This window comes from Mustela nigripes, chromosome 5 (assembly GCF_022355385.1).
Source record: "Mustela nigripes isolate SB6536 chromosome 5, MUSNIG.SB6536, whole genome shotgun sequence".
Taxonomy (NCBI): domain Eukaryota; kingdom Metazoa; phylum Chordata; class Mammalia; order Carnivora; family Mustelidae; genus Mustela; species Mustela nigripes.
The window spans coordinates 23,800,007-23,860,954 of NC_081561.1; the positions used below are offsets into that span (position 1 = coordinate 23,800,007).

At 42.7% G+C, this 60,948-nt stretch overlaps 5 protein-coding genes and 1 pseudogene across 6 annotated transcripts; 4 read left to right on the forward strand and 2 right to left on the reverse strand.

The window, feature by feature from the left end:
* Window positions 1-4,335: 4,335 nt before the first annotated feature.
* LOC132017145 (histone H2A type 1-A) lies at window positions 4,336-4,731 on the reverse strand. The gene has a single exon (XM_059398950.1). It carries the CDS (start codon window positions 4,729-4,731, stop codon window positions 4,336-4,338), a length of 396 nt encoding a protein of 131 aa, XP_059254933.1.
* A 317-nt stretch (window positions 4,732-5,048) lies between these two features.
* LOC132017146 (histone H2B type 1-A) lies at window positions 5,049-5,436 on the forward strand. The gene has a single exon (XM_059398951.1). The coding sequence runs from the start codon at window positions 5,049-5,051 to the stop codon at window positions 5,430-5,432; it is 384 nt and encodes a 127-aa protein (XP_059254934.1). The 3' UTR covers window positions 5,433-5,436.
* Window positions 5,437-11,084: 5,648 nt separating this feature from the next.
* LOC132018539 (small ribosomal subunit protein uS17-like) lies at window positions 11,085-12,277 on the forward strand (annotated as a pseudogene).
* Window positions 12,278-16,212: 3,935 nt separating this feature from the next.
* On the reverse strand, window positions 16,213-16,596 carry LOC132017147 (histone H2B type 1-A-like). Its single transcript, XM_059398952.1, has one exon. The coding sequence runs from the start codon at window positions 16,594-16,596 to the stop codon at window positions 16,213-16,215; it is 384 nt and encodes a 127-aa protein (XP_059254935.1).
* A 250-nt stretch (window positions 16,597-16,846) lies between these two features.
* On the forward strand, window positions 16,847-17,242 carry LOC132017148 (histone H2A type 1-H-like). The gene has a single exon (XM_059398953.1). The coding sequence runs from the start codon at window positions 16,847-16,849 to the stop codon at window positions 17,240-17,242; it is 396 nt and encodes a 131-aa protein (XP_059254936.1).
* Window positions 17,243-34,586: 17,344 nt separating this feature from the next.
* On the forward strand, window positions 34,587-58,931 carry SLC17A4 (solute carrier family 17 member 4). 2 transcript variants are annotated; one of them, XM_059398954.1, is made up of 12 exons: window positions 34,587-34,676; window positions 42,397-42,520; window positions 49,478-49,683; window positions 50,321-50,554; window positions 50,642-50,729; window positions 50,901-50,987; window positions 52,811-52,929; window positions 53,052-53,213; window positions 55,497-55,629; window positions 55,713-55,860; window positions 56,701-56,791; window positions 57,932-58,931. In XM_059398954.1, the coding sequence occupies exons 2-12, from the start codon at window positions 42,433-42,435 to the stop codon at window positions 58,064-58,066; spliced, it is 1,491 nt and encodes a 496-aa protein (XP_059254937.1). In that variant the 5' UTR covers window positions 34,587-34,676; window positions 42,397-42,432; the 3' UTR covers window positions 58,067-58,931. The 2 variants fall into 2 exon arrangements, with proteins under 2 accessions (XP_059254937.1, XP_059254938.1); XM_059398955.1 differs by lacking the exon at window positions 55,713-55,860 and having other exon boundaries at window positions 57,932-58,018.
* The last annotated feature ends 2,017 nt before the right edge of the window (window positions 58,932-60,948 follow it).

Sequence of the window (60,948 nt, forward strand, 5' to 3'; positions counted from 1 at the left end):
TAGTTGTTTTTCTGACTCCAGAAGGTATGGGCCAGTCACTGGGGCAGAGACAACAGGAGAGAGAAACCTTAGGATTTTGTTTCCAACTCTGAAAGGACATAGGACAAAAAGCCACCAAACACGAAATGATGCCTCACCTCACTATTTAAAAAAAAAACAGAAATTCACTCAGGCTAATTCTAACAACAAAGTGTCACCTGCACTTGCTCAGGTGGCACACTGGAACCACTCTGGACCACAGGACAGGGTTATTTCAAACAGATAAAGAGAAGCAGTTACACCACCACATCAGGAAAAACTGGACAGTAGACAGTCCTCCCAACACAATGATGTGTCCACCCAGATGCACTCTTTGCCGAGATCGCTGTCCTCCCTCTAATGTTGCTGGGCAGCAAGCGGACATCTAACTCAACCTGGGCCTGCTCCATTCCTCTGGGAATCTGGACCTCGGGTAAGGAAGCTGGACTCTCCAAGAGGCTGAGGCTGAAACCTACAAAAACAAGCGGGCGCCACCGGCCCTCTTCAAACTGCTTATGAACCTAGGTTCCGGGGGACAATCTTCTGCTTTTTGAGTGGTCGATGCAACTAGGAGGACGATCCAATCAGAGTTGACCTGAAGTATCTCATTTACATTCACGTGCATCTTGATTTTTTGTCTCCTCAAAAATTGAGTTTACCCAAAACCTCCTCTGAATATGCGATGTATTAGTAAGTCCCGTGGCTTCACAACTCGTTGCTGTCTTTTCCTCAAGACTGGGGGGCTGTGTCTCTTATTTCCAAGTCTTTCTCTAAGTTTTCTCTCAGGTCCAAGGAAGGCTCCAGGAAGTCATCATGGCAGAAGAAGAATGGCAGGAAATGGCAGAGATGTTACTGACAGCCCTATTACACTAACTATAGAGTAGGTCTTGAAGATGGTTCACTCCCAAACTGGCATCTCTACAGAAGCCCTGTGAATGAATGAATGTTCATGATTTTACAGCACCTCCCCATGAGTCTACTCACCTGGCTCTTTACAGTGGGCTCTTGGCTATCATGTATAGGGAATTCCAGACGGTTCCTGCACTCTCATGCCTGGGGAGCTGGCCAGGCACACAGTGTGTAGGGCACTATTTCCTATCACCAAGTATACCGGCCACAAATGAGTTTTTTTAAATTTTTTTCACAGAGAGAAAGCTCAGGTGGGACACAGAGGGGAGGGGCAGAGGGAGAGAGCGAATCTTTTTTTTTTTTTTTTTTAAAGATTTTATTTATTTATTTGACAGAGAGAAATCACAAGTAGATGGAGAAGCAGGCAGAGAGAGAGAGGGAAGCAGGCTCCCCGCTGAGCAGAGAGCCCGATGCGGGACTCGATCCCAGGACCCTGAGATCATGACCTGAGCTGAAGGCAGCGGCTTAACCCACTGAGCCACCCAGGCGCCCCGAGAGAGCGAATCTTAAGCAGGCTCCACGCCCAACACAAAGCCCGATGAGAGTCTCGATCTCACCACCTGGGGATCATGACCTAAGTCAAAGTCAAGAGTCAGGTGTCCCTCAAACGAATTTTTTAGGAGGACATGAGCATCCAAACCCTGGAGACTCCTTTCAGAGCCAATTACACTGGCATGTTAAGAGCTGTATTTCAGGTGTTTGATTTTGGATTTAGAACTTTTCCCTGTTTTTTTTTTTTTTTTATTTAGTAAATTTGAGTTTATTGTTCTGTTCTTTTCAGTAAGTTTTCTAACAGAGTAATTTTTTTAAAAAAAGATTTTAATCTAAAAAAAAAAGGGGCGCCTGGGTGGCTCAGTGGGTAAAGCCACTGCCTTCGGCTCGGGTCATGATCTCAGGGCTCTCTGCTCAGCGGGGAGCCTGCTTCCTCCTCTATCTCTCTCTGCCTGCCTCTCTGCCTACTGGTGATCTCTCTGTGTCAAATAAACAAATAAATAATCTTAAAAAAAAAAAGATTTTATTTATTTATTTATTTGACAGACAGAGATCTCAAGTAGGTGGAGAGGCAGGCAGAAAGAGAGGGAGAGGAGGAAGCAGGCTCCCCGCTAATCAGAGAGCCCAACTCGGGTGTGGATCCCAGGACTCTGGGATCATGATCTGAGCAGAAGGCAGAGGCTTTAACCCATTGAGCCACCCAGGCACCCCTAACTTAGAGTAATTTTAGATTTATAGAAAAGTTGTCAAGATAAGAGTCCCTGCTACTCCTCACCCAATTTCTCCTACTGTCAATATTTGTGCATTTCTTACAAGCAAGGAGCAAACACTGGTAAATCACAGTGACTTGAACTCTAAACTTTGTTTGGATTTCAATAGATTTTACCTAATTTGTTTTTCCCCTGTTCTAGGATGTAACCCAAAATACATGACATTTAGTGGCCATGTTTACTTAGCCACCTCTGGGCTATGACAGTTTGTCAGAATTTCCTTGCTTTTCATGACTTTCATAATTTTGAGGGTTTATAGTCAAGTATTTTATAAAATGTTCCTCAACTTGGATTTGTCTGATATTTTCCTCACGGTTTGATTGGAATTATGGGGTTCCTGGGAGGAAGACCAAAGATGTGAAATGCCCTTCTCAACATACCAATTTAAAGGCACATTTTTGACACGGCTCATCACTGATGCTGTGCACTGATCACCTGGCTGATACTGTTTGCTAGATTTCTCTACTCTAAAGTCATTTTCTTTCTCCCCCGCCTTTCTGTACTCTGTGCTTTGGCAAGGCTGAGGTCTCGAACGCTACCTGCTTGATATAAGTGTATCTATTGAAATTATTTAGAATTTTTCGGTTTAGAATTTTTGCATATCCCTCATTTAGACATTTATACCATTATTCTTCCTTGATTTTAAAATTTCACATTAAAAATTTAATTGCTATGTTCTAGACATTATCTAATTTTGTTCAATATATCTGTACAATTTTCAGTCTTCAAAATTTTCCCTTCCTTTTGTGCCTTCCCCAATTGCATGCCTTAATTGGTATTTATGTCCTTTAATTCAAGAGATGGTTAAAACTCTTTCATAACCCAATCTCCCCTAATTGACATATGTATTTTATGCTCATCTTTTAACTTCTTATAGAACTTTATACCTTTCTTATAACTGCTCACTTACATATCCTATGTGTAGATCTCAAGTGTCTGGAACCGCTTTTTTTTTTTTTTTTTTTGAAAACCAGTGAGATTCTTTTTCTTTTAGATAGACTACTGAATATTTTGTAGTTATGCATTTGATAGTCTAACTAACTAAATGTTCATTTGTTTTCCAATTTTTCTTGGTGTTCACAGTACAAACAAATCAACTGAAACTATTTTGTACTCAAAATTTTTGAAAAGCTTGGCCAAGATTTCTTAATAATTTCAAATAATTATGATAGACATTTTAAAAAAGATTTTATTTATTTGATAAACAGGGAGAGAGGGAAAACAAGCAGGGGGAATGGGAGAGGGAGAAGCAGGCTCTCCACCTAGCAGGGATCCCCATGGGGGGTGGGGGTGGGGGCTGGATCACGGGACCCTGGGATCAAGATCTAGCAGAAGGCAGATGCTTAATGACTGAGACAGCCAGGCGCCCCCTCCTGTTTGTTCTTATCCAATCATCACTTAACTATAGTCCTTAATTCAATTTTAGCATTAATGTTGCCTGTCTACAGGTGCCTGGGTGGCTCAATGTGTTGAGCGCGGGCCTCAATTTCGGCTCAGGTCATGTTCTCAGGGTCTGGAGATTAAGCCCAAGTGGGGCTCAAGCTGAGTGTGGAGCTTGCTTGCTTGGGATTCCTGCTGTCCCACTGCCCCTCCCCCATGCTTTCTCACATGCAAGTTCTCTAAAAAGTAAGTCAAAGTCACCTGTTTACATTAGCTCAGAAACTAAGTGGTGGTTGCAAAGATAAGAGTAATTATAGTTCCTTCTCCCAATGACTCTAGTATGGTGACTGAACTTTTCTGTCTGGGGTGCCTGGGTGGTGGCTCAGTCAGGCAGACTCTTGATTTCTGCTCAGGTCATGATTAGGGTCCTGAGATTAAAGTCTCCAGGGGGATCTACACGGAGCATGGAAACTGCTTCAGATTTTGTCTCCTCAAAAAAATCTTCCTTGCTAACCAACCACTTACAGGAAGGCTTGTTGATCCTTAACTTTAAAACTCAGAAGAACCCGTTAGCAGAACCAAAGGTCTAGTATGCGGGGATTTTTTACCAGGATTTATGGCACATGTATATACGTGTATATAGACAACTCACACACATGGCAGTTTATGCACAGCCTTCACTGATCATTTGAGTGGCTCTGAAAAGAGCCTTTGTTTTTTCTTCACCAAATGTTCAGGTCACTCACTAGGATTCATGACTTGTTAACTATTTGCTCTGGACTTTGTGGTGGTGGCTCTCGGTCTTCTTGGGCAGCAGCACGGCCTGGATGTTGGGCAGGACACCGCCCTGCGCGATGGTGACGCGGCCCAGAAGCTTGTTGAGCTCCTCGTCATTGCGGATGGCCAGCTGCAGGTGGCGCGGGATGATGCGCGTCTTCTTGTTGTCCCGAGACGCATTACCCGCCAACTCTAGAATCTCTGCAGTGAGGTATTCCAGCACGGCCGCCAGGTACACGGGTGCACCAGCCCCAGTGCGCTCTGCATAGTTGCCCTTTGGGAGCAGACGGTGGATTCGGCCCACTGGGAACTGGAGGCCTGCTCTAGATGACCTGGATTTGGCCTTAGCGCGAGCTTTGCCACCCTGCTTCCCGCGTCCAGACATAACTGAGTGCACCACAGCAAACCAACCGCTAGACACCCTACTGGGCCTATTTATAGTCTGACAGTAGGTTGTGATTTGCTGTCTGATTGGCTGACGGCTATCTAGCCAATCAGAAAGCCTCGCCAGAATCACCTCATTTACATTCACGCCACTGCCTACTAACCAATCAGACAGTGTCTGCTCAACGCGTCACTTCAGAGCTGTGCCTATAAATACTGCTCTCGCCAGCCTCCAGTGATCTTTGCTTACTTGGTGCGTACTGGAGCCGTTAGAGCTGTAACTGGAGAGCTGTAACGCTGTAGAGCTGTACACTCATCATGCCAGAGCTGACTTCAAAGGGCACGACCATTTCCAAGAAGGGCTTCAAAAAAGCTGTAACTAAAACTCAGAAGAAAGAAGGAAAGAAGCGCAAGAGATGCCGCAAAGAGAGCTATTCCATTTACATCTATAAGGTGCTGAAGCAGGTGCACCCTGACACCGGCATCTCTTCGAAAGCCATGAGCATCATGAATTCCTTTGTAACGGACATCTTCGAGCGCATCGCGGGCGAGGCGTCCCGCCTGGCGCACTACAACAAGCGCTCGACCATCACGTCCAGGGAGATCCAGACGGCCGTGCGCCTGCTGCTGCCCGGGGAGCTGGCCAAGCACGCCGTGTCCGAGGGCACCAAGGCCGTCACCAAGTACACCAGCTCCAAGTGAACTAGCCCAAGTAAGCGTCCTCACCTAAATAACCCAAAGGCTCTTTTCAGAGCCACTTAAATTTCCTGGAGAAGGGCTGTGGGCTCTCTGCTGACCGGGCACAGTCCCTATATCCTGGCAAGCTGAGAATTAAAAAAATTTTAGGAAACTGGTGAAAGTAAGTGCTAGTTCTACTTGGAACAGTGACTTGTTCAGCCAATTGAGGACCAAATAGTGCTGTAAAAAGAAAAACCTGCAACTGAAGTTGCCCGAGTACGGTCCCCAGTGGTGCCAAGATTCACATTACATGCTAGGGCTACTGGTATTTTCCATGGGAGCCCTGAGCATCTCAATAGAAGAAATTCTGTAATGCAAGTTCTGAGAAGCAGACTGGGATGTTGGAGACAGGCTCACAGTCTGCAGGGCAGAAGGAGAGGGCCAAGGACTGCCAGAAATGGGGCTGGTTCCCAAGACCCTGATATCATGACTTGAGCTGAAGGCAGATGCTTTAACTGAGCCACTCAGGTGGCCCTGTAGCAGGCCTTTGTCCAAAAATCTTCCCCAGTAGAAGCCAAGGGCCTGAAGCTGTGGAGAGCCCTTGAGACCCTAGGGTATTCTGGAGAATATTAATGATATTTTGCTTCCTGTTTATTGCTGTGCATGAAATAATTGGTCCTACAGACTACTCTAGATGCCCTGAAGTTGCAGAGTTTGAGGTGCTATCTCTTAGTTCAAGGTGTTCTATGTTAGATGTTCACAGAGGGCATGTTGACACTGAATGTGTAAATGTCAGTGTATGAGGTTTTCAGATTGGAACTCACTAACTTGGCTAGTCACAATCAGCTGGTAAATAGTAACTTTAACTGAATCATTTTTACATTGGTTTTCTACACCTATGATCACTTGTTCTGTCGTAGGATTGATCATTAAATGGTGTCTGTGTCCTGGGGCACCTGGGTGGCTCAGTGGGTTGAGCCTCTGCCTTCGGCTCAGGTCATGATCCCAGGGTCCTGGGATCGAGCCCTGCATCAGGCTCTCTGCTCGGCGGGGGGCCTGCTTCTCCCTCTCTCTGCCTACTTGTGATCTCTCTCTGTCAAATAAATAAATAAAATCTTAAGAAAAAAAATGGTGTCTGGGTCCTGCATCACTGCATCATCTGGACTCTTCTCAGAGAAGCAGACCAAGTACTAAAATCCATACGTGATTGAATTCAATGACCTTAAAAGGAAGGGATCAATTACTTCCAGCAGACCTGTGATTTAGCTGGAATCCTCAACTTGACTTAATTTAAAGCACTTTTTTAAATGATTTAGAAGTGTATACATGTTTTATTCTCAATAAATAAACTTTAGTGCCACCCAACAGTGCCAAGCCTGACACAGCTTTTACCTCAGATTATGTTTTGGTTGCAAAGAGCCGGAAGTACCAAATGAATGAGCTGATAGAATATGTAATGTCACTAATCAGGATGTCCAAAGGTAAAGAAATTGCAAGAGTGGGATAACCGAAGTCCCGGTTCCATCGCCATGATAGCCTCAGCAATTCTCCACACCCTGACTTCACCGTCATGCTGGCTACAGACCCAAGTGTTCATGCAGACAGGGTGAAGTAAAAGCAGGAAGAAATAGTCTATTTCACTGGGTCTCTGACTGAGAGCAAGAAAAGCCTTCCCTGAGCATTTCCTTGTCACTTTTCCTTTTTTTTTTTTTTTTTTCTGAGAGAGAGAGAGAGAGAGAAGTACAGAGGGGGAGGGAGAGAGAATCTCAAGCTGACTCCCAGCTCAGCAGGGAAACAACATGGTTCTCCCAACCCTGGGATCATGTCCTGAGCTGAAGTCAAAAGTCAGATGCTTAACTTACTGAGCCACCCAGACACCCCACCTTCTCTCTTTTCTAAACCTGATTCTAGTCCCAAATACTGCTTGAGCCATTCACCTACAGGGAATGGGACCATGTGTCTGGTATGGGCAAATCAATTTCCTTCATATAAATTTGTCATATTTTTTATTAAGTATAATTCTAGATATTTTCATTCTTCTCTTATTATAAATGGTGTATTTCCCTATTCAAATCTTCTATCATTTAATTGTTCTATGTGAAGGTATTGTTCTATGAAGGTATTGACTTGTGCATCATTTTTATATCCTATTATACTTTACTTAATTGACTTAAATTCTTGTTGGCTTTCTGGTAAATTCTGTTGGGTTTTACACTTTGGTGATAATATCTGAAAATAAACATTTTACTGCCTCCTTTTAATTAGCTTGCTTCTAATTTCTTTCTTCTGTCTTATTTCAATGGCTCACAGACTTCATAAAGATGTTAAATAGAAATGAAGAGAGTAGGCATTCCATTTTTTTCCTTCACTTTGCCGGAGAACCTTTTGCACTATTCTTCATTAGATATATTTCATCATAATGAGAAATAATTCTTCTTTGTCTACTTTACTGAGAACTCTAAGTTAAGAATGGATATTGAGTTTTAGAAAATGCTTTTTCAGCATCACTGGGGATGCTTCTTTAGACATATTATGATGAGTTATTTTAATAAACTCCCTAATACTGAGCTATCCTTGCATTTCTGCATAAAACCCCGCTTGGGCATCATGTTGTTCACTTAATTCCAGTTGCCAATATATCATCTACAATTTATGCTTCAATATTATAAATTAGATAATCTCTATTTTCCTTTTTTGTGTGTAATAGTGTTCAGCTTTTGGTATAAATTTTTATTCAGTTCATAAAAATAATATGGAAGATAATGCTTTTTTTTTTCTTTAAAGATTTTTTTGAGACAGAGAACGTGTGGGCACATGTGCACGGACACATACGAGTGGGGGTTAGGGGGAAGGGGAGAAGGAGAGAGAGAATCCCAAACTCCCACTGAATGTGGCACTCAATCCTACAACCCTGAGATCATGACCTGAACCAAAACCAAGAGTCCGATGCTCAATGGACTGAGCCACCCAGGTACCCCTAGAAAATAACTGTCTTTTTAATACTCTGAAACTGAATACACTGGAATTCTGTTTTCTTGAAAATTCTGGTAAAATTCCCTTTTCAAAACAATGGGTACTTGGTGTCTCTTTTACAGTTGACAGTTCTTTGACCATTTTCCCTATTCTTTTATGAACCTATTCTGCTTAGATTTGCTAATAATTTGTAATAAGTTTTGGTAAAATATATTTTACAAGAAAACCATTTAAAGATATCCTCTTAGGGACAAGCAAATTGGTCTCTAATGATTTTCTCTCCACCGTGCATGTAACTACAAGTCCTTTATTATCCCTAATTTTCTGTTTGTGTTTTCTCATTTTTTTACAAACCCCATCAGTTAGTGGCTAGTCTTTCATTTTTAAAATGTATTCATTTATTATTTCTTTACCTTTATATTTATTATTTTACTGTAATGAAAAATTTAAAAACAGTTTGGCCATTTCTCTTTCTCCTAAGTACTTTTCCCAGGTTTTTCATTATTTAACCTTTTGCCTTCCACCGACTCACTTTATTTTTATTTTTCCTAGCTTCTTTAGTGGGGTGCTTACTTCACAGAGAAAATTTTCACACTGCACAGTTTTGATATAAATGAATTTCAGTTATGACAGTTCAGTTAAATAACACCAGTTGTCCAACAACACAGTATGAATTTCAGTAGTGAGTAGATGCATAAATTACAAACTTCAGCATTGGATCTTTAGTTCATATAAGTCACTGCACAGAAAACAAATGTACATTGTTTTCTATCATGTGACCTATCATGTCACTTATTTTATTTATATATATATTTTTAAAGATTTTATTTATTTGTCAGAGAGAGAGAGAGCACAAGCAGAGGGAGTGGCAGGCAGAGGAAGAAGCAGGCTCCCCCCGAGCAAGGAGCCCGCTGCAGGACTCTGTCCCAGGACCCCAGGACCATGACCGAGCCAAAGGCAGACGCTTAACCAACTGAGTCACCCACATGTCCCATATCACTTCTTTTAAAATGTGTTGGTTTCTGGACACTGCATACATTACTCAGTTTATGTACAAATAGGAAATGTGTACTTTTAGTTGCCACTTTGTCTCCCAGTGATAAATGTACATGACAAGAACTGCTCATCAAAAGAGGGATTTGGCCATCAAGATGAAAGTATAAGAAAAAAAAGAAAAATAATTATCCTGGAAGTGGAATTCAAACTGAATATAAAAGGAGTTCTAGAAGAAACAGCTGGCAGTGAGACTGCTGGCGCTATCCAGAGACTAGCTACATGACCAGAGGAACTCGGGGAAGGTGAACTCACGGACATAAGTCGGAATATGTTTGTGTTGAAAAGGATGAAGATGTTCCAGAGAAAGTAGCTCTGGCAAAACACTTCATAGTACAGGAATTCTCAAAGATATTTCACAACACTGAAAATACAAAGAATAAAATGGTGGAAGCTGACATGAATTTAGAAAGAGCATGACCCTTCACCAAGGTGTAGAAAAGAAGCTCGGTGTACCCTAAGTTATATGATGACGAGAAGGCAAGCATGTCCAACTATTTTCGCGAAGCTTTTAAAAAAGGAATGACACTTGGGCGCCTGGGTGGCTCAGTGGGTCAAGCCACTGCCTTCGGCTCAGGTCATGATCTCAGGGTCCTGGGATCGAGTCCCGCATTGGGCTCTCTGCTCAGCAGGGAGCCTGCTTCCTCCTCTCTCTCTCTCTCTGCCTGCCTCTCTGCCTACTTGTGATTTCTCTCTGTCAAATAAATAAATAAAATCTTAAAAAAAAAAAAGGAATGACACTTTAATTCTTTAATGGTTTTAATATTTTAAAGCACAATGTCCTAAATATTTTTTTAATTTCCCTCTATAATCATAGCAGTCAGTTAAGGGAATTTTTAAATATCTGGATAAAAATGTAGAAATTATTTAGTAATCATGATTTTTCCCACTGATTATTGAGATTGCTTTGCATCATCATTTTAAGATTTTATACTACCTGAAGAACTGCCTGTATTTATGCGTTCTGATTAATGTAAGCAGTTACACTACCTTTTGTTCCTCTAAGTCATGCTCCCCCCCATTCCCACATATTCACAAATATTCTGAATTCTCACTGATATGTAAGAGTTGCTGAAGGATATGAATTTCTTCATTCTCCAGTAGGAAACTGGAAATGTTTATTATTAGAAAAGCAAAGCCATTGGTGAAACTGTCTTTCCTTAGATCCAACTTGCAGGCCAAGAACCCAGCTTCAGGGACCTTGGTGGCACAAAGGACGGTGGAAAGGGTTCGCGATCTCCGAAGACTTTTAATGTCAGACAAGTTAAGAGCAAAGCTTTAGTCCAAAACCATCCACAGGAAAGCAGTGAAAACACAGGGGTTCCTGTTATTGTTTCAGGTTTTTAAAATGTGCTTTAAGAAGGGTACTGTCTGCCTGTTGCCGGCACCTCAGTCCCTGAGTAACATAGGACAGGCATGATGGAATTTTCTGAGGAAAGGGTCACAGCAGAGCTACCACTTGGCTTTAAATACAGTGAGGTTGGGGTTGGGAACTGGGGAGAGCAGATTCTGAAGGTGCACCCCTCCCTAAGCCCCTCTAGCTGTTTACTCCACCCCGACATTACCAGCAATAACTACCTGTTGGGATTTGCCCTGGAAGTAGGGAAGGTCTTCCCTCTCTCTTCCTAATTCTAGGGCTGTGGTGTTGTTATGCCACAGAGCAGAAAACATAAGGAGTGCCAGGAAGGTGAGGGCTGGAAAACGGACAGAGCACCCAAGCCCGTTGAGAGACCTGGATGCTGCCATTGCCCTCAAGCTACCATAATTTCTCTGAACCCAGAACAGCAGAAAGACCTCTGCTGGTGCAAGTCAAAAGAGAAACTTCCAAGCCCCATCTCGGATGGGACCGTGAGGTATGTGGGGCAAGGGAAACCCTCCTGGGGAGCGGGGCCACAACGAGCCAGACCAACGTAAGTCCTCACTCTACTGCCCCGGCAGGCCCGCATTGCTCTTCCTTGAGTGGAGGCCAGTCAGAGAAAGTGGCTGCATTTTGTTGTTACTCTTTGTGTTCCAAAAAAGATTTTAAAATTGTGTTTCTTTTTCCTCTGGTCTTCAAATATTTGCTCAATGAATGAACGTGTGTGTGTAAAAGGACAAGACCGAGGAGGTGCTTACTCTTCTTGTGTTTCCTTTCTCCTAGAGTGAGGTAGACATAAACCCAAGGTTTCAATTAGTTATGAATGAGGGAGATAATTAGGTGCCCCCAAAAGGCTTTCTGTGGTCTATAATTTAGTCTAAATTACTTCAGTCCAGCTTTTCCTCCGGTGACCAGGAAGACAGTGGACATTCAGAGTGAGCATGCCTACTCACAACAGCTAAAAATCTTTCAAACTAAGAAGGTCCTTCTTGGAGAAACTGGCAAGGAGAAGCTCCCATGATACTATAAGAACATCGGTCTGGGTTTCAAGGTGCCTAAGGAGGCCACTGAGGCTGCCTACATTGACAAGAAATGCCCCTTTACCAGCAATGTCGCCATCTGAGGGTGGATTGTGTTTGGCATGGTGACCAAGATGAAGATGGAGAGGACCATTAGTTATCCAGCAATACTGCTGCCACCACGTCTGAAAGCATAGCTACTCAGAGAAACACCATAAGATGTCCTATACCTGCCCTCCTGCTTTACAGATGCCCAGATCAGGAACATCATCACAGTGGACAAGTGCCAGTCCCTGAGTCAGACCACATACTTCACCATTCTCAAGGTCACCAAGCACACTGGCACCAAGAAACAATCTAGAGGTTCTGAGACTGGATGCTTGCCAATGCCAGACAAAACAGAGTTATTTTCCCCATTCATTAGTCAATCAATCAATCAATCAATCACTTCAGCCCAGATAGAATGATGGAAATTTTGTGTGCATCAATGTTAAGCTAAACCTTAGGAGCAATTTGTTAGTTTGTGATGTGTAATGGGTTCAGTTTTGTTCTGTTAAAGGATATATACAAGTCTTAACCCCTCATACCTATGAATGTGTTTGGAAATAGGGTATCATTAAGAGGTAATTAAGAATCTTGAGATGAGATCAATCTGGATTTAAGGTACCCTTATAAGGGAAAGGAGGAGGTCATCGCAGACATAGAGATGCAGAATGGAGGGCCATGTGAAGCCTGAGGTGGGCAGAAGGAGTAGGGGTGTCTTAAGCAGACTCCACGCTGAATGTGGAGACTGACATGGGGCTTGATCTCAGGACCCCAGATTATGACCTGAGCCAATACAATAGTTGGATGCTTAACCAACTCCACCACCCAGGTGCCCCCAAATATGAGCTTTAATAATAAAATAATGCCAGATTGAAACAGTTTTCAAAATATTTTAAAAATGTTTGATAGAGTAATATTTTAATATTTATATTTAATATTTAATAATTATATTTAATAGTGCTTTTAAATTTGCACTTGAAATAGCAAATAACAATGATAATACTTTGAGGTTCTCATGAGTATTAATATTTTGAGCGATCGGTAATTATGGTGAAGAGCTAGGAATATGGCTGTGATTTCCATTGGCAACAAAGCCACAGGTATGGCTAATGTGACTGGTCTGTTTGCTACGTAGTATTCATAACTGAAAAGAATGCTAAATTTCAGTTAATGGTTAGTGAAAACAAAAATTTTTCTCATTTAAGATTACTCTGCCAACTGAATGGAGAATGGATTTTATGGAAACAAGATTAAGAACAGTGAGGCTAGCTAGGGACAGTAATTTAGGTGTGAGATAGATGACAGGGACTGGACAAAAATGGCAGCAGTGGAGATGGGGAAAAGTAGCCAGATAACAAAAATATATGGGAAATAAAATCGATACATCTTGTAGATAGATTGAAGTGGAGACTGAACAAAAGAACTAACAAGGAAAAAATATCACATCTCTGGCTTGGACAACCACGTGAATGGGATGGCACCATGGCTACCATGAACCGTAAAATTGAAAACACTTGTCAAGAGAGACTGCAAACCCTTGTGGAGAGAATTTTGAGGTGGCTGTTAATGTCAGAATGGCGACGTTGAGAAAGCAGTTGAATTTACTGGTTTGGAATTCAAGGGGAGCCCTAGACTGCAGATATAAATCTGTGAGTCTGCCATAGGTGTTTAGAGCAAGGGGTGTGGTCTAGGCTACGTAGAGTGAGGTTAGTGTCCAATATGCTAGTCACTAGCGTTGGTGGTATAGTGGTGAGCATAGCTGCCTTCCAATATGCTAGTCACTAGCCATACGTAGTTACTGAGCACTTGAAATGTTGCAAGTCTGAACTAAGACATGCTATAAGTATAAAATACACATTGGATTTCATAGATCTAATTCTTTAAAATGAAAATTATCATAATTTTATCTTTATTACATGCTGAAATTATACATTTTTGGTATATTGGATTAACTAAAATATTTGATTAAACATAATTTAACTAATTTCCTTTTTCTACTTTAAATGTGGCTGCTGGAAAGTTTAAAGTGACATATATGGCCAATGTTTGTGTCTTGCATTATATTTCTGTTGGGCTTTTTGAAATTAAAAATGTATGCTCTGCTAAAGACCCTGCGTAAGAGAATGAAAAGACAGACCACAGATGGAGAAAATATTTGCAAATCATCTATATGATAAAGGACTTGTACCTAGACTATATTTTAAGAAATGCCTGAAACTCAACAGCAAGAAAATCAACCCAATTAAAAAATAGGCAAAAGATCTGGACAGACATCTCACCAAAAAGATCTACAGATGGTAAATAAGCATTTCAAAAGATCCTCAACATAACGGTTATTAGGGAAATGCAAATTAAAAACAATGAGCTATTACACACACCTATTATTAGAATGGCTAAATCCAAAACATGACATTGCCAAATACTGATGAGGGTTTGGAACAACAAGAATTCTCATTCAGTCCCTGCTTGTGAGAATGCTGAGCGGCACAGCTGCTTTGGAAGACAGTTTAACAGTTCCTTATAAAGCAAAACATACAGCCCAGCAATTGTGCTCCTGGTAATTTTTACCCAACTGTTTCAAAAGTTATGTCAACATAAAACCTGCACACAAATACTTACAACTTTACTTACAATGGCTAAAAAGTGGAAGCAACGAAGATCCCTTGAAGTATGTAAATGGAATTCAAGGAGAGCCCTAGACTGCAGATAGAGATCTGTGAGTCTACCATAGATTTTTAGACCAAGCACAGTTGGTCTATCCATACAATAGAGTTATTCAGTGGTAAAAAGAACCAAGATAGTAATCCACATAACAAAAATGGGTAAATCTTAAATACATGCTGCTAAGGGAAAGAACCAGCCTGAAAATCAAAACTCCTCAACTCGAGTTGATCAGGATTTGGGAGCTGTGCAGATATCTGCTGTTTTATAAGGTCTTATTAGGGCAGCTGGGACCCCTGAGTGGAGATGATGCCCCCTTCCCATACAATGTGGCATAGAGGTTCCATCTATTACCTCCTTCAAGGACTCCTGGCTAAGGCATTCAGAGGTTCTGCAAGGGCATGTGACACTTTTTTCCTATGAATTTTTACTATACATATTCAACTAAATGGCATTTCAGTTTGGTTTTTATTTTTATTTCTTATAAAGAAGATGTATATATATTACATCTTTCTAGAAAAGGAAGAAACTAGAAATTAAGAGTCAAACTGAGGATTCTAGCTGAACCACAGGTTTCTGGGAAGTAGTCATAATAATTTGAGTCCTTTTTTTTTTTTTTTGTCAATTTCCATGGCCTTTTTCACTGATTTTTTAAAATGCTTGTGGGCTCTCTCAGAAGAGTCCAGATAATTATGGCAGATTAGATCTTGTACCTAAAGTCCTCTGCTGTGATTACCGGGCATCCTATTTTGATAAATTCTGTATGACCCGATTTGGAACATCATGGTATTGAGCCCAGAAGTACATGGTACAAACACAATTTAATGATCCAATCACAATATAAAAAACAAGTGGCCCTATTATAACTTGTAATAAATGATGCAAAAAAAGAGTGAATTCATTAATGTTCCTCGTTTGCCAGTTGATTGGGGTTAGCCAATTATCGGGCTCCAGTGTGAATTAGTTGGCAAGGCAAAGTGTCCACATTCCTGTCAACCTGCTCTTGATATATAGCCCAGTTTAGAAACCACAATAAATGTTCGGATAAAATCAGACCAAGAAATTCTGGGCTTTGGGCCTCAAATATCAGCAGCTTATGGGCAGCTAGCCTGACACAAAGAATTTTTTCACACATCATAGCCAATGTAAAGAGGAAGCAAAACAGCTGTAACTAATGCTCCCATACTAGACAGTCTTAAGGTCTGTAAAGTTTGTTACAGCTCCAGGCTTTCACTGTTATCTGATACAAAGTACTTAAAACTAATATTTTTTAAATAAAGGGAAGCCATATTCCTTATGGCTCTCATGGCCCATGGAAGGATCTCCCTGAGGACACGGGATTACTGGAATTTTTTTCTGTTCAAAGGATTCCCTTCTCTGAATTTCTTCACCTAGATATAAAGTCTCACTGAAAATGCTGTAAATGCATAAAGAATCCAGTTAGGTGTTTAGTACTAAGATAGTCATGCAACCACTCCAGTGAGACCTCATTATTTCTCAAAAGATATTGTGTGAGCAAAGTGAACTTGGAAAAATGGACCAAGAAATCTATTTGCTTGTTACACCAGCAGTTTCCAAGTCAGAACACCTACCCACATACATTACAACTAAGACGAGCCTACAGTCTTTTGGAAAGTGTGGGTGGCTCTTAAAAGAGCCTTTGGGTTCTAAAGCTTGTCTAGTGACTGGAGTCATTTTACTTGGAGCTGGTGTACTTGGTGACGGCCTTGGTGCCCTCGGACACGGCGTGCTTGGCCAGCTCCCCGGGCAGCAGCAGGCGCACGGCCGTCTGGATCTCCCTGGACGTGATGGTCGAGCGCTTGTTGTAGTGCGCCAGGCGGGACGCCTCGCCCGCGATGCGCTCGAAGATGTCGTTGACGAACGAGTTCATGATGCCCATGGCCTTGGACGAGATGCCGGTGTCGGGGTGCACCTGCTTCAGCACCTTATAGATGTAAATGGAATAGCTCTCTTTGCGGCATCTCTTACGCTTTTTCCCTTCTTTTCTCTGAGTTTTTGTTACTGCTTTCTTGAAACCTTTCTTGGAAATGGTAGTGCCCTTCGAAGTCAGCTCTGGCATGGCTGGTAAATAGCTCCAATGTGGCCAACAACTGGCACTTGGAGAAGCCAAGTGTGGTATTTATAGGCGCAGCGCCCAATGACGCGTTGGGCGGCCAGCATCGGATTGGTCAATGGGTAGTGGCGTGTTTTTAAATTTGGTGATTCCAGGAACATCCTCTCATTGGTAGACTAATCGCCAATCAGATAAATAGGCCTGGTGCCTGGCCTAACGGAAATTCCCTCCGTTATCACACAGGTGTTCCTAAGCAATGACAGGTGGAGGCAAGCAGGGGGGCAAGGCGCGCGCCAAGGCCAAGACGCGCTCGTCGCGGGCGGGTCTGCAGTTCCCGGTGGGCCGCGTGCACCGCCTGCTCCGCAAGGGCAACTACTCGGAGCGGGTCGGGGCCGGCGCGCCCGTGTACCTGGCGGCCGTGCTCGAGTACCTGACGGCCGAGATCCTGGAGCTGGCGGGCAACGCGGCGCGCGACAACAAGAAGACGCGCATCATCCCGCGCCACCTGCAGCTGGCCATCCGCAACGACGAGGAGCTCAACAAGCTGCTGGGCCGCGTCACCATCGCGCAGGGCGGCGTGCTGCCCAACATCCAGGCCGTGCTGCTGCCCAAGAAGACCGAGAGCCACCCTCATAAAGTCCAGTCCAAGTAATACCTCAGAAGCAGTAAAGCTTTGTGAGTGAAAACAAATCCAAACTGAACCAAAAGCTCTTTCCAGAGCCACTCACATTTTCTGAGAAAGAGCTTAGATTTACAAAAAAGTTAACGAAGAACAGTAATGGATTCACCTGCAATAAATAAGGATTTAGTTGACCACAACTCTTTTTAACAGGACGTGGAAAACTATCTAGTTAATGGTGACCGAGACCTCTGAAGCAGTTTGCCTTAACGTGCAGTGACTTTTCCAACGGAACTGTTTTAGCCCTCCAGAGGACACAGAATAGCCATCTGGCAGGCTCTTGGGGGCAGAAGTGCCTCTCCTTGGCAAAGGAGCAAACTTAGATTAGGGCTGTTGTGACAGCAACAAACTTAGCACCAAACAAGGGGTATGATTGGTCTTTTGAGCCTTTGTGGATTATCAGAACATTGTGACTCAGCAACTTGAGGTCATTAACCCAATTCCACCCTCTGCTCCAAGAATCCATAAGAGGGCAGTGAGATAGGCTGCTCTGTCACTTACGGTTTCATCTCTTGTCCCATGAGTCCTCTAAAATCCTGAAATTTATCAGAACTGGACCACATTGAACATTCTACCTAGTAGAAATAAAACTGACATGTGACTACCTTCCCATCTTAAATATACATTCTTACACAGTCCAACTAAACTCACCAGTATGTTAATCAACCAATAATATATGACCATCATATAAGAATGGCACCCAAATAACACAATGCTGGAAATAAGAACCAAATTTGTTGCCTTCACTGGAATATAACAATATTATTAGATCTCTGACCATTTTCTCTTTAAAATCTAGCAGGAAAACTTGGGATTCCCCGATGAATCTCCTCTCCCTTTGTTATCAGAGACAAATTAAATCCTACATGATATAAGTAATTTTATTCCTAACACCTTTCTTTTGATTTTCCTTAATCGCAGCCATTCAGGTTCTGCTTAGATTCTAGGCTGCTGTCTGTGTTCTTTCTGGGCAATTTAGGATCTTGTATTATCTTAAGGGCCCAGGTGGGGCCTAAATCCAGTAATAACTGGTTATAAGAAACCAAAGAGAAGACACAGAGAAGGGAAGATCATGTGAAAGTCGAAGGCAGTTGTTAGAAGTGATATGGCTACAAACCAAGGGACACTAAAGATTCCTGGAAGCCACCAGAAAAGAGGAGGGAAGCATGGGACAAATTCTCTCCCTAAGCACCCAGAAGGAACCAGTTCTGTTACACTTGAATTTGACTTCTTCCTGTCAGAAATATACAAGAATAAACTTCTGTTTTAAACCCCCAGTTTGTGATTTGTTATAGCAGCCATAAGAAACTAATATTCTCTTTTAAGAGAATGCAAAGACAAGCTATAGACTCAAAGAAAATAGCTGCAAAGCACATATTTTACAAAGAACTAGTACTTAGGATATATAAAGAACTCCCAAAACTTAACAGTAAGAAACTAGTCAACAATCCATTTAGAAAATGGATGAAAACATAAATGGATTTCACCAAAAAAGATATACAGATGGCAAATAAGCACATAAAAAGGTGTTCAATATCATATGTCATTAGGTAATTTAAAATTAAAACCACAATGAGATGCCATTATACACTGAGCCCAATGACCAAAATCCAAAACACTGACACCACCAAATGCTGGCTAGGAGCTGAAGTAATGGTACAACATTACAGTGCTGGTTGTAGTGAAAAATGGGACAGCCACTTTGAAAAACACAGTTGGTTATAAAAGTAAACATTAGCTTAATATTTGATCCAGCAATTGTGATATATCTATCTAAGATTATGTGTGTGTGTGTGTATGTGTATGTATACCTCCCAAATATTTATAGCAGTTTTATTCACAATTCAGTTCAATAGATGACTGGATAAATAAACTATGGTACATCCAATCCATACAAGGAAGTTTTATTCAGCGATAAAAAGAAAGGAGCTATCAAGCCATGAAAAGGTAGCAGGAATCTTCAAAGCATACTGCTAAGTGAAGGAGCCGGTCTGAAAAGACGATGTACTACATTAGTCTAATAACATCCTGGGAAAGGCAAACTGTAAGAACAGTAAGAAAGACTAGTGGTTGTCAGGATTTGGTGGAAGAGATGAAGCATGGAGGACCTTCAGGACAAGGAAACCATTCTCTGTAATACTATATGGTGGGTACATGACATTATGCAGTAGTCAAAACCCCCAGAACTAACAGCACAGCACAGGGTGAATGCTAATGTAAATTATGGATTTTCACGAGTAATAATATACCAATAGAGAATCATTAATTGTAAAAATGTGCCACACTAACACAGTGGCAGAGGAAGTATATTAAGTATATGCACTTTTTTTTTTTTAAAGATTTTATTTATTTATTTGACAGAGATCACAAGTAGGCAGAGAGGCAGGCAGAGAGAGAGGAGGAAGCAGGCTCCCCGCTGAGCAGAGAGCCCAAAGCGGGGCTTGATCCCAGGACCCGGAGATCATGACCTGAGCAGAAGGCAGAGGCTTTAACCCACTGAGCCACCCAGGTGCCCCGGTATATGCACTTTCTACTCAATTTTTCTGTCAACTTGAAACTGCCTTTAAAAATAAAGTCCATTTTTAATTTTTTAAAAAGATTTATTTATTTGAGAGAGTGTGTGAGAGAGAGATCATGAGAGGGGAGGGATAGTGGGAGAAGCAGACTCCCCACAGCAAAGAGGTGAATGCGGGACTCCATCCCAGGACCCTGAGATCATGACCTGAGTGGAAGGCAGATGCTTAACAACTGAGCCACCCAGATGCCCACAAAGTCTATTCTTTAAAAAACAAAACTCCAAAAGATTACCTACTATATAATTCATTTTACATAACATTCTTGAAATGACATAAAGAAACAGAAACTGTATTAGTGGCCCAAGAGGAGTGTGGATGACAGAGAAGTGTCTGTGCTATAAAAAGGAAAATATGAGGGATCCTTGCCATTACAGATTGCCATGTTGATTATCTCAATGTCAACATCCTGGTGGTGATACTGTACCAAGTTTTGCAAGATGTACATTTTGGGGAAACTGAGTAAATGCTACATGGTTTCTGTAATATTTTTTACAATTGCATGTGAATCTACAATATCTCAAAATAAAGTTTACTTAAAAAATTTTGGGGGGCACCTGGGTGGCTCAGTTGTTAAGCATCTGCCTTTGGCTCAGGTCATGATTCCAGGGTCCTGGGATTGAGCCCCATATTCTGCTAAGCGGAAAGCCTGCTTCTCCCTCTCCTACTCCCCTTGCTTGTGTCCCTCATCCTGTCAAATAAATAAATAAATAAATAAATAAATAAATTTTTTATAAGATGCGGTTGAAGTCATACTGAGAGGGAAACCTAGCACTAAATGGTCATATTGGAAGAGGAGAAAGTTCTCAAATCATTACTACAAACTTCCACATAAAGGTATAGAAAAAGAAGAGCAAAATAAGTTCAGTGCAAGAAGAAAGAAAGACAAGAAAAGAACTCAGGGAGGGCACCTGAGTGGCACAGTCAGTTAAGCATCTGACTCTTGGTTTTAGCTCAGGTCGTAATCTCAAGAGTCAAAGAGATCCAGTCCCGAGCTGGGCTCCATGCTCAGCACGGAGTCTGCTTGAGTTTTTCTCTCCCTCTCCCTCTGTCCCTCCTGCTCTTGCTCTCTCTTTAAAATCAATCAATCAAAAAAGAAAAAAAAAAGAGAGAGAGAGAACTCAATGAGATTAAAAACAAACAAAAAAAAATAGAAAAACCATGGCAACAATGTTTTTTAAAAAAATCAATACAATTGAGAAACTCTATCAAGACTGACAATAAAAGAGAGAAATTACAAATCTCAGAAATAAAACGGGTATATAACAGATCATTAAAATGATAATAAGGGAATACTGTAGGCAACCACAAACTAGAAGAAGAATTCATCCAAGACAAATTAGAAAAATGGAATATTCTTATAAATTTAAAGAAATGGAAATAATAACAAAAACCTTCTCTCAGATAAGATCTATAGACCTAGATGGTTTTAATAAAGAATTCTACCAAATGTTTAAAGAAGAAAAGCACTGATTTTTATACAATCTCTTCCAGAAAAATTAAAGAAAAAATAATTCCCAACTCAATTTATGATTCTAAAATTAGCTCAATACTAAAATCATATAAAAACAGTATAAAATAAAACTACAAATCAATATCCCTATGAACATAGGAAAGAAACAATAATAGCAAACAAGTCCAACAGTGTATAAAGATCAAGGAATGCAAGACAGGCTCAATATTCAAAATTAATGTAATCTACCATATTGACGGTATAAAGAAGAACACTATAACCATAGTAATGAATGCAGAGAAAATGTTTGACAAAATTCACTATCCTTTCCTGACTAAAAACTCTCAACAGAGTAGTAATAGAATTTTCTGAGTGTGATAAAGGACCTCTACAAGTATCCAACAGATAACATCATATTAATGAAAAGAGAGTCAGTGCTTCCCCATAAGATCAGGAACAAGGCAAAGATATTCATTATCACCATTACATTCAACTTCTGAAGTCTTTCATAGAGCACAAAAGAAATTAAAGGCACATGGATTTGAAAAGAATAAATAAAGCTCTTATTTGAAGATGATGGGATTGTCCATGTGGAAAATCACAAAGACCCTACAAAACAAAACAAAACAAAAAACCAAAACCAAAACTCCTAAAACTTAATAACTGAAATGTAAAAGAACTATAATATCAAAGAGTTTTGAAAAGAAAGAATAAAGTGGGAGGAATCCCTCTTCCCAGGTTCAAAGGTTATTATATATTGTGGTGATCAAGACTGTGTGGTAATAGGAAAAGGATAGATAAATAGATTAATGGACCAAAACAGAGAACCCACAAATAGTCCCACACAAGTAGGGCTACCTAGCTTTTGACACTGATGATAAAGAAATTTAAGGGAGGAAGAATAACGTTTTAAACAAACGATGCCAGACCAATAGGCAAAAGTAGGAAACTCAACCTAAGCCTCACACCTTTCACAAAAATTCGCTTAAACCTGATGGTAGATTCAACTATAAAATGTAAAACCATGAACCTTTTAGAAAGGAAGACAAATCTTTGGGATCTAGAGCTACACAAAAAGTTCTTAAACATGAAACCAAAACCATCCAGGAGAGAAAAAAAATTGGTAAATGTCATCAAAAGCAAAAATGTTTGTTTTTTGAGAGTCCTGTAAAAATTAAAACGACAAGCTATAGACATACAGAATATATCTGCAAACTATAAATATGACAAATCTACATTTAGGATATATAAAAACTTTTCCAAGCTCAATAGTAAAAAACAAACAAACAAACAAAAACAAAAACTATCCCATTTAAAAAATGGGCAAAATCACTAAGGGACATTTCACAGAAATTAATAAACATTAATAACCACTAGGGATATGCAAATTAAGACTCTGATGAGATATCAATATATACCTATGAGGCAACTAAAATAAAGAATAGTGACATTGATTGCTGGCATAAATGTAGAGAAATTCCATGTCTCATACATTGCTAGTGAGAAAAAATGTTATCGTCACTTTGGCAAATTTCTTGGCAGTGTCTTAAATTACGAAAGGAATTTCTTAAAATGCGAAAGGTATTACCATATGATCCCATACTCCCGGTACAGAGCACTCATCCCAGTGAAATGAAAACTGACGTTTACACAAAGACCTCTGTGTTCACAGCAGGGTTTTGGTGGTTTATTTTTGTTTAATCCGTAATAGTTGGAAAAGCTAGGATGTCCTTTAAAAGGTGAATGTTAAACAGCTGTTATTTATCCCTACCACGGAATACCTATGGAGCAACAAAAAGGAAGAGCTACTGACACATGCAACGACCTGAATGTACCTCTGCGGAATTCTGCAGAGTAAAAATACGGTAGGATTTCATTTACAGGACATTTCAAAACCGAATTATTGAGTGTATATTAATTCTCACTTCCAGCTGGTGTCCTTGGTGGACATTATACAGGAAATAGCCATCTGATGAAAACTTCAAGGTCTGAAGAAAGCCTCTGCTTCCAGTGAGACTGCCCAACAGGTCCGCAGGACCGCAGAAGAAGCGCGTCTCCACCAATCGCCCAGGTTCCCCAGGAGAAACAACGCCCAGGACCATTGCTGAACTTCAGGACCACGCTGCTTTACCACCTCGCCCAACAACAAAACTCCTGTTTACGGTCCTCACATTCTCACCGCCTTCCCTAGAGACTCAGGAAAACCCCTTAGACGATCAACCACTGGAACATGACTCGGTCTCTAACAAAGACTGATGGCTTTCCGGGACTTGGAGTAAGGGGCTCCTTTACAGTCCGTGTATTCAAATAAGTTTGACATAGTCATGTCTGATTGGATGAACGGTAATAACAGACAGTAGGTCAAAGCCAAACAGCCCCGTTCCACTCTCTGGTTGGACAGTTGCCTAGACGACCTCAGCCAATCAGAACATGCCCCAGTGCAGTGGCCGGAGGAGGATCCTTCCCTTTAGTTGTGCCTGAAGTGCTCTTATTTCTGTTCCCTGTTTTTGAAGGTGGGAAGAAGCAAGTAGGCCAGGCTGAGCGCAGATGCACCGTGTTTCCTCCGGGGCTGGCAAGCGGCGAGCCCGTGGCGGGGAAGGTGGACTCATGAGCTGGCCGACCTGGGAGCTGCGAGCCCAGCGCTGGGCAGGGCGGGCAGTCAGTCCATCATTCAGGAACACCAAGGGCCACCACCACAGAGGCAAGTGCGACCCAAGTCTTCATTTAGTAAAAGCCCAAGGACTAATATGCACTCCTGGGAAAGGACACAATAGCAAAGCAAACGTCAAAGTCTCTTTTTCAAAGGTGTCTACCCAATTTCAGAGAGTGAGCTGTGGCCAGATTTCCCAAGAACCATATATATTTCCATAAATCAACCCACTTAATTATGTTTTCTTGATAAGTTTCCTGTAAGTTACTCTGCGAGAAAGGGTTTTACTTAAAACTTCGATTGTCATTAGATTTTTAAATCCTATCCTAACCTTTCCCATTTAAAACAAAAACAAAAACAAAAAACAACTCTAGGTGCCCACTAAGTTGATTTCAAGGCAGGGTAGGGCACTGAGTTGAAAAACTCTGGGACAGTCAGTGCCAAAAGAGAAGTGCCCATCCCCCAACCTTACAGCCAGTGGAACTACTGTCTGGGGTCCTGGGTCACAGTTACCCCAAAGGTGGAAACACAGCCTGAGCTGATCTAATGAGAGAACTTCCTGAGATTTTCAGCTCTGCCCCTTGAACACACTTTTTCTTTCTTTTAAGAAGTTGTGAATAAGGCTCTGGAGCTGCTGAGGAAGGTCTCCTGGCTCTCAGAAAAGATTGAAAACTGAAATGAAAGGGAACAAGAAAAATGGGTTTGGGACGTCTGGGGTGAAGGAGAGAGAGAGCAGCCTTGACACCCAATCTCAGCCGCTGTGTTCCAAAGGCCCTTAAATTTTGAGCTGCCACACACTACTTAGCACTAAATCTCCCCTTTGCTTTTGGCCCTTCTTTTAAAAAATACTATTCAGTTTGACTTCTGTCACTTGCAAGAGACTGTATCTGACAAATCAAAGCCAAAACTAACTCTGCCCATGAGAAGTTCTACCCACCATGTGCTACCATAACAGAAAATTGTGCATCTGCCCTTAATTCTGTCCCTCCTCTTTTGTAACAATAATGCTGAGTCTTTGCTCTTCACCCTTACATTTCACTCAAAGAGAGGTGAAAATCAGAGTGGGAGAGAGAGGAATCTGGTACATTGAACCCAATCAAAACTTTAAAGTAAATGGCTGAAGCAGAAAGTACTCACACAGAGTCTCAGGCTATGACTGATTTTCCTACACTGGGTGTTAAGAAAAAAGAAATGACTCTTGCTTTGATCTCCAAGCTAACATTAGAAGAATGCTGAGGTAGTTGGATGAAGAGGAAGGAAAATATGGAAATTTTAAGGGAAACTTTTCTTTTCTAATAGGTGGCATTATGGCTAACCCCCACCATGAATGTACCTTAATTCAAAAATATTTCTAAAAAATTCTAGCCATTATCTAAGCCTCCAGCAAGTTGCAATCACTAATCACAGATCACCATAATGAATATATGATAAAGAAAATGTTTGAAATATTGCAAAAATTACCAAAATGGAGATACAAAGTGAGTAAATGCTAATAGAAAAATGGCACCAATAGACATGCTCCACACAGGGTTGCCACAAACCTTAAATTTGTAAAAAACAAAACAAAACAAAACGAACCACAGTATCTGTGAAGTAGAATAAAGTGAAGCAGGATAAAATGATGTATGTCTAAACGATGAAACTGAGTAAAGGAAACCTCATTTAAAAATGGAGTCAGGAGGCCATAAGTGGGAACTCTGATGTTTTATTTCTTCTGCTCCACTGCATTCCCAACAGGAAGAAGCATACTTTACTACTGGGATAGGGGGAAGGAAGACCTTCTCCTTGCCCAGCAACAAGTTCAGCCAATAAGAAAATACCACAACTCAGCCAGTGAGATGCTGTCACCACCCTGAACTCTAACTTTCCTCCAGTGGGCTTTCTTTCCTTTAAAGTAACCCCTTCCAACCTCTTCCTTTTCTCTACCCAGTAATGTTCCTTTCCTTTGATCTCCGGACTTGCCTATGGTTTGCCAGAGCTTGTGTGTCCCAAATTGTAATTCCTCTGCTATTCCCAAATAAATCCATTTCTCCAGTAAAATAACTGGCTGTTTTACTTTTAAAGTTGACAAAACCATATATTTGAGAGTGGCCCCTAAGTGAAACACACAAGAAAGAACAAGGAGAGGCAAAAGAATACTTTTAACACTCACTTTTTCTTTGGCTTCAAATCCCAATACGATTCCTGAGAGAGGCCAGATCATGGGAAGAACTTCTTTTCCCTGCACTAGAGAAAACAGAGAGGAAATAAAATCTGCTTATTATTCCTGTTACAGACTTTCCTAAGTTGAAGGATTTTCTCCAGGCTCCAAATCCTTGTATCTCAGACCTATGGAATAACAATCATTTAAGTAGCAAAAAGAGATAATATGGCCTCTTTCCAGAAGGGACTGACTCAGGGTTCACAATACTCTGCTCCTGTGGCTGAAAAATCTTTAAAACCAAAATGCATGGGCGTCATGGAGGCATTTAACTGGTTTTTCTCCTTAGAGCTCCTTTTATTAGAGAAACTATCTCTCCCATACCTATTCCAGCTAACAAATCCTCAGAGGCTTTCCAGAAACAGTGCCTTTGCACAAGACTGCTTTGGCAGAGCTAAAAAACATGCCTGGAAATAAATTCACATGTTTGACTTAAAGACAGAGGGAATCACTCATGAGCACATTTTGCAGCCCTAAAAATAAGTACAATTAATGTAATCAACCTGGTAAACTCAAGTGTTTATCACATCTGCAAATAATAAATTCAACAAAAAGATGCATCAGGTCTTATCAAAGGAACTGTGTGAATCGCAGCCATTACAAACAAGGAAGACAGTTAATCACAGCATGTACTCTGGAAACTTAGCTGTTTCGAGAACACTTTGGCTTCTGATGATCTTTAAGTAGCTTATCGGCAGCTGGAGGTCTTGAGAACTGCCTCCTGGGGTTCCTCCCAGAACACAAGGATGATTCAATACTAGTATATCCATAAAGATGATTCACTGACTTTAGTGAATCAATACTGCTACAGCACTAAATTCCTAACAATGGTTACTAAAAATACATTTGGCAGTGCTTGCTCTAACTACTTTAAAGTTAAAAACCCTTAATAAACTGGGGATAATGGGATAAATTCTAAAAATTATTGAATGGACTAAAAAAACCCAAGTGTCATATATTTAATAGTGAAATAACATTTTTATTGTCGTCAATGAATCTGCAAAAAACAGTCCTTGTCACCACCATATGTCCCGTTGCAGAATATTAGACACAATTATTTTTTTTAATTTATTTTTATTTTTGGCATAACAGTATTCATTATTTTTTCACCACACCCAGTGCTCCATGCAATCTGTGCCCTCTCTAATACCCACCACCTGGTACCCCAACCTCCCACCCACCCGCCAATTCAAACCCCTTAGATTAAATGTTTTTTAGAGTCCATAGTCTCTCATGGTTCACCTCCCCTTCTAATTTCCTGCAACTCCCTTCTCCTCTCTAACTCCCCATGTCCTCCATGCTATTCGTTATGCTCCACAAATAAGTGAAACCATATGATAATTGACTCTCTCTGCTTGACTGATTTCACTCAGCGTAATCTCTTTCAGTCCCGTCCATGTTGCTACAAAAGTTGGGTATTCATCCTTTCTGATGGAGGCATTATACTCCATCGTGTATATGGGCCACATCTTCCTTATCCATTCATTAGACACAATTATTAAGTAAAGCATGTAACCTTGTCAACTCTAAGACAATATCACACTTTCCCATGACTTACCTGTATACCTAGTGTGGTAGCCAGCTTCCAAGATGGCGGCGCTCCTTTGGCAATCAGGTCACAATAGATACAGCAGCTTCTTCTAGACAGAAAGCGTCAGAACATAGCAACTGCCTGATTCCCAGCAAAATACTGACGATATGAAGAGATACTTCCATTTATCCCAACTTTCATAAATTCAGAGTACTCTATAAAAACAATCTTTGATTTGGAAGGACAAGGGCGTCCCAAAGCTGTTCACTGAGACTATCATCAAGAGAGGAACTCCTGATGCCCATGGCACAGAGGATGCAGGTAGGAAGTGAGCCCACCCCACAGGGTCTTGAGCAGCATCCTTTTTGGTTAGGGCATTTGTGGAGCTACCCTACAGTAACAGAGCAAAGTACTGTACCAAAGTACTTTTGGAATCATAACAACAAAACAATGGTCGAGAAGGAAAAATAAGTATGTAGGTAATAGTGGCTGTATGGGGAACCTTATTTTAGGGCTTTTCTTTCAGTGATGTAAGAAGCTGGGCTTATAGGGTGATGGGATTAGCAGCAATAGAAGGAGGTGCATCAACTTTCAGCCTTCAGCTCAACTGGCTCATGGCAGAGTACCCCACAAGGTGGTACATAGCAGGCTGTTGCTGGGAATCAGTCAGTTGCTATATTCTGACACTCTCTGACTAAAAGACTTACTATTACAACCTGGTCGTCAAAGGCGGGCCACCATCTCAGAAGCTGGCTACCACACTACCACACTAGAAGTTGGCTACATGACAAGTACCACCTTACCTCCAAGGCTATATAATTTCTCCAAGTATCTCCTGGTCAGGAGTAACCTTCCAAGAAACTTAGTATATACTAACATGGGGAAATGTATAACAGGGGACTTATAATACCTAACCAAAATATTTCCTTTTGATTTATCACCAACAGTATTGAGAACCTAGAGGTTGTCCTTATTCTTGTTTTATTCATTATTCTTCTCCATAAAAATTAATTTTGCTCTGGCATGTGGCTTTTGAGACAATGGTCAAATGAATTATATGACTATTTTGCTCTAGAATGTAACAACTCTGTCTTGTAATTTTGATATACTGGTCATCAACTTGCAAGTTTGAGAAAGAATCTATATTTAAATGGTCTTAGATTTATGTACATAAAATGTACTTCCTATTAAAAAAAAAGTAAAAGATTAGTGATTTGAAGAGAAGGCAAAGCACAGAAAAAGCAAAACCTTACAAGTGGTTAAGAAGAATCATGAAACCACAGGAGACAGTACTGTGATTATAGTTAATCACACTTGGCCCTAAGGCTACAGTGACTATAGGATCACCTAATAAATGCCACATTACTGATATTTTTCCTTAATGAGGTTTCAATTTTTGCTCTGTCAAAAAGAATCCATTTTATTAAAAATCCAAAATTGTTTTTTCAAGGTATATGTAGTTTCTCTGACATAATCTCGTTTGAGAGGGAAGTGATTAGGGAGCAGAGCAGGGGTAGGACTGATATGTAAGACCAGCAGCTACAAAGACTTCTCAATTAAGCTAAAAGAAGGGGAGGAATTTGTTTTGTAACTAGAAGATCGGAAACAATTTAAATGCCTGTGCTTTTTAACAAAGACAAAAATGTTGATTCATCGGGATGCCTGGGTGGCTCAGTGAGTTAAGCCTCTGCCTTCGGCTCAGGTCATGATCCCAGAGTCCTGGGATCGAGCCCCGCGTCGGGCTCTCTGCTCGGCAGGGAGCCTGCTTCCTCCTCTCTCTCTCTGCCTGCCTCTCTGCCTACTTGTGATCTCTGTCTGTCAAATAAATAAATAAAATCTTTAAATATATATATATATATTTCCTACATTAAAGATTTGATGCCAACTCTGGGAGAACATTAAATAATGAGCATGTAAGGCCAACCTGAGGAGAGAACAGAAGGCAAGCTGAGGACAAAGCAGAAGCTGACCCCCTGCAACTGCCCCTCCCCCCCACCGTGGGACATATGTGACGGTCTTTCAGGAATCTCCCAACTATCTTAGTGGTAATACCTTGCTAGAGGGGGAAAAAGAACCTTAACTTGACAATGGCAAAGCCTCCAGTATCTTGTAGGTCCTCTTTAGCATACGGAAGTCCTTTTGATGAACCATGAGAGACTATGGACTCTGAAAAACAATCTGAGGGTTTTGAAGGGGGGGGGGTGGGAGGTCGGGGTACCAGGTGGTGGGTATTAGAGAGGGTACGGATTGCAAGGAGCACTGGGTGTGGTGCAAAAATAATGAATACTGTTATGCTGAAAATAAAAAATAAATTAAAAAAAAAAAAAGAAAACCTCTCTTTTCCTTGCCTCCCCCAACCCCATAGTATATCATCAGCCACCCCTCACAACCCTGGGGCAGCAGCTGTTTCTGGCTGGGGTCCTGTCCCCGGCGCTTCAATAAACCACCATTTTGCACCAAAGACAGCTCAAGAATTCTTTCTTGGCCGTTGCCTCTGGACTTCACCCCACTGAACCTCACCTATATTCCCAAACCCCATCAAACCTCTGATCCAAAAGGTTCAATATCCGGTAATAGGCAAAAGTACAAGTCAACGGTTGTATCAGTCCCTCCAGTCAAGAGAGAGAAACCACACAGTGAACTGAATGAGGAAAGTTTCACATGAAGAATTACTCTCTCAACGCCCGGGAGAAAGGAGGGGGTGGCTAGTGAGAAGTAAGAGCTCAAAGTATCAGAGGAAGGGCATAGGGTGTAAGAGTGGGTTAGTATAAGAATAGCCATCTTGAAGGCAGGGAAGCCATTTTACTGAGCATCCCTAACCAGCCCACAGGGCGTACGTGACTTGAGACAAGAGAAAGTAGCTAAACCCTAAGAAAACAACTTAATCATATACTACCAGGGCGGTTAAGTGAAGGCTCTACAGGGACCAAATGTTAAAGAAAAACAAATAGTTAACTTGCAGAGATCGCAATCCTGCAAGACAGGAGTCTCCCTTGGTTTGCAAATATCCTGGTGATTTACAACAAAAAGGCCATCTCTTCAATGGCCCAATTTCCAGAGACAAATGGCTCAGTGCCTCGAGGCCAAAGGTCGCCCTCCCCACCACAAAACTGTAGGAGGCTGAGGCAGAAGGAAATGTAATTAAGGTGAAAATTCTTCTAAACCTAAATCTCACTTAACCGCTAGGGTGACGCTGGGGTGGCAAAAGGTTAAACAAAGTTAAACTGTCAAAGTGGGACGCAAGAGATGTACGTAGCTATGAAAAAGTGCCTTGAAAACGCTATATAAACCCTTGGCTTTGAGTGCTCGGGGTCCTTGTTGAAACCCGCTGCGCTGGGTGGATACTTGGACCCCAGCTAGCTGGAAATAAACCTCGCTGTGTGACTTGCATTATCGAGAGTGTTCTCTGTCTAATTGAGGGGTGGTCGACTCCAGACCCTAACAAGGGAAGGGCCCACTGCCACCCCTGGGGCTGGAGAAAAGACCAAGCACGGGGATCCGGACTTACTAGGGAGGGTGCCTGTGGAGCTCACTGGGTTGCAGAGAAGCTTCAAGAACTTGGCACTTGCCAGAATGGCTGAAAACGCAGGCCCTGGGGTAAGAGGGAAAATGCCCTCCACCCTCTGCCCCCAGGGTATGAGGGAAAGCTCCCCACCTGGAAAGTTCTGCTGATGGCCTGAGAGAGCCACGTTCATGAGATGTGCTGCTCCACATCTCTCTGGAGAAGCTCAGGGTAGCCCTGGAGTATGGTTGGGAGGGAGTGGTGATTGGAAGGGGGGAGTGCACAGCCACATCCAGCAAGCAAATGCTTCTCCTCTAGGGTGTCTCTCCAGTACCCCCATCTGATGAGGCTTTGGTATCAGCTGACAAAACCCTAACATTTAACAAGGGCCAAGTCCACTGCCCAGAGCAGGCCAATGGGAATTGTCTCCATTACTAACACCAGGTAGGTGGGCCCCTCTGAGGACAAGTGCAGGGAAAGCTCAGAGCACTCCTGCCATCATCTCCAGGGGTCCCTCCTTCGAGTTCCCTCCACTGCAGCTCAGAATGACCCAAGGAGCTGAGACCACAGTTCAACCCCACGTATTGATGACAAAGGCGTCTCGGTTATCGTCCTGTTACTTTTATAAAGCTGCTCAGAACTGAACATGAATTCAACTAGTTTACTTACAAATCCACTCTACAGAAATAGAAGCAACATTCTACCCTTACCCTAGAGGAAACCATACTCCATACTCCGTTCCCCTGGCCGTCCCACATCACCAGCATTACGGAGTAATTACAAGCCAAATTCAAAAGCTATAATGCAGTAAGAGAGCCACAGTGTTGTGTCTTTCCAATTGTATTTACTAACTCAGTTGAGAATTGAGAGCTCATAACTCTCAATTTATTGTTTATTGACATAAAAATTAAGATGCCTACAACAAAATGTCCTCTTCTTATTGCTGGTCACACCAAGCCACAGCTACTCTGATGCGCAAACTAAAAAAAATACATCTGTTCACCTGCTCAGAGAGACAAAAAGCTTTTCTCTCTTGGCCTATACTCTAGATGGTAAAAACAAAACAAAACAAACCAGACAAAACAATAGAACAAACAAGAAACCCTCCTAATGAATAACTACAGAGTTCTACAGGCTTTAGTTTTATTTTATTTATTTATTTATTTATATATATTTTTAAAAGATTTTATTTATTTATTTGTCAAAGAGAGAGCGAGAGCGAGCACAAGCAGACAGAGTGGAAGGCAGAGTCAGAGGGAGAAGCAGGCTCCCTGCAGAGCAAGGAGCCTGATGTGGGACTCAATCCCAGGATGCTGGGATCATGACCTGAGCCGAAGGCAGCTGCTCAACCAACTGAGCCACCCAGGTGTCCCCAGGCTTTAGTTTTAGATTCACATATATGCTATTTACGTAAGTCCATAAAAGTGGTCTCAGGTTGGTAGTACTTAGAAGCAAACACAAAAATCTCTCCGGAAGAATAATCCCTCAACCCCCTGACAAGATTTCCTTGAGTAAAGTTTATTAACTGTGAGGCCACAATCTGGAATTACACAATACATCCAGAAACACTCCAGCATGAGCAAGGGCCAGGTGAACACAAACAAGATAGAACATCCTTCCCCAGAACTTTGGATAAGAGGACAGCGTAAGAAGTTTGACAAATGAAGAAAACAGCGCATAAGAAAGCACAGTAAGGACCTGACAGATATGGGGAAAAGGCAGAAGGAGCAAATAAAACAAAACAAAACAAAAAAGAGTCACTGAAAATAAAAGTCAGTAAAAAAATGTGAGTTTTGTGCCAGATTAGACACTGCCCACAGAGTAGAGCTATAAGCCCTGAGGAAAGATATTCTGGGGGCACTGCTGTCCTCCATATCACCTGCAGAAGCCCCATCAGGAACCATACACCAGTTCTTGAAATAGCTACCTACATGATTTCAGATTTCTTTGAACTAGCAACGACCAACGTGTGTTCCCTCTGTTTGCAGCTGCCTTTCTGTGTTCTAGCCTCACACACTGGGTGTGTGTTGAACAGAAGACAAATTCATTCATGGCTTTTGGGAACAAGAGAAGCAACTTCCTGTCCTGTGCTGTGCATTAACTTGGTCCATTTTGTCCTGATTCTACTGAGAAGGCTTTGGAAGACGTTAAACCAGTAAATGGTGCATTTACATATTTACAGATTTATGTAAGTTACAATATAGGTATTTACATTTTCAATATTCTGCCTGCTGTGTGGAGACGAACTGAAAAAGAGAGGAGAAAGAGTGGGGCCAGGTAAGAGTATGTTTTATTTACCCCAGTGACAGGCAATTGTGTTAGGAGTGGAAGAAATGAAAAGCAATGGCATTTAGGGAAAGGTCTGTAGACAGAGCTGAGAGGACATGCTAGTGGAGGGAACACTCGCCGAGGGAAAGAGCAGACTGAGGAGGACTCCAAGGTTTGGGGCAAGATGCAGTCTTGCTCCAGGGATGAAGATGGAAGGGGTTGAGGCATTCTCCTTGTGGTCATGTGAAGACCGAGATACCCACTGGATACACCAGGAGAGATGATGGTGGCCAAAGGGCTGAAGTCCTGGCTTGGGAAGGGGTGTGAGGAAGGGCAGTTAGAGAAAGGAGACGGTGTGGGCTCACCTTGGGAATGAGTTTGAATAGGGAAGAAACTCAAGACCACAGTCCAGGGGACACCAATATCAGAGGTTCCAGAAAACATAAGAACTCGCTAAAAGGATTCAGAAGTAAGACACAATAAGGGAGAATCAGGTCCAAATCATGGATGATAATCAAGTGAAACAGTCCAGGGGAGAAATGAGTGATGAAAGCTGTTGAGCTTAAAAGATAAAGTCTCGGGACTGGCCACTGGATTTACCAGAATGGAAGTCAGTGAAGGCTTCGCTAAAAGCTTTCTTGTCTCGAGTGGGGCAGGGAGTATGTGTGAGTCTTTTGAAATGTTCTGCCTGGAAAGGGAGCAGAATCACAGGCTATGAATGTTCCAGAGAGCTCAGTGATCTTCATGCCAACAGCTATCATCAGTAAACCACAAAAGTCACTTGAGTCAACCCAAATGGATATTAAGTCTCTGCTTTGTGGAGAGCCCATTTCTACTAAACATTTCTGGTGAGACAGGACTCAAAAGGGACAGGGCATACCCCATCCTAATGAGGAACACAATGAGCAGCACTGCAAACACAGGGTATGGGGTGTCGGGATCCTACAAGGAGGGACGTTGATTCTGGCTGGAAGATTAGGGAAGACAGAAGTGACCTCAGCTGGCCTTTAAGTCTGAGGAAGATCTAATGAGTTTGGTTTACTTGTCAACTAATAGAAGTTAAAAATTAAACCATTCACCAAAAAATATCTTTTCATTGGGTAACATAAAGGCTAAAGGTTTTAAGGTAATCATTTACCTCTTGGGGATCTAAGGCAATGTAGAAAATTTTGAAAAGCTTAAAAGAATTTATTGGAAAGGACTGAGGACCCCGCACTCTGACTTGCTCAGGTTAGCCTACCATCTTTCCTCCTAATTCTGCTTTTGAGATGATGGGAGAGGGTCTTTCTTTCATTTGCTGCTCTGGGTTGGATGCTATGGGGTGCAGGAGAGAACTCCTCTTTCCTAAGATAATCCTGGAAATCAAGAGAGGATATCACCTTATCCTAAGAGAAAAAGAGCCCTAGAATTCCAGAGAATAAAACTTCAGGGAATAAATTCACCCAAAAGAATAGTTGCGGAGGCAAGAGTCAGAATTTTCTGAAGCATGTGGAAGTGTACTGGCAACTTTAAACTATGCCTTTAAGGCTTAACATCACCCAAATATTGGGACCAGTCGAGATACCTTCAGCTTAAGATTGATATATTGGGCTTATTTTTGTGAGATGTGTTAATAATAATAATAATAAAGCAGTGACTGCATTTGGGTGAGACAATAAATGTAAAAGCTGAATTTTGGCAAAGGAAGATTTTATCAGGGCTAAAAGACCAAACTGATTAGAACAGATGAGAACTCACCAATGAACTGATGCAAATGGAATCCCACGGCCTTGGGCAGTAGTAATGGAATGAAGAGTTTGGGGTCCAGGACTCAGATTTTGGAGCTATGAATATGATCCATAAGCTACTTCTTACATGGAGGAAATGTTCAGGGCTGAGGCCAGATATAAAAATATGTGAGCTGCTAACAGCTCAGTACAGGACCTTAAGGGAAAGCCTCACTCCATAGTGAACTAGTTTAGAGCAGAAGAGCAAGACACAGGTTCATGCATAGAATAGACACAGAACCAGTTTTGGCCAGGGAATCAGACAACAAGTTGACAGAATGACTCATTCAATATCTTTGCAGGTTGTTCCTCATTTATTTAGTCTGTAAGTAAACAGATAAAAGTGATGACTTTCAAATTTCTATTTCTTCCTTGGCCCCCTGCCTCAAGCTACAGCATCACAGACACAATGCCTACTGGGCCACCTTCCCTTCTGGGTCTAACAGGCATCTCAAAACCAACAGCAAGAATGAAACTCTTATTTTTCCTCTGGAAACCTGCTTCCTTCCCACTTGCTTTCCCATCTCTACAGAGCATAACACCATTTACTCATTTGTAGAAGCCATAAATCTAGAAGTCTCCAATGATCTCCTCCATTCTCTCTTCCCCTACCCATCTCATTAGCAATTCTGGCTTTCACTCCAAAACAGATCCAAGTACAGCTGTTTTGCACTATGGTCGGCCTCCCCTATACATCAACTCTTGCCTAGGTGATCGATCACCACAGCCTCTTCTCGACTCTCTTGGTTCCTAATCTTGCCCCATAGAGACCATGCATCACCCAGCAGCCAGGTGAATCCAGTCCACTTACCTGGCCTGTAGGAACCCCATGGAATGGCCCCTGACCACCACTTTGGTCTCCCTACTCATATCAACCTTCTCACTCACTCTGCACGGGCACTGGACAAACTTGCTGGTTCCTTTTACTCAGAGCTCCATTCTTCTCATCTTTCCCAACTTAGCTCAAATAGACCTTTCCCAAACAACCAGGTAAAACACTTGCCCTCTTCTTGCTAGTTACCTGGTGGCCGTCACTGTGACTCTCATATTCTCCAGAGCAAATGTCATTCTCACATTTTCCTTGCTGGGGTTGATGAGGCAGTGGAAATTGGCAATGAAAGAGGAAGGTAGGACACATCTGATGTAGGGCAAGGGACGCAGCCATGGACAGTATGTGACACATCGTTTCTGGTTTCTACCACACAACCTGGCATGTACTTCTGTCACAGTAAGCACAGAGAGGGGGCAAATTTAATGAGAACTAAACACGTCAGCCATAAATGTAAGAGAAAGAGCAAAGATGTCTGCCTTTGGCTCAGGTCATGATCTTCTCTCCTGGGATCGACCCCCAGGCAGGCTCCCTGATCAGCTGGGAGTCTGCTTCTCCCCTTCCTGCTGTCCCTCCATGTAATTCGTGCTCTCTCTCTCTCTCAAATAAATAAATTTTTTTTTTAAAGAAAAAGATAAGGAAAAATAACATCCACTGGTTCAACAAATATTTACTGAATCAATGAATGAACTAGTGATCAGTGAACTCTCAGGCACTGGTGCGTGAGAAGTGTCCTTCTAGTTGTCACTGTGGCAAAAAAAAAAAAAAAAAAAAAAAAATGTTAACCTGAAAGGTAGGGCTGCGGGTCTTGTGACCTGAGTTCAACTGATAGCCCTAAATGTGGACAGACGTGAGGAACAAACTATTTTTACAGGAAAATATTCCATCCCTTCATTTGATGGATTTCTTCTCAGAATCACCAGGGCGACTCCTTGGTTCCTTTCAGTTTCCAAATAATCTCATGTTGTAAACGAATAGGTCCTGTCTGATGAAAAGCACAAAACTCCAAACTTATCTAAAAGTAGAGCTTTTTGGGGTGCCTGGGTAGCTCAGTGGGTTAAGCTTCTGCCTTCAGCTCGGGTCATGATCCCAGGGTCCTGGGATCAAGCCCCACATTGGGCTCTCTGCTCAGCAGGGAGCCTGCTTCCTCCTCTCTCTCTGCCTGCCTCTCTGCCTACTTGTGATCTCTCTCTGTCAAATAAATAAATAAAATCTTAAAAAAAAATATATATATATATATAAATTAAAAAAAAAAAAAGTAGAGCTTCTCCCTAAATAGGGATCAAGAGTAATGTATTGTGATGAACACTGAGAACTGTTGAATCATTACAGTGTATACCTGAGATTCAAACAACGTTGTATGTTAATTCTACTTTAAAAAAAAATAGAGCTTCTCTCCTCTCCATCTTGGACCTTGGTGGGGGTCAGTAGTCACTTGGTTTGGCTTCTTGTTCCCTCTCTGTCAGCTCCTCCCCACACCCACCTTGGTAGCTGCGGCTTCTGAGCCTTCTAGGGCTGGGGGTTAGGGAGATGGAGGGGTGGCTGGGAAGAAGCAGGAAATGGTTTCTGACTGGAACTTTTGTGATCTGGCTCTGGTGCTCTCTGGGCTCGGGTGGATGTTCACTGCTGAATCCTTTAGTCAGTTCCCCACTGGAGACATCCCACAGTCTCTCCCTTAAGGGGCCCGCCAGCCATCTGGCATCTACGGTCCCTCCACCTCTTTGGGGCTCATGCGGCCCTTCTAGATAGTTCTCTCGGGTATGGCTGTAAGCTGGATCCCTCCTGCATCACCCACATCTGGTTCAGAGGAACCTGCAGCTCTATGTCCATGCGTCTCTGCACCTGTCGCTGGGGGATGTGGAGGCATCACGACCTCTCAGTGGGCAGGGGCCTTTGCTCTGCTCTGCCAGCCTTGTGCCTGTGGATGCTGAGGCAGGTGTCACTCACCAGCCTCCAGGAGACATAGGTCAATCTGTCTAGGTGACACCCCCTCCCCCCACAAGCAGTCCCTGTCCTCTGATTTAGAGTGAAGAGCAGCACCCTCCCCGCTCTTCCCTAAATGCAGGGTGGAGAAGTAACAGGCCACACCGGCAGCTTTCTCTAGAGATATTCTCTCTCAGGGATGTCATCTCAGCCAGTTTGTGCCCCGGTGGTGGGCTCAACAGCCTTCTTCTTGAGTCCTGGAGGGTGGTCTCCTATCGCTTTGGAGTGGAGGCAACACTTGCTATTTTCTTCTCAGAATGGCCTGGGGGCAGTTGCACCTTTTTTTTTTTTTTAAAAAAAAAGATTGTATTTATTTATTTGACAGACAGAGATCACAAGTAGGCAGAGAGACAGGCAGAGAGAGAGGAGGAAGCAGACTCCTCGCTGTGTGGAGAGCCCGATGTGGACCCTGGGATCATGACCTGAGCCGAAGGCAGAGGCTTAACCCACTGAGCCACCCAGGTGCCCTAAGAGGCATCATTTTAACATCCAGTTATAAACACACACACACACACACACACACACACACACACACACACACACACAAAATCACACATGTACACATATGCACACAATTTGTAAAGCTGTTAGGATGAGAGAGAGATTCCCACGCCCCACACACTGTGATCAGAGGTTTTATGATAGTTTTTTCTGTTGTTGTCGATTTAAATGTACTTTAAAAATTTATTTATTTGACACAGGGGGAGAAAAAGAGAGAGAGAGAGAGAGAGAGCACAAGCAGGGGAAGCAGCAGAGGGACTGGGAGAAGCAGGCACCCTGCTGAGCAGGACCCTGAGATCATGACCTGAGCCAAAATCAGACGCTTAACCAACTGAGCCACCCAGGCACCCCTTAAATGTATTTCTGAATCACAGTAATAATTTACAAAAGCATTATTGTTGTAACTCATTTACATACCACAGATAATGTGAAGTTCCCTCCTGGCCATTCCTCCCCAAAGGGAATGGTCCCCTGCATTCCCTTCTACACATTTGACCAGCGTTATCAGATTAATGTATCTTAATTTAACTTTTCTTTATTTTTTAAAAGATCTAAGAGAGAGAGAATGAACATGAGGAAAGAGAGGAGCAGAGGGAGAGGGAGACTCGGCACTGAGCAAGGAGCCCGGTGAGGGACTTGTTCCCAGGCCTCCAGGATCATGACCTGAGCCAAAGGCAGACACCGAACCAACTGAGCCACCCAGGCTTAGCCAGCCGTGTATCTTATTTTAAAACCAGTGCTAAGGGCAACGTACAGCAGAGCTGTCATTGTTTCAATGTTGTGCATTTTCTTTTCACAATTTCCTACTCACTTATAAACATGTAAATTACATAATGTAATGTTGTGTGCATATATGTTTTACTCATTACCTTGGTACTTAGTGTTCTACAACTTGCTATTTTCTTTTAAGTTTTTATTTTAATTCCAGTTAGTTCACATACAGTGTCATGTGAGTTTCAGGTGTGCAATACAGTGATTCAAATTTCCATATGTCCCGCGGGACTCCTCCCGAGAAGTGCCCTCCTCCATCCATCACCCATTTCCCCATCCCCCCCCTCCCCTCTGGCAACCATCAGTTTGTTCTCTGTAGGTCAGTCTGTCCCTCCCTGCCTCCCTCCCTCTCTCCCTTTTCCCTTTGCATGTTTGTTTTGTTTCCTAAATTCCACATAGGAGTGAAATCATATGGTATTTGTCTTTCTCTGACTGACTTATTTCACTCACCATTAAATTCTCTAGCTCCATCCATGTTGTTGCAAATGCAAAGTTTCATTCTTTTTGATGGCTGAGTAATATCCCATATCTATCTATACCACCTCTACTTTCTCCATTCATCCATTGACGCACACTGGGCTGCTTCGTATCTTGGCTGTTGCAAATAATGCTGCTATAAACACAGGGGTGCATGTATCCCTTCGAATTTACAACTTGCTTTTTTCACTTACTATGTCCTTTAAATTGTTAATACGTATATCGATTTTATTAGTTCTTTTTGATGGTTATAGAATGTCCCAAAAATATACGTACTTTGCTTTACTTACCTATTCAAACATTAATGACCACTAGTTAGCTGTTCATTTTTCACTTTTACAAATATCGCTACAAGGACTGTCTTGGGATATGCTTTTGGGTGGCTGTATGGATTATTCCCTGGTAGAGGCCTTGAAGCAGCAATACGAAGAGGAAAGCTGCCCTGACTCCCACAACAACAGCTTAGTTCCCCACACTTTCACCTAAACTAGAGAGAAGTCTTTCAAATATTTGTGGAAGCGGGTAAGAAATATTGTCTTATACTTCGAAGGTTCATGTCTTTGATAGTAAGTCAGGGTGGGTTCTGCTGTCTATTCTTTATCTGTGCTTACATACTGTACTGATGGTTTTGTACTCTTCACTCACTTTCCTCTACTTTGTCTTTATTATTATTATTATTATTATTATTATTATCTTGAAGTTTAAAAAAGAACACTGCTCCCTTCTCTGGTATCATATTGTAATTACTTTCTACCCCCTGTCCCCCACCAATGACCTCATATGGTATGTATCATTACAGATAAGTTTCACGCTTTTTGTATTCTACAGGATTCTTAACGCTTTGTCTAAGTATAGCTTTAACTTCATTTTTGTGGCTTCAGACTCACTGTCATTCCTGAATCTGAGAAATCTTGTTTCATCTCTCCTGGAAAAGCCCTAACCGTTATTTCTTAAAGCATTGCCTCTCCTCAGTTCTGTTCATTTTCTTTTCCCAGAAATCTTTTTTTTTTTTTAAGATTTTTTATTTATTTATTTGACAGAGAGAGATCACAAGTAGGCATAGAGGCAGGCAGAGAGAGAGAGAGAGGAGGAAGCAGGCTCCCTGCTGAGCAGAGAGCCCGATGCAGGACTCGATCCCAGGACCCTGAGATCATGACCTGAGCCGAAGGCAGCGGCTTAACCCACTGAGCCACCCAGGCGCCCCTTTTCCCAGAAATCTTACTGAACACATATCAGAACTTTTAACTCTATTTTCCAAGTCCCCTAACTCTGCTATGATATGTCATTATCTGCCTGAGCTTTAATCTGTATAATATACTTATTCTGTTTAATATTCTGTATAAATTACTTTATTCTGTATAATTCTGTTCTATCTTCTATTTCCCTCATTCAGTCATTAGCTCATTGGCTAATGGTGTCGTTTCTAATTTCAATACTTAAATTTGTCATTAGTGTTTCAAGTAGTGCCTTTCTTAAATATGCCTGATCTTTTGGATATCTTCTTACGTTTTGGTCTCTCCTTTATTTCTTCAATTATTTTAAACATGCTTATAAAAGGCAGTTATCAGTTTATCAGACTCTTGGAAGTTCTCAGCAATTTGATCGTGCTACATGTTGAGTCTGAGGACTTGCTTTGGATGGTTGCTTCTCTGAGTGTTTCTAATTTTGGATCTGGAAATCATATTAAGCAGAGCTTCATCAGTAACTATGGGTGATCTGTGTTAAGGAAATCAGCCTGGGCCCAGTTCTTTAGTCCAGTTTTTCAGCCAAGAAAGAGTTCTCTCTCAGACAATGAAAACAGTATGAATTGCAACCCCCAACTCCCCGTGACATAGTTATGAATTTTTGGAATTTTAAGCAGAGGCTCTTTCTTTTCAAACCAGAGCTCGGGAGGATGTAAGCTATCACTGTCTCACTATTGCAATGGACAGAGCCTCTTTAACTCAGTTTTGAACCCCTTTGAGGGTTCTGACTCTATAATAGGATCTCCATAATAATCGCCTTCCTAGCGGAGGTCTAAGGCTTCACCCCTCGTCCCCAAGGACCTAGATCGCAAGACCCTGCATCACTGAAACTGATATCTGCTCCCCACCCCAGTCCCAATATCACTGAGGAGTTAGCTCATACTGCAAACTTTTCATGACATCCATGGGGATATCTCTTACTATCTTTGGAGCTATGTATTTGAAAAGACGTTTGCCATATTTTATCTGGTATATCAAGATGTTCAGAACAGGCAGTTTTTCAGGTAATTTAAGAAGTTGGAACCTTCCAGATGAAATTTCAAAGAAGACTGTCAAGTTTTAACAAGCAGTCGATACATTTATCAGTGGAGAGACAAAGGAACACAGAACTGGAAAGAATATTATAATCCATTATGGCTATCCAGGCCAGACCCTTCATTTCAGAGAAGCAGAGATTAAGACCCAGGGGTAACTGTGATGTTCCCAAGGTCACACAATTGGCTAGCAATAGAGTCTGGGCAACAAATCAGGTCTCCTGAACCCCAATCAAATATTTTTCCCATCAAATATTTCCTCCTAATTCACAGAATTGGGGCAGTGTCATGTGTGATACAGGACACTTGTCGCTCTGTATTTGCTTTTGTATTCTTTTATTTCAGCAGGTGAATGTCAGTCCCTGGGAGAAGAGAACCAAAATGCCTAGCAGAACAGAAGCCAAGGGAGTGGGAGCTATTTCCAGCGATGGTAATTTAAGCACGACTCATGCGCAAACCCCCAGGAAAGGTAAAATCATGCACTGGCTACAGATAAAACTGGTATCTGTGTCACCTTGACTTCCCTCTTGGTGATACAGAGCATGAGGCTACCCCCAACTGCCAAGGGCTCTACATAGTTATAAAGCCTGTTTTATGGAGAATTATTTCACTTCCTGTAAGAAACCTTGAAGGTATACAGGACTGGTAGGTGTCAAGACATTATTTATAGAGGAATGAAAAACTTCAGAGCAGATGCTAAGTAGAAACTATAGAAACCAGTCTTGGGTTTTCCAACTCTAAGTCCAGGAGCATCCAGTTAGATCTCTCTGTTCATACAGAGTCAGCCCTGCCTCAAAGAGAACAGGCTTTTCCTTTCCACTATGTCGTAAAAGTCACTTTTCCTCCTCCACGTTGTCTATGTCACAACTTGGTACTTTTCTATAACATGTCCGAAGAAAACCTGCTGAAGACCTTATTTTGCCCTAAACTCTTAATGGTTCACAATTACGTGATTCATTAATTCTCCTACGGAATTAGACTTTTCATAAGATAATGCCTTTGAGCAGTACAGCACTAATCAAGGTGGGATGCTTTACAAGCCTCAACCTTTCAGCCAGTGTGTCTGTTGGGGGGTGAGCATGTCTCAAGGACAAGAGGATTCTCCTAGTCTTTCCCATCAAAGAAGAAATAAGGAGATGTGCATTCTAATACTCTGTCTACAGTTAACTAGGAATCATTTGACCTGGAATGCATACTATCCCTTTGCCTCAGCTTTCCCATCTGGAAAATGGGAGAGCTTGATTCTTGTATCTCTAAGATCTCATCTACATCTAAGTAATTAAGAGCCTATCGGTCAAATTCTCCTATCCTAACTCGCACGTGCTCTCTCTGTCTCTCTCTCTCTCAAAATCAGTAATATGAAGAACTTATACATAAAAATTTTCCATGATTGCGATCCTGATTTTGCCATTTCTGAGCAATGTGACCTTCAAATTTGTGTGTCTCGGTTTCCTTACTCATAAATACAGGATGATAATGGTAGCTGCCTCACAGCATCTCCATGAGAATTAAATTAGTTATAAAATGTAAACCACTTAGAACAATGCCTGGCACATAGAAAATACTATGTAAACTTTAGCTATGATTATCACCTCTCCCACAGTGTCCCCTCCTCAGTCCCCTTTATGGCAGTGGTGGGACTCATGTGTGGTCTTTCTGGATTCTTCTACAGTCTTCTAGAACATCCACCCCACCAGGCTGCTTAGTCCACTGCTGACACCCCAGAAGCTCCAGAAGCTATACCCAATCCTTTGGTAACCCATTTGACCTGTCGTTACAAATGGCATCATGTGAATAATAACCCTTCTTTGGATAAATCTCATCCCACTTGATAAGGCACAACCCCAACTACTCATGGTCTCACCTGGTTATTTTGTTAAGTCTCCAAGTACTTGTCACAGTGCTTATGCATAAACCCTGCTGGCTGCTTCATCCACAGGTGGCCAACATCAATTTCCACTCATCTCTCTTCCTCTCTGGAGCACACGTCCTGGGCACTCCTGGGTCCTCTGTCTCACACCTTCAGGGCACTGCTGGGGTTTTCTCTAGGTCTCTGTGCCCCCAAAGGCTAGTGACATCTTTGCTGAGTGTGACAGCATTTCAAAGAAACTTACAGAACCAAATCCAGCTATTCTGTGGCACACACAGAAGTACCCCTCCCCCACTACAGGTCAGATACAGTCACAAGATAGAGTTGCTTATGCTCCTGTACCCCTAGAGATCCAGGGAAAAGCTGAACTTTGACATTCTGCCAGAGGTCAGTGGTTTCTATTAGGCTCGGTTAAGGGTTCATGGGGCTGAGTGGGGACAGACACCACATTGCCCTTCCTATCCCCTTCTCTCCCAGAGGCCTGTGAGCTTCTGTCTGGGTTCACTCAGAAAAACAGAAGGCACTCTAGATATTCCAAGAAAAAAGAGGCGATTGGGGATTGGAAGATTCCACAGACTTCGGAGGGCTGGGGAAGCAGGAGTCTGGATTAGCCCCTTCCAGAAAATCCAGGAGTCAGGATGGATGGGTCACTGTGATGACCACAGGCAGCCCCAAGTGACTCCCAGAAGTCACAGGCAGAAGTCCCATCTCCACCGTCACTGGTCCTCATCCATGGGCCTCTAGGTGCCTCACAGCCAACATGGCTTCTCACTGCGTTCCCCCTTCCAAACCTTGTCAGAAGGCCCACATTGTTGGAAGCCTGTCTGTCTGCGTGAGAGATTGACATCTGTCACTTCCAGGTATTTGTCTGTCCATGGAGAACTCGGAAGGGCAAGGATGGCAGCGAGAATTCATAAACAGCGTACGGCACAGCTTCCTTCCTCCCATCCAAAGCCCACACGGAGGTGAATCTCCAGCCCACAGAAAATATGTCACCCAGAGGCTAGGCTACAATAACACCCCTCTCTGAAAGTTCCAAAATTAAATAAGCAAGCATGGCACTTGGAGAAAGTATCTCCATCCAGGTTAAAATTAGGGAATTGTTCCTACAACACACTATGAATCCTAAGGCTCATTGATGGGTTTAATATATTTGGAATGAGATTGAGAGAAGATGCCAAGTGCTTACAAACCTCTCCTCCTTGGAGCATGGGACAGTCATTTAGGAAGAAAGGGAGCACACTCGTTAACCGTTAGGCCTCGGCTCACACTCCCTAGCTCTGAATGGCAGTGTCTAGAGGCCAGCAGCCCACCAGCAAGGCGAGGCCACCACAAGCCAGGGGAGTCTGTTGTGCTGAGATGTGGTGGGTGAAGCTCACATGGGCCCACATCCTGCCGTCTCCCCCTCCACAGCTTACCCATCTTTCTGAAGATCTGCATCTTCAGAAGGCAGTATACACGCGATGGCCAAAATTAACTTCGAATTTTGGGGGACTTATTCTCAAAATCGACCAGGTCATTGCAAAATTCAAATGAACTGGCAAAAGAATTCCAAGATGTCCTCCTCCATCCCACCAGAGGCCCCCTGTGCAATCACGCACACGCTATTACCACCGCACGGCAGCAGGCCTCAAACCAGCAAAGGTAGCCCAGTCCAACACGTGACAAGGGTATCAACATACGGGAACTAAATCATAAAGGACTGACCTTTACGGTCCAAAACCATGGGGAGGATGTTAGCACAAAGAAAAGAAAAGGAAAAGGAATGTATTAGATCAAAGAGTAATTGTGACATAGTAAATGCATGTTTGATGTCAGGCACTGATCTAAGCACTTTATGTGGATTAATTTACTGAATCCTCCCAACATTCCTGCAAGGAAGCTACTCCTTCCGGCATCCTCTCCATTGAAGGAGCCAGAGTTCAAGCAGAAAGGAAGAACTCATTTAAGTCACTGAGGCACAAAGAGGGGTCACCTGGACTCACACCAGAGCAGCCTGACTGCTAACCAGCATATTACATGGCTGCACTTATTTTATCTGGGGAAACCGAAGAATATTTTCATTTTCAACTTAACATCTCAAGAATAATAAGAAGCTCACAGTGCAGGAAGTAAATCAACAGGAAAATGTACAAGAAGAGCCCAAAGTAGACAAGAAAGGAAACTAAAGAGGAAAATATATGACTTCAGAATTAAAGTGGAATAAGTAATAGCAAGGAAAGACATGACCACTGCAGAAAATCGCATCAGTGACATAGAGCCAAGGCTTAGAAAAGTCAGGAAGGACGCAGAAGGGGAGCAAGACAAGTGGCTCAAAAGATGATGTGTATAAAGAAGGGAAGAAAAGAGAGAGTGCATGAGAATAAATGAAAGCAAAAAAGAAAAAAAAAAAGAATAAATGAAAGCAACTTAATCAAGCATCCAGTTCATGGAGTCTACACCTTTGAGGAAAGGATGTGGAAAAACAAAAAAAGACAACCTCAATATAGGAAAAAAGTGAACTCAAATTATGAAAGAAATTGCCATGAAAATATATACAAGAGCAGGTTCTCTGACAGCAGATACCTTTTATAGCAATAAAATAATTAATAATTCCTGACTCAGACGGATCAGGTAGAGAAATTGAGCACACATAATCGTGGGGAAGGAGGGGACAGAAGCATTTCAAATGTGTAAGGCGTTAAACACGGGGAAGCAGATAATGTCCATGACTTCCATGGAAATAACATTTATAAATTTGAATTAAGAAAAATTGCAGATGTTGAAAAAACATGCAAGAAGTGAAGAAAGTTGTCAAAAAGTCCTCTTAAAACAAACAAATGATGTCTTGGTGGTTTCACTAGAAAAATTCAGTGAGATTCTATAGAACAGAAAATGTCTCTGTATCCAGTGCATTTCTGTAGATTCCCTCCTTAAGGCGGTGGGGCACAGTTCCTCACTCCCTATGTGTGGACTGTGCACGTGACTTCCTCCAGAGCACAGCATGGAAAGGGAACAAACAAGAGTAACTTATGGAGAAACTGGACAAATACTGCCTCAAACTGGTTGTCGAGGGACATTCTACAAAATATCTGACTGGTACTCTTCAAAACTGTAAAGTCATCAGAAACAGAGAAAGTCTGAGAAATTGTCTTAGCCATAAGTATCCCAAGGAGACATGACAATTAAATGGACTGTGCTATCCTGAATGGGATTCTGGAACAGAAAAAGCACATGAGGTAAAAACTAAGAAGTCTGAACACAGTATGGACTTTAGCTAATAATCATACATTCTAGTAGGCTCGTCAATTGTGACAAACATACCATAGCAACAGGGGAAAACAGGTGTAAGGTGGTCAGGAACTCGATAATTCAGGGGCGTCTGGGTGGCTCAGTCATTTAGCATCTGACTCTTGGTTTCAGTTCAGGTCATGATCTCAGGATCATCATATCGAGCCCAGTGGCTGGCTCTGCTCTCAGCAGGGAGTCTGCTTGAGATTTTCTGTTTCCCTCTTCCCTTCCTGCTCTCTTTCTCTGCAGTAAATAGATCTTTAAAAAAAAAAAAAAGAAGAAGAAGAAGAAGAAGAAAAGAAAAAAGAAAATGACTTTATACCTGAAATACTTCAGGTCATAGATTGAGACGAAAAGCCTAAAATCTTTTCTTTACAAAGCTAGCATATCAAAAATTATGCATACACACATATTCACAATAATCTTCACCTGAATTCAATTATATATGCCAAAGAAAGTTCCAACCAAAATATTAGCAAAATAAAGCATGTGTTTTCATTATAACAGCCCATTAAGAGATCATTTCAAGAATGTAAGCACAGTCAGATATTATTAATAATAATTATAATGAACTTACATAAATGTACTCAATTAGTCTCTATTTCTTATTTTAAATATTTAATTAATTTATTTATTTGAGAGAGAGAGAGAGAGAGAGAGCAAGAGCAGAGAGGGAGAAGCACGCTCTCTACTGAGCAGGGAACCCAACATGAGGCTCAGTCTCTGGACCCTGGGATCATGACCTGAGCTGAAGGCAGGTGCTTAACCCACTGAGTCCCCAGGCACCTTGAGGTAGGCTCTATTATTAACCCCATTTTACAGGTGGAATACTGAGGCTACAGATAGCTCAGTAATTTGCCCAAGAACATACAGGTCCAAATAGAGCAGATCCAGGTGGCTGACTCTATGAATCAAATACAGTTTATAAAATCCTGCATTCACATCAAAATAATAAGAAACAGGAATAGGAAAGCTTCATACAACAAAAGTGCAAGTCCCACTAACAAGTACAAGTCCTACGACACACTTAATGGTGTGATGTGAGAAACATGCTCAGTAAATTCAGAGAGGCTCTCACCACTCCTATTTGGCACTGTTTACAAACTGCCAGTGGATAAATTACCCACAGGGATGAAATGTTACAAATGACAAAAATAACCATGTTTTGTTTTCCACTATTAGTACTTGCCACTTGTGTGCCTTTGGCTTTCTGTTGTAAACCCAGAGGAAAGAAACATGAAAGTAATAAAGGGAGGACTCAGTTATAGAAACGATAAAAAGTCTCTGAAGAAACTTGTGTGGGACTTAACTGAAGAGAACGAACTCTAAGATTCCAGCTCCAGCCAGAGGAAGAGACTGGAATCCAAAGGAAGCCACCCTGCTCTTGGCCAGGAGAAGTCCTGTCCATGGGGCAGTCCCTTGCAGTGTCATCTGCCCTATCTATACAATGTTGATCAAAACTCTAATGTAAATTCGTGTGGTTTGGGGAGGGGCAGTCTCAACTGAATGCCCCCCAAGTTAAACCAAAGGTGGGGGTCCTGGAACTTGACAAGCGTGTCACCCCTCAACACGAGACAGTGTTGGCCATTTCAACTGCGTTTGTTCCCTTGTAGGAGCCAGAAAACGGGGCACCCATGTGCCTTGAAGGAGGGATCACACATTATCCCTCTGATAGCTCATCAATCCTTCTAGCTGTTGGCAAACTAATGTACCTGGACTCAATCCAGGATGGCCCCAGACCCCTCCTGGACCACTGGCAAATTTCGTGCGAGCCCAGATTACAGTAGCAAGAAGGTGAAATGCTTCTGGAGTCTAACCTAGCCCACCTCTCAAGTCTGATCTCCTTCCAGCACCTAACCTGTTAATGTGCCTTGTTCCCTGGTAATAGGGTGGGGACCTTGGAAGTCATGTCCAACAACTGTCTCTTCCTATCCATCTCCCCTCGACCACTACCTCCAGCCAGTTCTCTGTCCCATTTCACTTCTTTCCAGTCCCACGCTCACGAGCTCATCCCAGAGCCCGGGCTCAGAACCCTTCCTAACACTCGCTCTGGCCAGTTCCACACCTCCTTCAAGTCTCTGCTCAAGTAATGATTCTAAGCAAGTGACTGGCCCACTCATCTCCCACGGGTGGGAGTGCTGGGTGTCCACCAGCCACCTGCAGAGCCACTCCTGCTCTCTCTCTATTTCTCCTTCCACAGACTGCAGTCTTCTCCCTCGTCCAGACTTAGGGAAGGTGGGAGAAGATTACCCTGATCTTAAGACTTTCTGTGCCCCTTCACCCCAGGCTTTTGTTCGGTCCGACATGGGCTGGCCCTCCTTATGCATCTCTGCAATTTTTCGATTGACTCTCAAAAGATGAGCCTGAGCATTGCCATGCCAGCCATGGTGAACAGCACGGCCCAGCTCAGGCCACTCAATGCCTCCACAGAAAGGCCTCCTGTCGACTCCCAGGACGGCTGGAATGGAACTCTGCAGCACTCTGAGGCCATGGTAAGTTTAATGAGACTCCAGACCCTTTCTCGGACTCGGATGGTTTGACCTAAAGGGTTATTTATGAAGCATCTACTATGTTCAATGAACTATACTACACGAGAACATAACAGGTAGCTAAGGAGATGATAGCTCTTCTCTATCTAGTATCTAGCAGTGGAACCGGACCAAGCGGACTAAGTGAAAATGCAGGAAACCACTTTCGTCTTTAGTGGACAAACATTCTTCCCCAGCAAGGATGAACATTGCAAAATAAGTTTCACAGATGTTTATCTTGGCTTTCTTTCTTCACATATTTTTCAAGTTACCCCATTGCCTATAATGCTTTCTTCTTTATAGCTTTTCTTTATTTACAGGATCTCTTGCACTTTAATGGGTTAGTTTATTGTCTCACCAGGGAAACTGTGTAAAAGGAAAGAGTAAATAGTGCACAAGTTTGGGTTTTTGGTTTTGTGTTTTGCAGTTTTATTTATTTATTTATTTTGAATGAAATTGGTAGACTGGAGGAACTGGAGAGAAGTATGAGAGAGAACTGCCTGTTTTTGTTTTTGTTTTGTTTTTTGCCTCTCAAGTTTCACATGATCAAAACGGTCAACTCTCTGGCCAAGATAAACAGTGAGATTCTCTTGTCCCTTAGGGTCCCGTGTATAACTGGGGTCCTGAAATTCAGGGGATCATTCTCAGCTCGTACAACTATGCCTCATTCTTGCCTCCCATCCCTACTGGCTACATCGCTGGAATATTTGGAGCCAAGTACTTGGTGGGTGTTAATCTGCTTCTTTCCTCAGTCTTGGCCCTCTTGATTCCATTGGCTGCTGATGCAGGAGTGCTCTCGATCATTGTCCTGCGGATTGTTCAAGGCTTAGCCCAGGTACCAAGATGCTTTCTAATTATAAGTGGAATATTAGTTCCAAAATGACCTCAATAGCCAAGAATGGAACCTCCCCCCTCCCCCCAGGTTATGGTATCAACAAGCCAGTTTTCACTTTGGGTCAAATGGTCTCCCCCACTAGAGAAGAGTCAACTCATCAACATCGCTGTATCAGGTAATCGAGGCCCTAAGCTGTCAGTTTGTATGCACTGTCCAAGGGTACTCTACAGTGGCCTATCAATAGAAGCAAGACCTTAGGCTCCAACTACCCTGTCTCCCTGCTCCTGCTTGGGTGAGAGAGGACCCTAACCCTCTCACCCAAAACATCCTCACATCTTCTGTTTAGGGCATTTGATGGGATCCTTCATTACTTTGCTCATCGGTGGTTTCCTCTGCCAGACTAAAGGGTGGCCCTCTATCTTCTATATCTTTGGTAAGTTTGGGCTTCTCAGATCTCAGGATTTTTTTCTTTTTGTTTTTTTGTGTGTTTCATTTTGTTTATTTATTTATTCATTTAAGAGAGAGTGGAAGAGAGAGCATGAGCAGGGGCAGAGGGAGAAGCAGACTCCCCAGTTAGCAGGGAGGCGATGTGGAACTTGATCCTGGATCCCAGCATCTGGATCTGAGCCAAAGGCAGACACCCAACCAACTGAGGCACTCAGGCATCCTTCAGGATTTTGTTTTGTGATAGAGAATGCTGGGCATGATTTTCGTGATGCAAGTCATCTATAGTTAACCAAATCCTAATAGATATGAATATTTATATAACTATATAACTACAGGTGATAATGTTCACAGCTAATCATGTTGTGAATCATGCAAAATGACATTTAAATCTCAGGAGCCTGGATGCATAGCCAGAATAACCTAATGACTTCAAAGGCATCATAATGTTCTCTCCTGCTTCCAAACCAAACACACAATGAACCCCAGAGGGATTTCTTTCATAAGATGCTGAAAATGGTATCTTGATGGGATGGTATTTTTAGTTATGCTTATTTATTTAATTCATTTTTTATAAAATTCTCCTATTATTACAACCAGAAAATTCAAAGACTGTACCTGATCATAAAATGCTGATTGCAACAGAGAATTAACCAGTAGAACCTGCAAGATAGGGCAGATCGTGGGAGGCTCCAGAGTGGATGTCATACATTAAGAGATGCCGCAGAAGATCCCAAAGATGCATGGGGCATTCCAGAAGCCATATTCTACTACTTCACTGTTTTGCCTTTACCCAGCCCTGATTGGGATCTCCCCAGCTGCTTGCAGCTAATGTTTGTTTCTGAGTTTTAAAATATTCTCTAAAGTCCTATCTGCAACCTGCGTGATTCCAGTAAGACCAGTAAGCACCAGCGGTGTTTCTGTTAGAGGACAATGCTCTTATATCAAGGGTTCCTGTAACATCAGGTCAATATATTCACTAGAAACAAAAATTGTGTGAAGATGGATTACTTTTGCATGGCAACCTGCAAAGGCTCTGTCATGGAAACTTCAAAGGGCAGGTTACAAAAATGATCCAAGCAACAAGAGAGGTTTACTCTGCTCCTAGTTTTCAGAAAGGGAAGCTACAAATGTAGATCTACAAGGAAGGAATTCAGTGAAATATTTGTTGACATCCTCTACTCAATCTCCAGTGGTGGAAAATTTTCCTATCTATTTCTCTGTACTTGATTTTAAGTTCCTCCAGGGCAAGATTGTATCTTTGTATTCTTATACTCTCAAAATATCACAGAATACCTGGTGTATGGTAGTTCTATACTCCATGATAGCTCTTTACTCTCTGTGAAGGCACGGGTAAAGGCCAAGGTGGCAACTAAAAAGAGCGGTTAAGATTAGGGCATGCATGGTGATGAGCACTGGGTGTTGTATGCAACTGATGAATCATTGAACACTACATCAAAAACTAATGATGTACTCTATCTTGGCTAATTGAACATAACAAAAAAAAAGTATTGGGAAAGTTGGTGATGTTTTATATAAAACATCATGATTTTGTTGAAAATAAGAGCTTATGACTAGGATATAAAGTCCCAAATAGGATGTTTTATATAAACATCACCAACTTTCCCAACACTGTCATAATCTATATACAGGTGGTGGGGAAGCACCCTCCACCAATGATGGGGGCCAGAGCATAGATACAGGTAGTAATGGAATATTGGGGTCAGTGATTCTGTCAACCACAGAAATCAGCTTAGTGCAGAGTTAAATGGAAAGAACTGCCATCAAGGTCTAATGGTATCCTCTTCCTAGGTGGAATTGGCTGTGCCTGTTCTTTTCTCTGGTTTCTTCTTGTTTATGATGACCCCAAACATCATCGGTTTATCAGTGCTGGAGAGAAGGAATATATTGTGTGTTCACTGGCTCAACAGGTGCGTTTGATGAACTTCTCTGCTATTTCCCTGTATTGGTCCAGGTATCTTGGGCTGAAGACAGCATTAGAGCAAATCTCTTGTCTTCTGATGGAGCAGTACTGATATCTGCTTTCTTCCAGGGCTGTTCACCAGGCTGGTCCCTTCCTATTAAGGCTATGATCAAATCCCTACCACTTTGGGGCATTTTAGTCTTTCATTTCACTCAATTCTGGATTTTTAATATTTTGATCATGTACCTGCCAACATACTTCAACTCTGTACTTCAAGCTAACTTCAGAGACGTGAGTATAGAGAAAGTCTATTCCATTCTTCTGTTTAAATGCCTTATTATATAATCCTCTGTCTCGCTTATGGCCACAAAATCAGGGGATTAGGCCAAGGACCTTTGTGTAGGAAATGCAACCTGGTTGTGTGAATTCTTAATCATCTCACTGTGACCTACTGATTATTGGGGAAAACTGGGACGGTTCTAGGTAAGCTTGACATTCACAGAATGTCATACTTTTTAAGGGACCAATGTAAAACTTTGATGTTCAATCCAACCAACATTTGCAAACAAGATAGTCTGCATAAGACAGTGTTAACAAGACAAATTCTGCCTTCAAGAAGGCTTGACAGGAAGCATAAACATTATAGGCTGAAAATAAGAGCTTATGACTAGGATATAAAGTCCCAAATAGGACTCCTACCCAAAACTTGCAGATAATGTTCTTCTAAAAAATATGTTATTCAAGTATGACACATACAGAGAAAAGTGTATGTGTACAGCTGGATTTTCACAAAATGAACAGGTGCCCTGACAGGTGGACAGGAGCCTTTAAATTCCTGCAAGATGAAGGTCTTAGAAGTGGCAAAGAGTATATCAGATTTCAGAGCCTATTAACAGCACTTCACAAGGTTATTGAGCAAATGATATTGTGTTTTGGACTCAAAAAGCAGTGCTCTCATATTAACTGGGCTCCTCTTGTGAAAATGTGCTAACCGGCCAACAGGAAGCTGATTTTTAGAGCAGAGGTCAGAGTCTGGGGTGCACATGTACAAACAGGCTGGAGGTACTGAGGTCAGAAAGCCCAAGGGTTGAGTGGCCATGGGTCTTCACAAAGAGGAGGCCAGAAGCAGGCAGCAAAGCCATAATCTTGGGTGAGACCATCAGGGGACAGGAGGTCCAGATAGACATCTCTGAGGCCAGCTGTTGGGATGGTTTGTCTGTGGTGTGAGGCCAAGTGGGTTTCCCATCTCAGAGGCCAAGGCTGAGGACAGGAAGGCGGGAGGGAAGACTGGAGAGACCAGTGGAGACGAGGCTTATCAGCTTGGGAAGTCAAGAGGCCCCAACTCCCATGGGTCTCAAGATGGCTTCTCCCTAAGTCATAAAACCTTGGTGGCTTCAGTCTACTCATCCATAATGTGAACAGCTGGGACATGGTGACAGTTAAAGCCTTTCTGTTTGGGGAGTTTTACACAACATTTCTTTCCTTATATTTTCTTTAATAACACTGTAATAGAGAGGCTGAGCTGATCAAACCAGGGTTCAACATTTTAAAAACTCTATCCAAAGAGAGGAGTGAAAAATCTTCCTGTCGTTCCCATCCCCGGTCTGCCCTGTCCCCCTAGCCTGTTCCCAGCCACAGACAACTCTTTTTTATTCATTTCTTAAATATTCTTCCACTGCTTCTTTATCTTCTTTATGAAGCTGCGGGCATACACAAACATATCTTATTTTGTCACTTTTTAAAAAATTTTACACAAAACATTATGTGTTGTGTACATTGCTATTGTTTGTATATTACACCACAGTGATCTTTTCAGATCAGTACACAGGACTCTTACTGCAAGACATTTGGGTTGTTTCTAATCTCTGGGCAAAAAACCTTGCTCGTCAGCCACCCATCTATGCAACACTTTCTGCATGTCTGTTCAGGGTAAACGCAGTACAGACTTTTGTATCTGTTGCTAAATTGCTCTCCACAGGGCACTGATATTTGTAAGTACCCAGTTTCCCACAGCATCCCAGGGGATCAGGTCAGAAAACTGCTGGATTTTTGCCAGTTTGATCCATGAAAAAGTAGTTCTTCTCGCTATAGAGTTGGAGCCCCTTATTTTCCTTTTTCCATAAATTGTTCCTCTCTTTTGCCTATTTTTTTTTAATATAATTTTTTATTTTTTATAAACATGTATTTTTATCCCCAGTGGTATTGCAACATGGGGGCTTAAGTGGGTACGAGAAGAATAAATGAAGGAAGATGGGATTGGGAGGGAGACAAACCATAAGTGACTCTTAATCTCTTTTGCCTATTTTTCTATTGGGCTTTGCTCTTTTAAAAAATTTGTTTCCAGGTGACTTTACCTAAAATGACAGCATTAAACTTTTTTTTCCCCCCCAATTGAACTATATGCATATTTTCTCTTAGGCACCAAAATTGTATTCTTGTAATTCCAGTAATCTGAAATTTGTATTCAAGGAGATAGGTCTATATAGAGAAGCTCTACACACAGACAAGCCACACAAGGGTCAGTGTGTGCCATGGCACATGAAGTGAGGCCAGCGTCTTCTCTCTGGTCCTCAGAGTGGAATCCTATCAGCCCTGCTGTTAGGTACTGCCTGTATTGGCACTATCCTTGGAGGACTACTGGTGGATTTTCTTCACTCCAGAAAAATCTTCAGACTTGTTACCATCAGGAAACTCTCCACTGCCATTGGTAAGGACCCAGGTGGATTGTGGGATGGACGTGGGAAGCTCAGGGCAGTTTTTATTTCCTCTGTGTTTGTCCTCCTGCTGCAGGGGTTCTTGTCCCATCTGTGGTCTTCGTGTCCCTGCACTGGGTCAGATTCAGCTTCAGCGCCAGTATGGGCTTGTTGGCACTGTCTTCTGTCACCAGCACCTTCTGCCAAACAGGAGCCCTTGTTAACATCTTGGATATTGCTCCTCGGTAGGGACCCCTTGGCCACATCCACACAGGAGGTCAGCTCAGGTCCTGCAACCCTAAACTCACGTTGATGCCCCAGTTCCATGTGGGTGATCCACGCTACAGGTCACAGGAAATGCCAGCATTAGCCCTACATCCAGATAATTCCTGGAAGGGACCCAAAGCTGGCCCACTACTGTGCACTCAGTGTTCCAGGTGAAGTGGGGAGGCAATGGCCACACTCGCAGCTCAGCTAGGGACAGGAGGGGACTCACACCCACATCTCTGTCGGGGAATGCAGCGGTCCCACAGGGTTGGATAGGTGAAGGACCCGTAAAATACTACTGTGCCGGCTCCCAAAGGTAAAGCTTGACTAATGGGAGAGTAAGAGAAACACTGACCTCCAAGAGAGGTAGTATCGAGGAGGACTGGGGACTTCCAAATGCAGCCCCCAGGATCCTTTCACGGTCAGAAGAACATACTCTATCCTCAGAGAACCAGCCACCATGACCCATGGGAGATGCCTTGGTTGCAGGGGAACCAACATCTCATCCAGTGAGGGGTCTTTTTTACCCAGAAACAAAGCTGTGAGATCAGGTTCCATAGCAGAAACTAAGAGGACATACAAACTCGGTGCAAATCATCAATCTGTACATTTTGTAACAACAATGTTGACAAGTTAGTACAAATGACCCTTGGTAGCCTCAGACCCTCACACGGGACTGTACTAATCTCAAGTCAGCACATTTCACTCAGGCTTGACCGAGGGTCCCCTCAGGGAACCCCCAGGGACAAGCACAGAGTTACAACAAGTAAATTGGGGTGAACGGTTTGCTTACACTGGAATATTCTTTTCTGTCTCAGGTACACCAGCTTTCTTCAGGGACTATCAGAAGTCTTTGCGTACTTATCGGGAGCCATTTCTTCCACTGTTGCTGGATTTTTAATCGGTCAGGTGAGGTCAAATGCTCTGATGAAAATACTCATGAGAGACAGCTAGAGAGGTCACTCAGGAGAAGTCAGACTGAAGATATTTTTGTTTACTCCCCAATGGGGGCTCAGCTTAAAGCTCGAGAGTCCCAAGCCCCCTCAGGAACCCCCCATCCCAGGCTCAGCTCATGCAGGACCGTTACCACAGGTTTAGGATGTGGAGTGATAATGAACGCTCAGACTTAGAGTTTATACTTTAAGAGTTTTTAGAAGTTTTTCATGCTAATCATCAAAATTTCTAGCAATATTCATGGCACTTCTTACAAAGTATAGAGAGGTCAACTATTCTGGTTCGACTGTGACTGCGGGGTTTCCCTTCTAGTCGCTAATACTGTCAGGAAACAGCTTTTATTATTATTTTTTTAATTTAAAAAGATTTTTATTTATTTATTTGATAGACGGAGATCACAAGTAGGCAGAGAGGAAGGTAGAGAGGGTAGGGGGGAAGCAGGCCCCCTGCTGAGCAGAGAGCACGATGAGGGGCTCGATCCCAGGACCCTGAGATCATGACCCAAGCCGAAGGCAGAGGCTTTAACCCACTGAGCCACCCAGGCGCCCCAGGAAACAGCTTTTAATAGGGAAATTCTCAAACTGAATTTGTTTCCCTTGTCATCCCTCCATTCATTCATTCGTTAATTCAACCTTAGCGTGTGTCACGCATTGTTTAAGTGGATCAAACGAACAGAAGTCCCTGCCTGGTAAAGCTTATATTGTAGGAAAGCAGCTGATGGAAAACTAATGAAATCAATAACATATGAAATATACTGAATGGTGGCAAAGTGCGAAGAGAAGTTATAAAGCAGGAGAGAACAGGGCGCGCAGGAGGGGGTGGGATTTCCATTTCATATAGGGTGGTCTTGGAAGGTAACATTTAAGTAAGGACTGGACACAAACCAGAGAGTGAGACACATGGCTATCGGGAGGAGTACTGTTCTGGCAGAGGGAAAGGCCAGGGCCCAGGAAATGACCTGCATATTCTAGGAACAACCAGGAAGGCCACAGACTCTGGAGCGGGATTGGGGAGCCAGACCTGCACCAGGACCTTTCTGAATAGGAGGACCAAGAGCCAAGAGACTGTTAACACTCTGTAATTTCTTCTTTCCAGGATTCTGAGTTTGGCTGGAGAAATGTCTTCTTGATTGCAGTTTCTATTAACATGTCAGGCCTGGTCTTCTACCTCATCTTCGGCCAAGCAAAGGTCCAGGACTGCGCTACAGAACAGAATTTCACTCAGCTCTGAGCAAAACGGATGCGTCAGATCCCAATGCTTAGCCATTCATTGTTTGCCGTCATGGACATTCCCCTTTAGTACCTGCTTGACTGGTTAGCCATTTGATTTGCATTGACTGTTTCCAGTATCTTCTCAGAGAGCTTGGCTGTGTAATACTGAAGGTTCCGCCTGCAGAGGTTACGGTGGTGGGTGGGGTTAGGGAAGGCCAGTTATCTCACTGTGAGCTCTGGAAAGCATAGCTGTGTCTGAATTTCTAAGTGTTCTCTACTCTGTCCATTATTATGACTTAATAAGAAATTATCAATAAGAAATACATATTTAGTCTCTGCCCCTACTTTCTGGAACAGAGTTCCAAAATTTCAGATTAGTGAAATCTCAGATCTCTTGAGTGGTAGAGATGATAGGAGTACCTTTTGTCATAATACTTGGACTCAGTCCCTAGTTCCCAACACAAGAGCTTCTAAGACCCTTGGAATTCCTAGAGTGATGAGAGCACCGTGGGTATTCTATGGAAATGACCAGTGGCTGGGGGACACTGAAGCCACCCATAGCTTCAGGATGGGAGCTGGTCTGATTCAAAGGTGGGAACCTCCAGCTCATTCCACCTCCAGGGAGGTGAGAGGGGCTGGAGATTGAGTTATTCATCAGTTGCCATTTACTCTAAGCACATCTATGCAATAAAGCCTTGATAAAAACTTAAAATACGGGGTTCTAAGATCTTTTGGCTTGGTGAGCACAGGGAGGTGCTGGGACAGTGGTGACCGAGAGAGGACAAGGAAGCTCCATGGCTCTTCCCATATTCCTTGGCCTGGGCATCTTTTCCTTTTGGCTGTTCCTAAGTTGTATCCTTTATAATAAAGCAGTAGTAATAGTAAGCAAACTGTTTTCCTGCATTCTGTGAATCACTCTAGCAAATTATCAAATGTGAGGGGAGAGGGGTCATGGGAACCCCCAATTTTGTAGCTAAATCAAACAGAAGTGTGAGTACCTCGGGTACCGACTACTTTAATTGGTGTCTGGGTGGGGGCAGCCTTGTGGGATGGAGCCCTTCACCTGTGGGGTCTGCACTAATCCCAGGGAGTTAGTGTCAGAATCAACTCACATGGCACCTGGCTGGTGTCCCCCCAGAGAAAGAGAGAACTGTCTGGTGTGGGAAAACTCACACATTTGTTGTCAGAAACACTGAGGACAGAAATCCCTTTTGTTTAGTTATCCTGGCAAAAGCACGAGGGGCCAGAGGACAGTTTCTCACCACAGCAAATAAGGAAGCCGGAACCATGGGAATGAGGACAGGGGAGCACAAGAGGAATTGTGTCCAAACAACCAGATGATGAACCCTGAGAGCTACCTTCCAAAGAGAGCCCCAAACAATGGAAGCCACAGTGTACACAATGCAAAGTCCTAGGCCAGGAAGTCAGAGCAAGTCAAGCTGACCTCACATTCATAAAGAACAGACATAGGATTCCCAGGAGAAAAATACCAAGGAGGGAAAAACGATGAAACCTAAATCCACTGTATGCAGAGAAAGGCTCATGCTTGCCACTAGTGGCAGTGGGGTAAGGAAACATGGGCCCTTTCCAAGAACTTGTTTTCCGTGGATGATGGTGTAGGAATCAGAGTGGCCTCTAGAAGGTGCGGGGTGCTTGGACATGCCCTGGCCGTCACTTTTCCCAGCCACTTTCTTTCTTGCCATCGTGATCTCTGCTCTGCATCTTGCTTGTGGGTCTCTGTAGATCCCTCCCACCTCAGGGACCAGACATTGGCCAGGGTTCCTCCTCTGACCTCCTGGTGTCACAGCTGCTCTTTTGACCACTGGAATCCCGCCTACCTTCAGTGAGCCTCACTCCACAGTCGCCTCATTCACTTACCAGTTCTTCCTAAGGTGCGTGTGCAAGACTCACACTGGCTTGACTCCACTCCACAGTCTGCAGGGTGCGTGCGGTGTGTCGCTTTCATTAATCCCCCACGTGGGGAGGATCAGGATCATGAAACACAGCAGCAGCACTGAGCAGCGGGAAGTGAGTATTGATGAGGATATAACATGGGTTCCTAGCAGAGACCGAAGTCAGACCCAGCTTCAGGGAAGACAATGTGTCAGGAGAGTGGACGACAGAAAGGCATGTGGATGATGACTGTAGGAAAGGAAATAAAGGGCTCCATGGGTGAGGGGTAAACGGATTATCTGCCATAGGGGATACACCTGACAAGACCCAGACACGGAACAGGCTCAGGGCGACTCCCAGGTTTTGGTTTGGTTCTGTCCAGATGGAGATGCCTAGGAGGCTGAGGGCTACCCAAGTGAAGATGACAGGCAGGAAAGTAGACACTTTTCCTTCCTGGGAGATCTGGGTTTCATGTGTAAATCTAGGAAGCTTCTAGATACAGGCAGTGATTGAAATGCTCAGCACAGCGGAGGCTGTCCCAGGCAAAAGGATGGCGTAGGGAGGGAACGTCTGCCGAGAACCTTACAGAAGTCCCAACACTGAATGACCAGCCTGGGGGATCATTAGCCTTTTTAAGAAAAAGGAAAAAAGAAGAGACTAGAGAGAAGGAAAACCAAGAGAATACGGTGCTCAGAGAGGGAAGAGAGACGTGTTTCAAAAAGGAGTGTAGCAGGAAAGGAGCTTAAAGCGAGCATGGTTCAAACCTGGGGGAGAAATGAAATGGACTCTTGAAAAGAACACACACGAGTGCGGTTCTTGAGAAGGCTGAGGGTTCGGGAGGAACCTGGGCCTGAAGCCCATTTGGATGGATGACTGGGGATGCGTGAGGGCCTCTCCTGCTCTCTCACAGCTGGCTCAAGACTGCGTCCTGCCTTCAGGGCCCCTCCAACACCTCCCCTAGTTCTTCCCTCTCCCCCCGCCCCACCCTGGTTCATTTAGGACAGTTCC

Bases quoted from the DNA above. Each gene is read 5' to 3' on its own strand.
- LOC132017148 (XM_059398953.1), top strand. From the start codon at position 16,847: ATGACAGGTGGAGGCAAGCAGGGGGGCAAGGCGCGCGCCAAGGCCAAG.
- LOC132017146 (XM_059398951.1), top strand. From the start codon at position 5,049: ATGCCAGAGCTGACTTCAAAGGGCACGACCATTTCCAAGAAGGGCTTC.
- SLC17A4 (XM_059398954.1), top strand. From the start codon at position 42,433: ATGCCTAGCAGAACAGAAGCCAAGGGAGTGGGAGCTATTTCCAGCGAT. The intron at 50,988-52,810 runs GTAAGTTTGGGC...TCCTCTTCCTAG, and splicing joins CTCTATCTTCTATATCTTTG to GTGGAATTGGCTGTGCCTGT. The intron at 55,630-55,712 runs GTAAGGACCCAG...CTCCTGCTGCAG, and splicing joins GAAACTCTCCACTGCCATTG to GGGTTCTTGTCCCATCTGTG.
- LOC132017145 (XM_059398950.1), bottom strand. From the start codon at position 4,731: ATGTCTGGACGCGGGAAGCAGGGTGGCAAAGCTCGCGCTAAGGCCAAA.
- LOC132017147 (XM_059398952.1), bottom strand. From the start codon at position 16,596: ATGCCAGAGCTGACTTCGAAGGGCACTACCATTTCCAAGAAAGGTTTC.